This window comes from Falco biarmicus, chromosome 8 (assembly GCF_023638135.1).
Source record: "Falco biarmicus isolate bFalBia1 chromosome 8, bFalBia1.pri, whole genome shotgun sequence".
Classification (NCBI taxonomy): Eukaryota; Metazoa; Chordata; class Aves; order Falconiformes; family Falconidae; genus Falco; species Falco biarmicus.
In genome coordinates, this window is record NC_079295.1 from 60,550,475 (window position 1) to 60,621,058 (window position 70,584).

General features: G+C 41.4%; 2 protein-coding genes across 7 annotated transcripts; both read left to right on the forward strand.

Annotated features, from left to right (window-relative positions):
- The first annotated feature begins 2,293 nt into the window (after window positions 1-2,293).
- On the forward strand, window positions 2,294-20,581 carry GFPT2 (glutamine-fructose-6-phosphate transaminase 2). The gene is made up of 19 exons (XM_056349921.1): window positions 2,294-2,683; window positions 7,519-7,626; window positions 8,206-8,304; window positions 8,993-9,118; window positions 9,707-9,765; window positions 10,262-10,396; window positions 11,980-12,041; window positions 13,562-13,641; window positions 13,927-14,044; window positions 14,762-14,925; window positions 15,489-15,584; window positions 15,693-15,790; window positions 16,135-16,255; window positions 16,575-16,732; window positions 16,867-16,981; window positions 17,597-17,724; window positions 18,385-18,552; window positions 18,970-19,131; window positions 19,738-20,581. Exons 1-19 carry the CDS (start codon window positions 2,677-2,679, stop codon window positions 19,780-19,782), a joined length of 2,049 nt encoding a protein of 682 aa, XP_056205896.1. The 5' UTR covers window positions 2,294-2,676; the 3' UTR covers window positions 19,783-20,581.
- A 1,960-nt stretch (window positions 20,582-22,541) lies between these two features.
- On the forward strand, window positions 22,542-53,421 carry MAPK9 (mitogen-activated protein kinase 9). Of its 6 annotated transcripts, XM_056348663.1 has the most exons (13): window positions 22,542-22,665; window positions 27,082-27,256; window positions 31,799-31,928; window positions 33,083-33,141; window positions 34,169-34,307; window positions 36,527-36,692; window positions 37,988-38,059; window positions 42,174-42,356; window positions 43,299-43,423; window positions 43,917-43,980; window positions 45,610-45,681; window positions 45,775-45,858; window positions 46,431-53,421. In XM_056348663.1, exons 2-13 carry the CDS (start codon window positions 27,135-27,137, stop codon window positions 46,445-46,447), a joined length of 1,233 nt encoding a protein of 410 aa, XP_056204638.1. In that variant the 5' UTR covers window positions 22,542-22,665; window positions 27,082-27,134; the 3' UTR covers window positions 46,448-53,421. The 6 variants fall into 6 exon arrangements, with proteins under 6 accessions (XP_056204638.1, XP_056204635.1, XP_056204639.1 ...); XM_056348660.1 differs by lacking the exon at window positions 45,775-45,858 and having other exon boundaries at window positions 43,917-43,987; XM_056348664.1 differs by lacking the exon at window positions 45,775-45,858 and having other exon boundaries at window positions 43,917-43,987; window positions 46,436-53,421.
- The last annotated feature ends 17,163 nt before the right edge of the window (window positions 53,422-70,584 follow it).

Below are 70,584 nucleotides of genomic sequence, written 5' to 3' on the forward strand. Positions count from 1 at the left end.
GAATCTCTTGAATATGCAAATTTAGTTTGAAATATCTGTCCTTAAAATGCTGCTGGCTGCTTTTCAGGGCAAATCATAAATGCTGTAAGAACTATTATCTGCATTAGGCTCAGAGAGAGCCTAAGCATAAACCCCTCTTCCTTCTAACCACATCCTGAATGATTTTCACTGCTCCTTGCCTTTGCCTACTGGTGCCCCAGGCATCTTCCTTGTTACCTGATGCTAAAGCAGTGATACAGTAGTCTCCATACTGTACCCTGCTATTTCCTACTTCTATTTTTGATCGCTTGTGTGAAGACAGAAGAAGAGAGAGATGCAGCTGGGCAAAAATTCCTGATCCTTAGACTGTTCTTTTGACTTGTGTTCAGACTTGCGTGGGAAGTTGCATCAGTGGACCTCCTTGTTGCTTCTCAGATGCCTGTCTCTTAAAGCATGAAAATGGGAACCATTACTTTACAAACTCTTTGACAAAACTGCTCTCTGTTTTGGTGTTTGGTTTTGGGTTTTTCTTATAATGGTTTCCTCAGAAGAGCACTTTTACAGAGTACAGCAGAATTCCTATATCCTTATTGTGTTGCATATGGTTGGTCACACTTTTATGTATTTTACCAAGTCTCAAGGTGAGATGGGAACAGTTTGATCATCTCATCCGAGTGCTGTAATTCTGTCCCTTCAAGCCAAACAAACCCACCAGTGTATTCTCTAATACACTTGCCACGAAAAAGCCAAATGGCATCAGACAGATGAGTCTGGGAAACGTTGACTGATAAGTTATCACTGACATGTTAACTACTAATTAATGCAGTTCATACTTCAGCTGAGTCTCATTTTTGTTTAGTTTTCTCCCTGGGAATGTCACATGGAAACATGAAATGTCTTGCATGAGTGAAATTTTGGGCTCTGACTCATGATCTTTGGCAATTTGTATTAGATGTTAAAAAAAAGTGTTTCTTTCCTACTGTCTGCACCACTCATTAGTTAAAATGCATGTTGCATAGGGAGCAAAAAAAAAGTTTATTGTGTATAATTTAGTATAGATAGCAATGCTACTTAACACACACCTCCCCCTTTGCTTGGGCTGGACAGGGGGAAACAAGATCAGACATTGCTTCAGAGGAGGAACAAAGTAACCTAAACAGACAAGACAAACTGGAATGGAGTGTCAAAATGACTTGCTTGATGTCGCACAGCAGGTCAGTGACAGAGCTGGGACTGCAACAGCGACCAATCACGGGCCTGTTTGGTTTTAATCTAGGGGACAGGGAGCAGAATAATGAAACTGGTTTTTAGGGAGCATGGTGTGCAAAGCTGTTTCACACAGGCAGTAAAAAAAACAACACTGGATTTATTCCTTCTTATAAACTGATTTAAAGCAGAATTTCTAACACTGTTTTCTTTAATTTTATGACTTGAAAGTATTCTAAACTAGGGTTTTGCCTTCAAATTGACACATAATCTCTCTTTCTTAAAGTAGCACTAAAATTTACCCCAAAAAAAGTTTTTTGCAGTTGAAATTTTGAGGTTCCACACTTTGTCTTTCATTCAACCCCTCCATCAACAGAAAATGTGAGAAGTTTGAAGAAACCACTACTTTTGGTAAAAAACGACCTACAAAAAGGAATGCAAGAGGTAATGAGCCCTTCAGTTCTAGCTTATATAAGGTGCCTTGTACTGGAGTTTCAATAGCTCTATGTATGAGATAACTAGGATCATCTCTATGAATATTTTAGTACTTTCTAATAAGGAAGGAGAAACTATAAGCAGGCTGAATCATCATGAAATTATGTATTTTTAAAAAATGTTTGTTCAAATACTAGCTTGAGCTACTTGTGTGGATGCTTGCCGTCCAAGCATGCTGCGAGGCACTCGCTGGAAGAGGCACCATTCCCTGCGCTTAGACGAGGCTCCCTGAGGGAAGAGATCGCAAGTTCCCTCAGGAGATGCCACCACGGGCCGGGCCTGCTTGCCTGCCGGCCGCTGCCAGCCCCGCGGCCCTCCGCACCCCGCCGGCCTCTGCCCCAGGAGACCCCAGCCCAGCAGCAGGCTGGAGGAGGCCCCTGCAGCCGATCTGCAGCTTCTTTCTTGCCACGTAAAGGGAACAGACCACACAGCCCGACCGAGAGCTCAGCCTGCTACCGGGGGCAAGGCTCTCCCTCAGGCGCCCCATGCCCTCGCCTCTGGCCCCGTCCAGCCCAGCACACGCGCAGGTGCTCGGTGTCCCGCCTCAGCAGGTGAAGCTGGCTGCTGAGCGCGCCCTTCCGAACGCCTGTGGCCGAAAGGGCTGGAAACGGCGGGACGCCATCCCCCGCCAAGCTGGGAGAGGGGCTGCCCTGCCGCCCCGCCTCAGCCCCGGCCATGCTGCGCTGACAGGACGCACTGCTTCGCCCCCCGCCCGGGAGACCCCGCCACAGCCCTCGGCTGCCCCTCCAGGTGTCGCGCCGGGCACGGGCAGGGCGTGAACCGCCGCGGCCCCCCGCCCCCGGGGCGCTGCCCCCGCGGAGCTCCCGCTCGGGGCCCCGGGCGGAGCGGCCCCACCGCCCGCTCCCCGGCCAATGAGCGGGGAGGCAGGGGCCGGGCCGGCCGCGCTATAAGAGCCGGGGAGGCGGCGGGCCCCGGGCGAGGCTGTCGGGCGGGAGCCGCGTTTCCTGTCAGCGGGACGGGCCGTGCGGCGCGACCATGTGCGGTGAGTGCCGGGGCCGCGGCTGCCGCCCCTCGCCGGCCGTCAGGGGCCGCGAGCAGCCCGGGCCCGCCGCAGCCCCTCGCCTGCCGGGCGGGACACGGGGTCGGGACCTCCGCCGGCCGCGGACGGAGCGGGCTGTGCCCCGGGGCCGGGCGGGGTGCGGGACGAGGGCGGCTCTGTCGCTGAGCTGCGGGGCGCCGGGCTGCCCCGCTGTGAGAGCGGGTCCGGGGGCTGCGGAAACCCGCCGTCGCTGCCCCCGCCCCGGGTCCCTGTGGGACTGGCCCCGCCGCATCCGTTTTGTGGGGGTGGGATGGGCGAATGGCCGGCTCTCGCGGCGGTGGCAGGTAAAGCTCCTCCGCCCGCCCCCCTCTCCCACGGAAGGGCGATGGCTTTCCTGAGCCCCGCAGCCTGGCCGCTCCGTGCCGGGCGGCTTGTCCCGGGGCCTTGCGGTGGAAGGCGGCCCGTGCCCGGCGGCTGCGGGGCTCCCGGTGGCCGCTGCCGGCCGCCTCCAGGTGCTGCGGCGCGTCCGGTGCGGGGCCGCGGGCTGGCAGCGCCCGGCGCCCGCGGTGGGAAGAGTTCGAGGGTTTCAAACAAAGGCTGGGAAGGAGTTTCATTCTTAGCTGGTGTGAGTTTCTTCGCCTTCCTTTATCTAATAAAGACGAGATGGTGAAGGTAATACCTCCATCGTGCGTACAGTCGCTTAGGCGTGCTTTGGATCAGATTAGAAGTGTGAATTTGGGAGGTGCTAAGGCAACGTGTTTTAGTTCTGGAGGAAATTTTAGTGAAACTTTATTTATCCCTTCACTGAAACCTCCTCTCAGGTCTGTAAGGATACTTTTGCTGAAAGCAGAAAAACTTGCGCATGTACTTCTTGGCCATCGTGAACAAAACCTCTTTTGTGAGATGCAGACTGAAAGCGCGTTGAGTTACTGCTCCCAAAAAATGTACTTTCTGAGCTGAATGTCTTTCCCCTGCCCCCACGTCCTCTTTAATTGTAACCTCTGAAAGGGCAGTGAGTCCAGTAAGCCTCTTTCACTGGAATGGGAACAGGAGGTGACAGGGTTCGAGCTCCTGCCCGACTCTCGAGTCGCTATCAATGAGACAGACTCGGTGTCTTCTAAGCAGAGCCCCTTCAGGTGAGAGACTAGGCTCAGTGCCTTGGCAAACCAAAGGTACTGGTGGCAACCACTGAGCCATGAGATGTGTAATAATAGTGTCAGAAACTTGGCACATCTGGGCTGTGTATTGATTGGGAAATGAGGGTGTTAACAGTGTTACATGAGTTTGGTAAAAACCTTTAGCTTGGGGTGGAGTGACTGACTCGGTATGAAATGGCAGAGAGCAGTCGTTCGTGAAGTGCAGTGAGAGTAGTGTTAGTTTTCTTCCCATCAGCATCTGGAGATCTTAAATGTGACATTTGTTATCATGAAAGATGTCCCGTGTCTTCCTTGCTGTCTGCTGTTGGAAGCACAGGAGTTCCAGAGGTTGCAACCAACCATTTCTAATTTTTTTTAATTATTATTTTATTTTTGCATATCTTTCCAGGTTTAAGTGTTGAAAATATGTCCTGCTGTGTTTTCTCTGACTTCAGGTAGCTCATGAGGATTGAAACCCATTGCTTTCTGTTTCAGAAATAGATAGGTCATTAAATACTGCCATAAACATGCTCTTTAGGAAACAAAGTTGAAATGTTATCATACTCAAATGTAAGAAGATAGTGTAGCAAAAGTATGCAGGGTTAAAAAAACAGGTAAGATGCTCTTAAACTGATGATATACTTACTTCAAATCAAAATTCATCAGGATATGAAGTTGAGACTGGGACTTTCTCAAAGCTAAGTTTCTGGCACATCAACAATGTGCTTACCCCAGTAAAGGCATCCTTTTATTTTTAAAAAAAACAATTGTGTTCAAACTTCAAGTATAGGCTGCCCCCTTCTTGATTTTGGTGAAGTCTTGCAATTGCAAGAGTTCTTGTGGATTTTTCCCACAGAAGGATACTCAATGAACTTTTCCTCTTCTTGATGCTCAGCTTGCAGTCCTGAAAGAGAAAGGGGAAACTCCTGAAGTCTTGATATGTATGTAAAGGAAGATCCTTGCTTTCAGTGTCTGCACCTGATTAAAGCTGGTTTTAACAACGTTTTTAACAATGTTCTGTTTCTGTGTTGAGTATCTGATTCTAAAGGTAAGCCATACGTGATTGATCTAGTTCATGCTTCTGTGCAAACTCTGTGATTATGGAAAGTTAGAAACTAAATTTAGCATTCAGATCATAAGAGCAATGCCCTGGTAAAACACTTTGTAAATGCTTTTATTGGATTCTATGTATACACAACTTGGGAAAGTATTTCATTGCTTATGTTGTGCTGACAAATAAATGTTACCTTACTTGATACATACAATTTCAGTATTGCATTAGCTTAGAGAGTACTATAGCCCTCACTGGGGAGGAGAGATGCAGGCTCTGGAAATAGCATCTAACAGCACGGGGAGGCCATTATAAAGTAACTTGTGAGCATTGCAAAATGCTCTTATGAGTAAGATTCAGTCATGTTGGTTTGCTTCCAGAAGGAGTTAAGCTACAAGAAGTCTTTATCAAAAGTTGTTTCTAAGTGAGTTGAGCAATGTGCTTTAAATCTAGCCAAAATGATGACTGAGTAGGGAAGAAAATATGCAAGTGGGTAAATCATGAAACAGAAATGTACTAGAGAAACGGTGCTGAGGGTAAGATTTATTTCCTTTAACTGAAAGAGTTTATAATATATTCCTTGAGAAGTCAGGCTGCAGCTATTGCTTTCATTGTAAATGGCCTCTAGTGACTTTTGTGTCTTCTAATTCACGTGTGTAGAAGCACAGCTACAGTTCCCTGGAAACAAGGATCTTTTTAACAATTGCAGCACACTGGTAGTATTGTAAGGACGGTCCCAAAGGAATGCTCTTCCTGGAGCTCGGTGTAGTCAAAGATGCCACATGGAGCACAAGGCTGATGCATCTTAAATACATTGTGAAATCTGGCCTAGAAAGTAGAGCTGGATCTGAAATGAGGTGTGTAGCAACATTTTGGAATGATGTTGAGAAATTCGTATTGAAGAAATTGAAGAATGCAGCTCTTGAGGTTCGTGGTTAGTGCCAGAGAACGGTAAATATCTGTCTGGAAAAATGATCAGCAAGCTCTCAGTCTAAAGAGACTGTATATAACTGGAGGCATCATTTTTCAAAGCATCCGTGAAGAACGGTATTTAGCTGTTCAAATTCCCAAATACTTCTTTAAATGCAACTAATTGTCTTAATATCTCCATTAACATTGGACACTCTAGAAATAATTAGGCTGAGCTCCTCATAAATCTCACTTATGTAGCAGAAAAGCATTTTCCACCCTTTAATCCTTCAAAGATAAATTCAGAGACCAATGTAATAGCGTCTTAGTCTCACTGCCAAATCGGCAGTATTAATGGCGTAAAACCAGTGGACAACAGAATTCACAACAATATTTATAAGAGATTTATCGGTGTATCATTATAACAGCTTCTTCACTACAGTCATTTACAGTTCAAAAGCCTTAATTGAAGGGGAAGAGGTTGTTACATTTCAAACAAAGGCTTCCTCTATTTAAAACACTTGCTTGTCTGAACTGCTTATCTGTTGAGCTCTTAAAGTCTGTGTCTTGCTGACTGTAGCCTCCAGTCCTGACTTGTTTGGAGAAACTGTTGAAGCAGTGAAATTAGTTGTTTCTGTTTCATTGGGGTACAGATTTGTAAAAGTTAATAAAGGGGCCTAATCTATCCTTATAGATGCAGAAGTCCCAGAAAGAGCAGTAGACAGAGAAAAGGAATGGTTGTGTTTTTCTTTGCAGGTGACCTTTTTATTGCATCTTTTCTAAAGAGAAAGAAACATCCTTCAAACTCCTAATGAAAAAATCCTTGTGTACTTTTGCTTAAAAAAAAAAAAAAAATAAATATTGTGCAGGGGCAGGGTAGAGAAACCAACCCCAGCACTAAAAAAAAGCCACTTCTTGGTTGATGACTGGTCTATTCAAGAGAAGAGGGATCAGACTTGCACTCTTCCAGGCTGTGTTTGCCCTAGTAGGCAAAGAGTGAGTTCACATCTTATGATGCCTCTGTAAGAGCTGACCTGAGTAACACGGGGCAAGCAAACGGATCTCATGTCCCTGAGTTTGGTTTGGCAGGCAGCATTGTGTTGAGGCAGCGTAAAGGGTGAATGCGTGTTTTTTGGGTGACCCTGGTTTTGTATCTTCTGTTTCTTTTCTTTGTTGTCTTATCCTTTTGACTTCTGCCCTTTCTTTGTTTTCTTCTCTATTCTCTTCCCACTGAATTAACTGTTGTACACAGGATTAAGCTGGAGCCTTTCAGAAATAGATGTTGTGCCTAGTACCTACCCATGGGTATTTAAGGCCGTGACTTTGATTACAAAAGTCTCCTTGTGTTAGTACTGGTGAATATATTCCTTCTTTGAATGTCTGGATATGAAATAGATCACAATGTTCCCATTTTGAGCTGTGGTTTTCATGAAAAGTAGAAATTTTTTAAGCTCTCTCAACTGTTTAACTCTTGGTGGGTAACATGAGGAGAGTGAAACTGGCCAGGAAAGCATGTGTTGCCTGGTGAAAATGAATGAGGGTCCCGATTCCTTTATTGTATTTGAACTCTTTCCATTTAAAAACCCAGTACGAAGAGTTGTACTAAATGGGAGGTTGGGTCCCCTTAGGACCTCTCTGTGATAATAGTTTTAAAGGGTTTTAAATTGAGTCTGAAGGGCCGCAAATTCTAAAAAAATCTTTTCTTCTTTCCCCTCACCCCTTCCCCCTTTTTCTCTAAACAGGAATTTTTGCTTATCTAAATTACAAAGTGCCTCGGACTCGGAAAGAAATATTTGAAACCCTGATAAAAGGATTACAGAGACTGGAATACAGAGGATATGACTCTGCAGGTATGTAAACTATCTCAACAAATTAATTTTAGCAACCAATAGCTACGTAGGTGACTTGTGTTGTATTTTTCTTCTGTTACCTTGCAGATTAAAAGATCAGAACTAATTACCTTGGTTCTTGCAGTGTCTTCTTTAACTTTCCTCAGGACTTTAAATTGAGTGATTAGCTCTGTAATCAGATGGTGGTTGAGCTTTAGTACACATCAGCAAAGCACCTCGGTACAGGGTCATGTAGTCTGTGCCTCAGTTTTTTGTGTATGTGAGTCCCAATGAAAGGATGAGGAAGATTAAAACTGTCTTTAAATTTGAGTTGGCTAATTTAATCAGGCAAAATATATCAGTCTGCCCTCAAACAATATTTGAGATGGCTCATTTATATTTTCATCTGTGCTGTTGATACAGTCTTCATCTAGTTTGCTGTTCATGTCTATGTTCAAATCAACAGACCAAGTATATACCTTTGAAGGATAACTGGAAAAAAAAATGTTTCGCTAGTGTGTGCTTGTCTGTATTTTCTTGGCCTTTTTTTCATCCAGTGTATTTCATGCTTTAAATACTTGTCTGTGTCCTGTACTGCAGGAGTGGCAATTGATGGAAATAATAATGAAGATAAAGAAAGGTTCATCAAACTGGTTAAGAAAAGAGGAAAAGTAAAGGCCCTGGAAGAAGAGTTGTACAGTAAGTGTCTTAAAAATTACCCCTTTGCTTTGGCCTCCCAGTCAGATATCATCTGTATCTCAGCAGAAAATCGGGCCGTGAACTTACAGTCACGATTTTGTACCAGAAATAACTACATTGTGTAATCCAATGGCAGTTAAATTGTTTGTGCCCCCCAAATCTGCACTTGAAAAGCAAGCTGATCTTTAGGTGTAGTGTTGTGAAATTACTAGTCTATTCTCCCTTCTTTTGGTTGCTTCTTGGTTTGAGACCTGGGCTCCCTTGGTGCTTTACTCAAATGATTTCTGTGCTTGGTAGCTGAAACGTTTAAACATGGACTCTGACAGAATTTATGACCATTTAAGCAGCTGGCTGTCATCACAGTCTGCTTTATGCAGTACTTCCATCTGTGAAGAACTGAAGTTGCGTTTTAATACGTTTACATTATAATTTGTAGTAATGTGGTCTGTTAGCCTAGCTGTTGGTATTAGCTGAAAATGCTCGAGTCTTGGCAAACAAAATTTTAATCACAGTAGCTTGAACTATCTGAAGTGTAATGTCAAGAAAGCAAGTGGTTTAAAGGAAAGCTGGAAGATAACTTTTAGGATTTTTTTGCCTGTAGGAGTTCTTTTAGTGTTTTACTAGTGGTGTGTTTGTGAGAGACTCAAATTTAAATATTTATTTATTTAACTGAATTTCTTGTGTATAGAACAAGATGACCTGGATTCAAAAACGGATTTTGAAACACATTTTGGAATTGCTCATACTCGCTGGGCGACCCATGGGGTACCAAGTGCAATAAACAGTCACCCTCAGAGATCAGATAAAAGGAATGGTATGTAATCTCTGCAGCACTCTGGAACTGTATGAATTTGAAGTGGTTCAATCAAGCACATATGTTGTCTGTTCGTACTAGTGTTGTGGTATCTATTTTGTACACTAGAGCTAAGCCGTTGCCATTCTAGCTATATTAGACGCTTTTGCAATAAAATAGCCTCTCCTAAGGCTAAAGGAACATTGTGAAAGATTAATGAGATCTGTTCTCTGAAAACTGATGCAAGTTAGTCAGAGTACAACATACCTGTTTTAAAAGGTCAGACTCTGAAAATGTAAATGCATCAATATTGTCTGGACTGGAAAAGGGAGATTTTAGTATCGTTTTTCACTTGGGATGGCTTGGTGCTGTTCTAGTGAGTATAGTTTAAAACTGTCTTAATGTTTTGGAACAACCTTTGCATGCCTTCAGAATTTGTAAGTTTCTGCTTTCTGTTGTCCATGTTGTGATAAACGGTAGGTCTGAAAGCTATAGCAGGTAGTTTCTAATGTACTTTTAAACTCTCTCCCACTCCCCCTCTAATTTTGTGTTCTGCGTTGAATATCTCAATTTTTTGTTACTGATGAGTATATGTATTTTTCCTTTTAGAATTTGTTGTTATCCATAATGGTATCATCACAAATTATAAGGACCTAAGAAAATTTCTGGTGAGTCCGTGGCAACATGATTCTAAAACAAGAAAGTAAACGCTTGACCAGCTACTATCCGGTCTTTCATGACTTTGGAATCTGAATTCAAGTTTCTTGAGATCATCTGTAAAATAGTAGTGTGAAGGAGCCTGCCTAATGGGGAGCTGGTGAAGTACAGAAGTTCTTGTAATCCTAAATGCAAAGTACTTAGGAGTAGAGTAGCAATTTGTGCTCAAATTCTTGGAGAGGGTGTGTAGAGTGGGCTCCCTCCTGTCTCTTGTTGCTTGACAGCTGCAAAGCAAGTCTTACTACATGTCTTATTACAGTATTTCCAAAAGTGTAGCTATGACAGGGTAAGTCATTATGTTTTTTCTATAGTGATGTGTTTCTGCTAGTCCGGTGTAGTGCTTCAAGCAGTCTGTCTTACTGTGCAGTTTCTGGTGGGAGGCAGCTGAGAGGCCCTTCGGTGTTTCTTGCCTGAGGATGAAAACACTTTTTCTATATGGTATTTCAGGAGAGCAAAGGCTATGAATTTGAATCTGAAACGGATACAGAAACAATCCCCAAATTGATCAAGTACATGTATGACAACAGAGAGAGTGAGGACACCAGTTTTTCAGCCTTGGTAGAAAGAGTTATTCAACAGTTGGTAAGTGGGAAGTTCCTTTTTTCCTGTACTACAGCATAAACTATTTTTGGGGTTCCTTAGTATTCTGCATTTATGCATTTAGATTCTCTGCAGTCCTTAGATGTTGCTGCAAATAATGGATTTTGGCCTCTAAACAATGCTTAATAGACCAAATAATGAGATTAGAATTTTGGAAACTTCAAAGGCTTTTCAACGGTAAATCTTTAAATTGCATTAGCAGCGTTTTTTGTTTGGTGGGGTTTGTTGTTTTTGGTTTTGTTTTGGTTTGTGTTTTTTTTTTTTAAAGCGGTTATCACAGTTTTTAATGAGGCAGCTTAATTAAAAAAATCAGTAGGAGCCTCTGGGGGTTTGAATCTCTCATAAAGGGCAGTGTGTTCTTAAAGGCTATTCTGATCGTGTTAAAACACTGCTGTGATTCAAGTTTGTCTAATGCCTTGGCTCCCATGTTTGGAAATAGATCTAACAAGCTGTACTGATTTCATGGCATAGCCAGTTTCCAAACTGTGAAGTGGGAATCTACTGTTACTTAGTTTGTGAATGCTAAAAAACACTGATAGATGTGTGGCAAACTTGGAGAAAGCTTGCTTTCTTTTCCTCCCCCAGTCTCCAGGCAGATGTTTTCCCTCCCCTTCCAGCAGTTTCTTACACTCTTTTCACCTCCCCTTTCTCCTCTCTAAAGCAGCTCTGTGGGATTCCCTTAGGGCAGCCCTGAAATGCATATACACCAAGTAAAGAGCCGTATGAGTCAAGAGGGAATAGTGGTGCAGCCACTTCGTTGAGGGGAAGGGTGGCTTCACCTGGCTGCAGAACAAGAGCAGAGGTGCTGACTGGCGTCCCTGCAAGAAGAGTGAATGTGACCATCTCTCTTCTGTTTGCAAGGAGGGGGCTTTTACTCCTGTTTATAGAATATTCCTCAAGTTTGCAAGCTGTGTTAATAGTATAATTGATTGTGTTCTTGATTTTGTTCAAATAGCTTCTTAGCTGAGAATGTTGTATTTTGTGCTGCTGAATGTATAGTTCACGTAAAAGTACCATCCCCCAAAACACTCGCGTAACTGTGCTACCTTGAACCTGTATAGTCTGTTCTTGTGTTGTGGATTTTGGGTATTTTTGGTGGAGTTTTTTTTTTTTTTTTTTTTAAATACCCTAGTGAGAATTTGCTGCTTAAACTAGAAGTAGGAACTCCAGAATTTTAGCTGAAAATGCATAAAATGCAGCTATGTGCACAGTCTTATTAAAAGTCTTAATAAAATTACATGTCTAATAGTCTTCAAGTTGATTGTGAGTAACATCTTGTAGATTTTCTTAACCCTTGTGTTAGAAGGTATTGCTTTTATTTATAAAGAGAGGCTAAGTGCTCGCTTCCTGATCTGTCAGCTGCTGCACTGTTTGGTGCATGTTCTGCTCCCTGACCAATTCCTTTAAAGGTGCAGTCTGCCCTCCAGGAAGGGATTCCTGATAGTAGAAAAGAGCTTTCCTTCACAGCCTGCTCAGGAAGAGGGGCCCCAGTTTAATGAGATGGAACTAACTGAGATAAGTTGTTGAGGATTTTTTTTCCCCTCTTCTGTTTGCATGGGTTCCAGGAAGGTGCTTTTGCATTGGTTTTCAAGAGCGTCCATTACCCAGGTGAAGCTGTTGCTACCAGGTTAGTAAAAGTCAATTTTATATATAATTCATGCTTTTGTACGTTTAAAAAAAAAAAAGCTAACATCTCTTAAAAGTACTAGAATGCTGATGTTTAAAGTGCTTAATCAAAACTCAGAAGGTAGATAGCTGCACTAGTGGAATGCTTGTGAAGTGCAGCAAAGCTCTGCTGAGCATCTCTTCAACTGACCATTAAATATAACCTAATTGGAGCTGTACAGACTGGAGGTCACAGAATTTCCAGAGGCTTGTGTTGATTCTCTGTAATCTTTAACTTGATATTGTTTAATAAATTAGCTGTGACTACTCACTTTTTGAGGATGCAAAGACAGTTGCAAAAAGTAATTAGATGACGTTTTCTTGCTCAGTGCAAATGCACTTTCAGTTGCAGATATTTCAGATAATGCACTTGGAAGAACCCACCACTGACAAACTCATCCCCATAGTCTGTCCTTTTATCTGTTACAGTGTGTCAATAGAAGCTCAGTGTATGTTCTATTTCTAAAGCTGTATTAAAAGTGTACTAACATTTCCCCTGTGTCAAAAAGGGAAGGGAAAGGGTATGGTTCAATTTTACTTCACATTGAATAAAGACTGAGATAAGTATGTTCAGATTGGCTAAAATGCCATCATTCTAAAAGGTTATATAAATTGCGTTCTGTAGCTGTCATAGCATTTATGATTTTTTTTTTTTTTTGCTTTTATTTATAACTTGGGAAACAACTTTCAGGAAAGGTAAAGAAGTTAAAGTAGCAAGTGAAGTAGCAGTGGGAATAAAGACTGTTTTATACTACAACCAAAACCCCCATTGCTTCTGTGGTCAAAAATGAGACCTTATTAAAATTGTGAAAGAGCCAGCTGTACCCTTACTCTAACTGGAGACATCTTCTGAAATGAACCATTCTATATGTGGTTCAGGTTTGGGTTTTTAGGAGTGAAGGAATTAAGAGAAGCTAAACTTGTAATCTGAGGTATCGGGGGAGGGTGAATTACTCTTTTACTCGTGAGATATATTTATTTTTTTTAATAAGCTCTTCAGTGTGGCACATGACCCATATAATGAAAAAATGTGCAGTAGTGATGGCTGACATTTCTGAATTTAAAAAGCTAAAGGGTGCAACAGTATTTCAGTAGTAGAGAGCGCTGCAGTTATTGCTGGCTGGCTTCAGAGGCAGTAAGCTTTGTTTAAAAACAGTATTCAAATTGGTGCCTGTGGTAAGCTGTTTTGTGATTACCGGAAGGAAAACAACTAGTTCATATATGTTTTTCTCTACCTGGGTGTAGTTCATGGGGAAAGAATCACCAAGGCATATGGTAATTATCCATATAACAATCGGCAAATCTTAGAGAAACAAGCCAAGTTTATGTAACACCTGCCATGAAAGGCTTTAGGTTCAGGGTTGAAGAGGGTCTTCCTATTGAGGAAGCTAGACAGGGTATCATCTTCCAACTTCACAGATGTCCTTTGACTTCTTTGTATGCACCTTTCTCTTTATAAACTTCCATGTCCTCCCTTTACAGGAGGGGGAGTCCGCTGCTCATTGGGGTTAGAAGCAAATACAAGCTCTCCACTGAACAGGTTCCTGTTTTATATAGAACATGTAAGTTGATAAACCCAATTACATTATTTTTAAGAACTAAAATTATTTTTACTTTATGATTAGAAATTAGGTTAATTGGTTTTTTACTATAAAAGTACCAGCTGATGCCCCAAATAGCTTCTTAGCTGAGAATGTTGTATTTTGTGCTGCTGAATGTGTAGTTCATGTAGAAGTACCATCCCCCAAAGCACTCGTGTAACTGTGATACCTTGAACCTGTATAGTCTGTAATCTCTTAACTTGAACAGATCTAGCTTTGCATTTAAGTGTTTGATTTCTTTAACAGGCAACATTGAGAATGTGAAGAACATGTGCAATTCCCGAATGAAAAGACTGGACAGCTCTACCTGCCTTCATGCTGTTGGGGATAAGGCAGTAGAATTCTTCTTTGCTTCAGATGCAAGGTAGTAAGAGTACTTAAACATTTCTCAAAATACTGCTTTTGTTTAGAACTGAGATAGTTTTGGAAATCTTAAGCTGTCTTGCCGCTGTACAATTGTTTTCTGATAGAATAGCCTTTAATCCAGGTAACAATGAAGCCCCCAGGCTAAGATAGCTGAAAAATGTGAAGACTTGACATCAGCATTCAGACTCCAAACAAGTGCAGTATCTGCCAATTGCTAATCTCTATGTAAAATACATCCAGTGTAGGAAGGGCAGTTGGGTACAAATAGACACTGTCAGCCAAGTATTTGGGCAGACTATGGGTTAGCCTACGTTTTGGTGTTTTAATCCAGCTGTCAGAGGAGGAAAAAGTGATGTGGTTCTAAACTTAGCAGGAACCTGAACACATCTGGTACACATTTATCACAGAAACAAGATCGTGACCTTAGGGGTCCGGGGGGGGGGGGGGGGGGGGGCGGGGGCAAGATCAGATCAGCGGGAACTTGCTGATGTGAGGTGCTGTGGTTCCCCAGCCTGGTGCTCCCAGTTCCTGTGAGAATGCAGAAGCAGCAGCAGATGGAGCCATTTCCTTTAAGATGGCTCTATCTGTAGTTATGTCCAAAAGGAAGATAGAAGTAGGGCTGGAAGTGCTGTGTGGCATATTAATTGCTTTGAGGAGTGGTGCTACCAACTCTGACCGACATGTCAGGTTTTTCTTGCATCTGTTTTTTCTGTAGTGCTATCATCGAGCACACCAACAGAGTAATTTTCTTAGAAGATGATGACATTGCAGCAGTAACTGACGGGAAGCTTTCAATTCACCGTCTCGAGCGATCAGCCAGTGATGATCCTTCCCGGGCCATACAAACGTTGCAGATGGAATTGCAGCAAATCATGAAGGGTGGGTTGAAACATCTGTAAAGGAGTATCACCAAAGATGGATAGTTACTGATTCTTTGTGTAGTGGAAAAGGCAGAAAACTGCTGTTTTGTTATAAAAATGATGCAATACTTAGGCTGTTTGTACTGGGAGCTGACAATTCTAAGCTTTACAGCCAAGGGGAGATGGGTGGTATGGGACCCTACCCATTTTTAGCTTTGGAAAAGTCCTAGATGCTTCTACTCGTCTCAGTAATTAGCGAAAATATAACTAATGTTAACATGTTGTTGTAGTTGTTGGCAGACTTTGTAAACTAAGAATTGAAGTGGAACACAGAAGTTTCCTTAAAAAAGAATTCAGTTCCGTTGTCAGTGTTGGGAAATGAAACCAACCAACTTGAGTGAACTATCAATCCCTCCTTTCTTCTCGCCTATTCCTAAGCTTTTGTTTAAGCGAACACAAGACAGTCAAATTAGCTTGTTACCACAGGTAGTCTTAAAAGTCATCTCTTGGTAACTGTAAAAGACTTCAAGTAACAAACCTAAGCGTTACCTAAGCATTGCTATGTAATGTTGTCCTAAACAGGTAACTTCAGTGCATTCATGCAAAAGGAAATTTTTGAGCAACCAGAATCAGTTGTCAATACGATGAGAGGCAGAGTGAATTTCGAGAGCAGCACAGGTAACTCGGAACAAGTGCTCAGGCTGCACTAAGCCTGCAAATTTTGAACACATTAATTAGAAAATAAAATACACTATTGATATATGCTTTTGTTCTATTTGTTTACAGTTCTGCTGGGAGGGCTGAAGGATCATTTGAAAGAAATCAGAAGATGCCGGAGACTGATCATTATTGGCTGTGGGACCAGTTACCATGCTGCAGTAGCTGTATGTTCAGCCTTATCTGAAACATATATATAACTCCTAGCTGCTGGGGTTCTAGACAAGAACTCTTAATCTTCTTTTCCTTCTGTATCTCAAACTTTGCCTTTCATTGAGGGGTCCCGCTCTTTTTAGTTTTCCTTTGTGCCACATTCTTTATTAATGCTTAAATGCTGTTACCTACATGCTAGAAATTAACTCTTTTTTTTCACCGTAGTTTTTAAGGGTCTGGTAAGCTGTAATTACCAATTTTTGTAGTAAGAATCCATTTAAATTATCTCTGACTTTTAAGATGTCAAGACTTGAATGGGTGGCAATATTAACAAATACTGTGCGCTGCTTGAACACAGACTCGACAAGTGTTGGAAGAATTAACTGAATTACCAGTGATGGTGGAACTTGCTAGTGACTTCCTGGATAGAAACACACCTGTTTTCAGAGACGATGTCTGCTTTTTTATAAGTCAGTCAGGTGAGCTGCATTTACTGCTTGTCTTCAGCTGAGTGTAAACTGTAGAAAAACTTCTAAAAGCCCTTGGTTTATTACTTCATGTTTGTGCAAAGGAGGGTGATGGCTAATGGGCCTGATTTGTCTTGTATTAAAGTTTCGTACAGACTTGGTTCAAACATGTAGACAATGAGTGCTGAAAGATTATTTTCAGTTGCATTTTGCACGCACTGTGTAAATGTGGATGCAGTTATTTAGAACACACTTGTGTAAAGTTTTATGCTTTCCAGGAGTCATTACTATCCTTGTGTCAACCTGAAGTCAAGATGTAAATGTTTTGCAGGTGAAACCGCAGATACGCTTATGGCCCTGAGGTATTGTAAAGAACGTCGTGCTCTAACAGTTGGCATCACAAACACGGTTGGGAGCTCAATATCCAGGGAGACTGACTGTGGTGTACATATAAATGCAGGACCTGAGATAGGTGTGGCAAGCACAAAGGTAATTGCTGTTCTGTTTGACTTTCATACTGCAGCCCTGTAGGATCTAATTAAAATTTTAATTGTAGCACTTCAAACTGAGATCATAGTAACTCTCTGCAGGCTTAACTGCTAAATGTTTTGTTTTGTCTGCAGGCTTATACCAGCCAATTTGTGTCTCTTGTAATGTTTGGCCTAATGATGTCTGAAGACAGAATTTCCTTGCAGAAAAGACGACAGGAAATTATTAGTGGACTAAAATCATTGCCAGGTATATTGATATTTTGGGATTGAGGAGGGATAGGGCATGTTGTTTAAAGGGCAATATAAAATACTACCCGAGGATATTTCTTTCTCATTTAAGTTTTGTCTTCCTCCTCCTCCTGAAAGGTGGACAATATAAGAAAAGTGGTCTATTAATTTCTGCACCAATTGCCAATTTTACAAGCGCCCTTCCAAGAAATTTGGCAGGAAGATCAGAATTTTCATGGCTTGGGTTTTCTAATTGCAATAAGGTAGTTCTGTATGAGAAATATTTCTTGATCTCCTAAATTGATGATTTGAAATTTTAAAAGTCTTTCACTTTAAATCAGGATAGATCAAAGGAAACTAATTCAAGGTGACTTTAAAACGGATGTTCACAACTTCCTTTAAAAATACAAATGGGATGTATGAGCACTGCTTTAAACCAATAATTATTTTAAACTTGTTACTGTAAATAAAGCTGGAGAAAATATCCTTAAACTGCTGTCAAAGATGCAAAGCCAATGGTTGAATTATATTAAATGTATTTGTTCCAATAGAGCATTGGCACATCCTACTACAAGCAAACTAGTTTTTCAAATTTAAGAATTTTTTAATATGTGCTTTTTGTATGTTCCAATAGAGATGATTAAAGAAGTCTTGTCCTTGGATGAGAAGATACACGACTTAGCTCTTGAACTGTACAAACAAAGATCACTGCTGGTTATGGGTCGTGGGTATAATTATGCCACTTGTCTGGAAGGAGCTCTGGTAGGAACCTCTCAATATTTTTGGATGTTATTGAAAATAAGCTTTTATGGCTTCTGCAACATAGTTTTAGTATTTCATTACAATTTAATTCTGCTGCAGTAAAACTGCTATCTACAACTAAAAGCACTTAGTCCTGTTGGACTGAACACATACACAAGGTGAACCTGAATATGGTTTCAGGTTCTTGTTTCTTTCACATAATAAATGCAGTGTTTCATGAGCCTGTTTGAAGAAACCAAACTTAAAATGCTGACCCATTTGAAAACAACATCAGAAGAACTCAATGTGCTGATGTTCAGATGAGATGCTCATAAATGAGAAACTCATAAATTATGTTATGGACATTCTGGTGCAATAGAAGCATATCTGTGTCTCACAGAAATTGGGAATGTTAAAGGTTGTGCTGGGAAGGTCCCTGTTGATTACTCCATTTCTTTCTCTGCAAATGCACGTGCACATGCATGCTCTGCTTCTGCCAGCAGCCTGCTAGAAATCCCAGCAGACAAGCCTGTCTTCACTATTAACTGATCTTTGAAAATACCAACTTGATACCGTGTGTCTGTATTTAAGTGGCAGATGTACAGCCTTGGTGTTTTGCTTCTTGCGGGTTTTATTTCTCATCTGATTTACTAGTAACTTGATGGCATTTGCTTTTTTTAGAAAATAAAAGAAATCACCTATATGCACTCTGAAGGTATCCTGGCTGGTGAGCTGAAACATGGGCCATTAGCCCTAATAGACAAACAAATGCCTGTTATCATGGTGATAATGAAGGATCCTTGTTTCACCAAGTGCCAGAATGCTCTGCAACAGGTCACTGCTCGACAGGTAAGCTGTTTAACTAATACAGTGTCATAGGGAGATTGTGCACGTTGTATTGCTGCTGACTTGTGCTTCAGAATAAGGATGTATTGGTGACTTTTTTTCTTTTCTAATTATTAAGTTATAAATATGATGCTATATCTGCATTACAGGTTGTCATTACAAGTTAACAGCAGTAGTGAAAACTGATTGTATGTGGGCTATTTAGGGGGTTTTTGTTTGTTTTGAAGCAAATGGTATAACAGTAAAACCCTACAGATGAAAATATTCAACTCTCACAAAATAGTGAATGGCAAAAGTCATTATGCAAGACTGGCATTTTCTTTGTTGGCAACCTGAGCATCTTCAAACATACAAGCGTGTTGTGAACCAGTACTTCAAAGTATTTCTAAGCCACTTAACACTGCAAAATTTTATTTTCAGGGTCGTCCAATCATTCTGTGTTCTAAAGAAGACACAGAAAGCTCAAAATTTGCCTACAAAACCATTGAGCTGCCTCATACAGTTGACTGCCTTCAAGGAGTCTTGAGTGTTATTCCTCTCCAGTTACTTTCGTTCCACCTGGCTGTTCTGAGAGGATATGATGTAAGTGCTTTCTATATTTAGTGCTCTAGTTAGTGCTGTTTTGAACTTCCTCCTACCAGTGTAAAGCGAGAGACCTAGTTAGATGGCATATCTAACAAAGAACTTGTGATAACAGCAGAGCTTGCAGTTACTGTGGTAGTAGAGGTGGCATTTTGGTGCCAATTCTTCAGCTTTGTATTTAATTCTTTTTCTTCTAAAAAAATGACAAGGATAGTTTGCTTAAGTTTGGTTGGTTAAGAGTGCAGATGGGACTTTTCCAGAGAACTAAATCTTAGAACGTGGTATTACACTTTAACCTAAAATAGTTCAGTGCTTTGTACAGATTACTCTGTTGACATTGGCTAGGTGTGCCAGTTTGATAATGATGACTGCTTTGGAAAGGTACCTTGTGCAAAACAAATATGTATTTGTTACGGTTTTGGAAGCAAGAGTGAATTCAACAGTGAGTCATTATCTGTCGATCTATAGTCTGTTGTGTGTGTTAATGTGTCTAGAATAAAGCAGAACTCATTAGGAAATAGAAAAAAAGCAAGCTAAATGAACTGTCAAATGCAGAATGTCGGTATTACTCTGCCAGATTCTGAAAAGTCTGTCTTTTTGTTCTAGGTGGACTTTCCAAGAAATTTGGCCAAATCTGTTACTGTAGAATAACAGCCAAGAACAGCTGATGTTTTTGTCACCAGACCTCCAAGTTCTACTTGTAGAAATGTGTTGTTCTGAATTGATAGGTATACATTTTTCGAAAGAGAATGATAGTGCTAACTGGAAAGTGTCAGAAGGATTTATCTTGCAGCTTTAAAAGCTTTTGATGTGCCTTTTACCCAAGTGCTTTTGCTCACAGCAAATATTGCTCTAAGTCCTGAAATTGCCAAAGAAGATAAAAATTGTTTACACATGGTATACTGAATGAACTTTTCTACTGTGCAATATATGTATACAGCTCTCTTCAGAGTAACTGTGAACATTTTTTTAGCCTACACTACTTAACTACTTTTAAAGATATAGTATTTATAACTACAATTGTATAGCTTTTTTTTAAGTTATTTTTTTAGTACATTGCTTATCTGTAGCATTGGTAATGCTCAGAATGTAAATACTGAGCATGTTGACACTTGTGTACAGTTGTTAGGGTTTTCTTCCCACTACAGCCTCAAACTGGAAGTGTGTTGCCCCTTCCCCTCCCCCTTTGCATCTGTGTTTCATATTTAACCAGTCATTTGCAAAGCTCTTCTGTGGCTGTAAATTCCCAGCTATATTTTAAAGTTCTGCTTCTTTCAAGTAATTATTTGAAAAGCCAGAGCAACATTTTGTTTTGTATGCCACCCCAGCTCTTATTTGCATAATATGTACAGTGCAACAAAATAAGGGAACTGGATGTCTTTCAAGTGATATTTCTGTTTGAAGAATGTACGATGAAATTACCATGCAATTAAAAGATGATATAATTCTTCTTGCTTCGTGGGTTGTGGTTATTTTTTTTTTCTTTTTTCTAACTTGATGACTCCATTTCAGATCTGAACACAGGTACACCACACAGTACTCTGATAGGAGAGGCATGTTCACCCCTAGTCCTGCCTAAATCCTAGTATCGGAGGTCTTTCATCTGTTTCTTTGGTTAGTTCTTTCTGTGTCACACAGGTCTCTCAGGAATGCACATCTTAAAATTTTCCTTATCCAGCAAATGTGTTTCAAAACAATGTGTCAGGTTTAGGCAGCTTGCTGCCTATCACCAGCCTTCTGTAGCACGTGAGTACAGGAGAATTTAATTTGGTGACTGTTCGTCAGTGTTTTGCCAGACAAGTACTGATACAGCAGTGTAATCTGACTGTAGCTCCTGCTGTAGTTCACACCAGCTACTGATTAAACCTTTGTGTGTTACCTTCTGCTGAGGTAGGTGAATGTGGGAATAAATCTACTGCAGGTGAAAACAGAAGTTGTGTCTGTATTTTTACGTATGTTTTTTATGGTCATAAAAGTTGTCTCCTTGGACAAGAAAAACTTGTGTTTAATATCTAGACTACAGATACTGGAATATATATTAAAGAACCCAACACCCTATACCAGCAAATAAAAGAATACTAATTACATCTTCAAGCTAAAAGTAAAGCCCTGTTTTATTAACGTATATGTTTGCAAAAGCACATTTTGCAGTTGTAAACTAACTAGCAGTAGGAAGTACCTGTAAACCTTAAAAGAAATAAGGTAGATAGGCACATAAAAATTCTCTGCTCATCTGTTATTTTGGAACAGTCAGAAACCATATTATTTAATTTCTGTTATTTTATTATCTAAATCGTTGACTAGTAAAAGTTTTCTTTATGCTACTCCTCTGCAGGCTTGCTTCGAACTGGAGATGTTTGAATGCTTATGTAGGTTAATGGCTTGAAAGTGTTACACTAGCTTGTTGTAATAGGAGCTTCTTACTGGAAACTGCTCTAGTACTTTTTATAACCACATAAAAGGACCCAAATCCTAATGAAAAGCATAGCGATAATCTGACCTAGATGCCAAGAACGTGTAAATCTGTATCCAACACATTTTGGTAAGTGAAGCAAAGGCGCCTTTGACTGTCTAGAATTAGCATCCTCTTCGTGTTCAGCAGTGAAGCTATTAAAGGAAACTGATGTCATCTCGTCTATATGATACATTAAATTGATTTATTTAAATTACAGGTGTGTTTTTTTAAAATAGTTTACGAGAATAGAAGTCACAGAAAAGGAAGCTCTTGTTGGTGCTAGCAGAGGTGGAGAAATGTTGAGTTTATTTTTAGCCAGCACCTGTTTTAGCAAACAAGCAGTCCTGGCATCAAGGCAGGTGGCACGGTAATGTATAGAAGGTTTATGATTTGAGTGCAGTCAAAAATAGCTGGGCTACCCGGGGAAGGGGGCACAGCCCACCGTAGAGCCGCACAGACCCTGCCCAACGCTCGGGGCCGCTGCGGTACCAGGCGCTACCGTCCCCCCGAAGTGGATGCGAGGTGACCCTGGTGGGTGGAAGTGCTGCGACAGGCCGCCGATCTGTGACGTCATCTGCTGTAGCACCCCGAGGGGCTGCTCCACACGGGAGGTGCTTACCTCACACGGCACGTCTCCCCGCTTGCTGGAGCAGGGCGGCGGTGGGGAACCCCCAGCCCCACCCGCCGGGGGCGACCGGCGCCACGGCAACTCGTGACGAGGCGCTGCTGCGGTGACATCATAAATATGGTGACGGGTTGACGTGCACTGATGACATCACGTCGGGGGGCGGGAGCTGCGCCCGGATTGGCCTAAACTTCACCGTCTCCACCGCAGTCCTGCCCCGCCCTCCCTTATATAGCGGCTTGTAGGTCCCGCCTTCGGGATTCTATTGGCTGAGTTCTGTCAGCAAAGGGCTACGATTGGGCTGGGTGGCTGCCTGTTGGGGGCGCGGGCCTGGCGCGGCCTGAGGGGAGCACCGGGAGGCCATTGTGGCTGGGGCAGCCCTTCGCGCCGGAGGAGGAGGCGGCTCGCCAGCGCCGCGCCCCGTCCCGCCGCAGTTCGGCCGAGGGAGGAGACGGTGAGGGCGGCTGCCGTGAGGGGGGGCTCTGCGGGCGGCGGGGCCGGGGCCGGGACCGGAGCGGGACGAGCTCCCAGCCGCGGGGCCGGCCCCGTGACGACTGGAGTCCCCGGCTTGTCCCGCGGGCCGCGCTCGCCGAAGCGCGGGCAGAGCCGGCGTTTCCCGTCGGCCGCTGCCCCGGGCCCGGCCGAGCCGCAGGGAGGCGGGGGAGCGACGCGGCGGGGCCGGAGTCCCTTCCTGCTCCGCGCCTCCGCCGGGGGCAGCCCTGGCCGGGCCCGCCGCCCTTCCCCGTGCCGCAGTGCCGGCTCCGCTCCGCTCCCGGCGGGGGCCGCGCCCCTGTGCTGCGGCGCCCGCTGCCTCTCCTCCGCCTTCTCCCCTCCCGCTTCGTGCCCTGCCCGGGGGGCAGCGCGCTGGGGGCGGGGGGGGGCGCGGGGGGCCGGGCCGGCGTTCGGCGTCCCCTGGAAGCTGCCGGCCCCGAGGGGTCGCGGGGAGAGCGGCCGAGCCAAGGGCAGGGCCGGCGCTGCGCCCCTCGCCGTGGCGGCGGGCCCGGGCTGTCCCCCGGCCGCAGTCGTAGAGGGGCTGTGAGGAGCGCTCGGCGCCGGGGCCGTTACATAATTACACAGCAGCGTAATTAGTTACAGCTGATGCGCGTTTAAACTTTTTCCTTCTTCCCACCACCTTGCCCCGGCAGGGGTGCTGAGGTACATCCAGCGTGTATCTAACAGTGGAGCGATGCTGTAACAGGTACTTGGCAAAGTCTTTTATCAGTAAGAGTTTGGATTGCATAAAGAAAAAAAAAAAGGACTTTTCAAAGAGCTGCCCAGGCGCGGAGCACCTGCACACGGCTGCCCGATGGGCATGGCTCCGCTACAGCTTGCTGTGCTTACCTGTTGCAACAGGCTGTTCAGGGGCTGTGAGTAGAGGGGCAGGAGAACTTGCTGTGCTTTTGTAGTTGGACTCATACCTGTTGATAATGTTGCTGTAAAGATTATAAAAACCTGAGCAATGCTGTTGGGTGATAGGCCTTAAACAGGCACACCTGAAATTGAAGTGCGTTCACAACAGTGAACAACAGAACAGGGACAGATTTTCTGCACGGAATTTCCGTATCTTTTCATATATGTATGCATTGTCTATTTGTTCTGTTAGCAGTAGAACTTTTTAGCTTGAGTCTTAAAAATCAAGCTAAGTTTCTTGATATTCTTACGGTTTGTTGTCAATAACAACATTTCTGTGACCAAAAGAACCCTGAGAATGTGTTCCCAACTGCTACAACCTGTTTGCTTTATAAGCTTTTGACTTGAAGATATCCAGAGGATAGATCTGGTTAATAATAACTTGCCATTTTAATGAATATCTTTTAGGGAACTGACTGTTTAATACAGGATGTATGCTATAGCACAGTTGCTTTCAACTTCTGAAAACTTCTTAGTGAAATTCTGTATAACAACTCATAACCCTGGCGGTGGTAGGTTTGTTGTGTTATTTTTCTATTTATCTTTCACAAACTACAGGTTGAAAACCACTCTTGTAAGTTTCCTGCATATAATGTGCTCAGTTGGCTTTATGATTCTTACATTTCCCCAATTGTACAAGCAACTTATATATAAAAAAGAACAAAAAAACCCTACTCAATTTATATGCATCTTGTGCATGCTTTAAAATAGAAAAACATCCTGAAACATTGTAAACATGCTGTTGTAAAGAAGTAGAAGTATGTTGACTATCCTGTGTCTTCTGGGTTTGCTGCTGGTCCTCTTTGGTGCAGCTGCAGCTAGGAAGCCATAAATGGGAACTTATATTTCAGAAATGGAAATAATGCAGATTTCAAAAAAAATCCTGTACAGAAGTATGGAGTAGCTGGAGTGAGAAATCAGATTATTTCAGATAGGGCAGTAGCAGCTCAGGATTAAGAAATTTACTTGCCAGGTAAACTTTTCCCCTAAGCAATTGGGAAATCTGTTTTTATTTGAGGGATCCTGCCCCCAAAATAGTCTACCTGAAGTACTGTGAACAGCTACAATCCTTAGGCACCAAATTTTACACTAATGTGTATGTCTGAAGTAATATATGTCCTGATACATCCAAGCAACTTGCAGCCCAGGTGGAAATTAGGGATAGGCCAAGTACTCAGCACGGTGAGTTGCAAAGGATGTCAGTACATAAAACTTGTGTGTTGTGATGCCCAGTTCCCTTTTTGGGTCTTGTCTAAAGAGCTTATCCTGATCTCTAAATGATTTTTAAAAGGTGGCGTTGTGCAGGCAAGGTTCCTTAAAGGGAAGGATTCTCTAGTTCAGGGTAACTTCCTTTTCCCCTATTTCTTTTTCTCCGTTACAGAAAAGTGTTTCATTAATCCATCAAGAGGTACAGCATAGTTCTTGTGTAGCTAACAGGTCTTTTAAGTTGATGCTCAGCTTACACAAAATCTGTACTTTTTTGGTTTTCTGTAAGTCCTTTTTAAAGATAGGATCTTGACCTTCCAATGTACTTTTCAGTGAATCTTCATACAATGGAAGAAAATATCATGGCTGCTCAGGCACTGTTAATCAAAAAATTTGGGATCTCAGAGTCCATAGTTTTGGGGTAATAAAAAGGGTTGGAAAGAAGAGTGGAGTTTTTTCCTGGGATGTAGTAGGAAAGGTTGCCTCTTAAGGCAGCTTTTTGGTCTTAAATTAATGTGTTTTGGTTGTGGAACTGCATCTGACTGCCCCTAAAAATATTGTACAGATGTCCTTCTCTTCCTCCCTGCTACTGCTGCTGTGTCAAAGGCAGAAAGTTGGTAGCTGACGTTTTCCCTTTGCTGACCCTTTCTCCTCTGCTTTTTTTTTTCTTAAGCTTTTAAGAGGAAATACTACGTAAAGTTACTGTCTAAATTGCAGCTAGAGAGAATAAAGTTGAGTATCTGCTTCTCAAAATGCTGCTTAGATTTTGAGAAACTAGAAGGCAGAAGAGACTTTAGGCATTTCTTGAGAATACCTTAAGACTAACCGTTACCAGTTCAGTTTATGCCCAGCCTTTATTAGGATTTGTAGATCTTTCGCCTGTTTTACTTTCACATTTCTTGGACTTCTTCTGTTGGCTTAAGCCAGGGAGAAGATGCTGCTCTTTCCTACGTGCACCTAACAAGGGAGTGGTCCAAATTCTAATTCTTGAAGCAACCAAATGCTATTAGTGTGGCTGTAAGCCTTTCTAGGATTGCCTTCTGGGCAATCGAGCTTCTGCTTTTGAGGCTTTTCCGTTTTGCACTGGCTCACAAATATTCTACAAGTCAGCGAAGGGAGAGACTGGGTGCTTTTTTGTTAGCTCCGACAGCTGTACAGGCTGGTGGTTAGGGCAGCTGCTCTGGGGAAGGTGGTCTGCTCCCGTTTTCTGTCTCGAGGAATGCTTGACAGTGCAATTTACTCTGGGCTGTAATGACCCTATCTGTCACGGTGAATGTGAAATTGAAAATGAGAGAATTTGCTAGAGACCTCTTCAGTAATTACTGAGGTAATTTTCTTGTAAGGTTTGGAAGAGGGATGGAGGCCCAGGAAAACTGAAGGTCTGTGCTTTTGTTACTGTAGCACTTCAGAGCTAGAAGTTTAGTCCATTTCCTTGCTCTCCAATATAATTACCTACCTCTAATTCATTCTTGACGGATGGATGTAACTTGCTGTCTACTATGGCATGAAATTCTCTTTCAAACTATAGCACAAAACTAATTCTTGCAGGACTGTAATTACACTAACTGATAATGTAGGATGTTATGGTGTGTTTAAAATGGGAGGGAGAATGGATTTGGGTAGGTATGGATCAGGGAAGGGTTGCCTGGCAGAGGTGAGGAGGCAGAGCCCTGCTTGAAATTTCTTAGTGAACTAGGTTGAAAGGGGTGCTGGAGAAACTGCAGCAGCCATGGGCATTTTGAGGGCAGTTTTATTTGAAACCTGTTTTGCAGTTATAATCAAGTCTTTTATTAAAACCCTGTTTCCTTCTATGTCTGCGGACTCCATGGGGTTTTGTTGTTGCTTTATCTGTGATATCAGTGTTTGAAAAACATCATTTATGATTTGCTTTGTTGTAATACAGAAATTAATACAGTCCTAGGACATAGTAGTAATTCAGTTAGGGAGTAGTCTTTGTGGAGTAGGGAGTTGTTTGATTTGGTTTTGTTTGTTTTTACAGTTGTTTACTTAGCTGCTTTTTGTTTCAGGAATTGGAATAGAAACATGCATGGTTAAAGCTGTGAAGGGTGTAATTATTTGCTGTCTGCAAGTATTTTTCATTAGCAGTGGTAATACATGAAGTTGAAAGAATGCTTATTTAATGGTGTGCTATTGAAAAATTCATATGCATTAAAATATGTATAATAGATTTTCCATCTTGTCAGCCTGAAATTAGTGAGAGATTGAATATTTGCTTTCTCTCTTTTTCTTTAAGATCTTGAAAACTTTACCAGGTCCTTGAGAGAGAAAACTACATGACACTACACCATGAGTGACAGTAAATGTGATAGTCAGTTTTACAGTGTTCAAGTTGCAGATTCAACATTCACTGTACTGAAACGTTACCAGCAATTGAAGCCCATAGGATCAGGGGCACAGGGCATTGTTTGGTGAGTAATAAATACTTTATTTAAATATAAAAAGCTATAAATATAAACCAAAATTTGAATGTATTCCTGATAGAAGTGCCAGAGTGTAAAATAGCGATGATAATTTCTGTCTCTTGCTACAGGGTTATGTACTAAGTTCTAAAACACTTGCTTGCTATAGTTCATGTGCAAACCTATTTTTTTGTTTTGTTTTTAGGGGAAAATTAATATTTGGATAACTGCATAAATTAAAATGGTCAACAAATTGCCTTCTCATTAACCACTTTTTCTTTTCTAGTTCTCACATTCCCCATGTAGTTATGATATTGCAGTGTAAGGTATGACAATGCGATGGTGAGAGATTCTGGGTTTTACTCGTTTCTTCATCATGGCCCCCTTTCTTCCCCCCCTTTTATTCCCGATCACTCCTGTCCATTTCTAGGAGCCATCAATGCAGTGCCTTGCCATTAACTGGCAGGATGAGGCAAATCAGTGTCATTGTCACTCCATGGATTAACCAGAAAGGGATGCTGTGTGAGGGGTTGGGCTGGCCGGCTCTTCCTTGGTGTGTCACCTCAGCTATGTGTCCAGCCTCCACTGGCCCAGGACGTGAGAGTCGTTAGTCTGATCCTGAACCTTAGTCTCTTGTATGGCACCACACCTCTGGGCCAGCTAAAGGTAAACACTTTCAAATGTTTTTTAGACTGCAGCAATCCATTCTACACAATCTAGTGCCAGCCCGTATTTTGTTAGGCAAAACTTACTTGGTAACAGCAGAAATGTTTATTGATGCATTTTTTTAATTCTATACACAGGGGAGCAAACAGATATGCTCAGAAACTCTCTAATGTTAGACTTAATCACAGTATGTGGTGGGCTGCTCATGCTCTAAATCCAGTTTGCAGTTTCTCTTCATCTATAAATTCAGCAGGATAAGTGTGATGACTCATGTATTGTGAGCAACTCCTTATACAGCACCTGCCCGTGTCTTTTCAGCCTTTTCATAACCGTAATAATTTATATATGTAGGAAAAGAATGCATTTTTGTGAGAACATGCCTTTACTTTCAAATTATTTAGATACCCCTCTTGCCCTGCTAATAGGTCAAAAATAAGCAAAATGAGAACAGTGTTTCATTCTTCTTTAGTGTGTTGGTTATTAGTGTTTGAGTAAGATTTCACATAATGCTAACATTTTGCAGGTGTAAATATTCTTAGTTATGCTTGTTTTAGATGGCATGCAGGAATTTAGGGTGGTTGTTGTGTTCCTCCTTTCATTAGAAGTACTGCATTTCTAAACTATGACTTAGATTAGGTGTCTGCTTCAATATGGAGTTTGGGTAGTGTTAAGGTCAAAGTTTTGAGAGGAAGAAGGAATGATCTGATGTACTGACTTGTTTTCAGAATACTTGTTTTATGGAACAGCAGAGTGAAACATTGCATAAATTGTCATCTTCATGTGGAGTATCTGACAGCTATATCCAGGTTGAAGAAGGTGCAAAATCTTAATGTCTCTTAAAATTCCTTATAGTACACTAAGGAAAGAGACAAAATATTAGGATGTAAAATGAGAAAAGTCAGTGTAAGATGAGTGCTATCCTGTCGTGTTTGTCTGGAAAAATTGTCAATTCATTAATGTAACGTGCAGATGTGGTGCTTTTTAAGCATCCAGTGTTTAACAAAAAAATTATGAAAAGTATTTCTGGAGTTTTGTGTGTGGATTTTACTTGGTGGTGAGAAGTTTTTAATACTACATGTGTCACTTCAGCTAGGAGAGGTCTGAATCTTGCTATTCCCCCCCCTCCCCCCCCCCCCCCCCCCCCAAATATTAATGGGAAATTCTATGTATTGCTGCTGCTTAGTTTTTTTCTTTGATATTAAAAGGTAGGAAAATAAGTAGTTCTAAAAATACATATTGAGTAAAAGCAATAAATGAAAGCTCGAGGAAGATGAGAATAACTCAGTTATGTAGAAGGTATTTCTAGCTCACACTGCAAATAGTCTAGGTGAGAAATTGGATATACCTGTTGTATTTTATATACAAAGTATACTTCTATACATGACTTCCCGCACTACTTTGTTCCTAAGTATTAATACATTTAGAGCCTTATAATTATTAGGGACTGAATAATCACTTACAAAAAACTATTTTTTTGAAATAATTTTTGTCTTCAACTTCCTGACATTTTTTTTTCCTTTCTTGTCCTTGATTTCCTAAATTTTTTAATGAATCTGATTTTTTGTGATCTTATTAAATAGCACAGCTTTGACTGTGTTGATACCTTTAGATTTGCAGTTGAAGAAACAGTTGGGATTAGTTTGTTACCCTTTGCAAAACTCACAAGTGCAGTGAAGACCCTATGGGATCAAATTGGAGTTGCTGTTATACAGTGGCATAGACATTGAGATTCTTCCATGGTATGAAACGCTGAAACAATCTGTAGACATTTTGTTAGTAGCCAAGGTGATAATTGGGTAGACTGTGGCAAATCTGCTTTTTTAAAATCTGTGCCTGACACAGTTGCCATGATGAAAAAGTCTCTTCTGAATTCAAATGAGCAGGGATGAGGAAAGAAATTCAACAGCAATTATGTCTGTGATATTTTTTGTTCACTTGTGTGAAATTACATGATATTTAGAAGTGTGATCTTGGTGGTAATAGAGATTGTCTTGTGTCTTTTTTTTTTTTTTCCCCTTGGTAAATTAAATGCATGGATGCTTACACAGTTTTCAATTTTTTACCATTTTTTTTTTCTTCTACCAGTCTGTTTTTAATTATTCCCCTTGGATTGTGTAGGTTGCAGACAGCTTCATTTTTTTCTTTTTTTTTTTTTCTTTTTTTTTTAACTCCAGTGTCAGTCACTCCCATGTAGATGAGCAAAGTAAGCGATTCAGGTGGAGTTCTTCATATGTGCTTAGGCTGAGCCTTGCCATATACCTGATTTGTCAGGTCATAAAGGGACACTTACTCTAAAATTGCTCCTTTGTCCACTGCTGACCTATGATTGACTTGAACAGCTAATTTATGCAGATGCTGTTGGTTATTGATTTTTATAATTATTCCCAGGCATGGTTAAAGTCATTAACATATGCAAAACTTTAATTTACATATAACATCTAGGTGAAGTGCATACTGAAACACCAGTGCTTTCATATTGGGGAGGAAAACAGTTTCTCCAGTTGTCTGGCCAGTTGCTTTCCTCCCATTTTGTATTTTGTTTTGCACAGACAGAAAGGCTTTAAATCTGAGAGTGAATCATTGAATAATGACTTGCGTATTTCACAGAACTAAGCTGAAATAAATGCTAGCAAGCCTTTAGTGCAAGTGGCACGTTGATTCAAATTTGGGACCTGTAATTTGGGACATGCCTTCAAGAAAACACATCATCTCATGGGTGAGCCCTGCTTTGTAGTGGTATTGCCTTTTCCAGTAGGGAAAGCAGTGACTTTATGCTGGTAAACTTCATATAATTTGAATATTGCTGTTATCACAGGGGAGCTGTACTTCTGTAAGAGTGCTTTAATGTGGTGGTCTTTTCAGTTGGGTATTGTACGTATCTTGCTGAGATAGGGAAGGAGCTTACAAAATGCTTAAATATGCTTGGAAAATATATGTGAAGGAGAATTCTTTCCTACCCTATGAAAGTAACATTAAAAGGAAATGGAGTAATATGGGAATCCTTATTTAAAACTGGAACTATATAAAGATTGGAACTCTTGACTAATTTGTGGTATGAATTCACATATATTTTGCCATAGTCTGTGTGTTTATAATGAAGAATATTCTTCCCCTTTAGTCTTGTTCTGTATATACAGACAATTTAGTGTTAGATTCTTACAGCTATTAAAGCAAGTTTACACCTTGGCCTCAAACCTGCAGAGTGAGGGGTCAAGCCAAACTGAAAACCAAGATAAAATTAATGGCCATGTTCACTTTTAAACTCTTGTATTGCTCCTGCAATCTGAGTTTTTCATATTTCTCAATTCTATGGATTTTATTTTTTTCCAAAGCCAGATGATGAATGTAACTTTCTGCTAGGCACTACAATTGTTTATCATTGTAAACTATCCACATATAGGACAGTTTTAATGCCTGCAGAATGGGTCACGGAGACATGGTTGTGACTTTCCTTTAGCAAAGAGTTATTTCTATTGCAAATACTAAATCGTTGTCAGTCAGCAACAGTGTCCAAAAAATACTCCAAATGTACAGATTAGGCAGCTGAAATGCTTCTTGATTTCAAGTAAGCTTAAAATATTTTTACATCTTGGCAATTTTGAATGTGAGTCGTGAGTCATCAGATTCAATTTTAAGACAGAAAGGAGGGCAGGACGACTTCTGATGAGTATCAGTGGCTTCTGTTTAACCTATTTGTATTTATTAAAGTATGCGTAGTTTTTAAAGGAAGTTTGTTTTCCAAATGAAAATTATATGAAGTTAGTATAGACAGCGTAGTGGATATGCTTTGTCTCCAATCTTGATTTATTTCCTCACTCCCATCTCCCTTTCCACCCCGCCCCTTCTCTCCCTGAGACTTAACAACTTGTCTTTGAAAACTTCTAGTGCTGCCTTTGATACGGTGCTTGGAATAAATGTTGCCGTAAAGAAGCTGAGTCGTCCTTTTCAGAATCAAACCCACGCAAAAAGGGCTTACAGAGAGCTTGTTCTTTTAAAATGCGTCAATCACAAAAATGTAAGTTTGGCATTGTATTTCTCTCCCTTGTTGCTGTAAGTTGTCATAAAAGGTTAGGATTTTCTCTCTTACTTGCTGTTAATAATGGAAAAGTAGCGAGGGAAAGATTTGCTATGGGTAATGCAGTTCTCCACAATGTATGGTTAAGGTCTTGGGTGAGCTGTTTGGAGTACGAAGTGTCAAGAGGAGGAGGTTTCTGCTGCGTTGTTGGTACAGGATTACCATCAGTGTCAGCTTTATAGAGCTGGCCTTGCTGTATTGCATTTGCCTTTTTAAGTTGTACTCCAGCAAAGCCTGTTTGGCAGTGGATTCAGCTGTTATAATTGCACTGCAGTTAAATCTTCCAAGCTTAAACAAGATTTTTATTAAGTACAGTGTTTAACTGGTGGGGGTTGCAGGAGTGCAGCACTGCCTAACAAGTTACTGGTAGACAAGTGAAATACTGGTGACAATACATACGTATTTTCAAGTCTTTGAACCTTCTAAAATAACAAGCCTTAATGCCAATAGTTCAGTACTCAAGTAGAGGCATATAAGGTTTATGTGACTGCTATGTTCTGATGCTAACATGAACTAGAAACTGCTGATCACTGAACATGCGCACTTGGGTCTCAAACTTCCTGGAGTCAATTAGCCTTTTAGGTTTGATTTTTAAGTAAGCTTTTGGTGAAGTTCAGAACTAGCAGAATAAAAGCAAAGTGGTTATTAGGGATGGCAATACAGTAATTTTAGCAGTTCTTCTGGACACAGTAAATCGTAGTTCAGTTTAATGGGATGGCGTGGGGCACCTCTGTGTATGTGTTGTCAGGCAGTCTTGGTTAAAATTCTGTGCATAACATGGGATTTAAAATAAGATTTATGGGGAAAGAATGGGATTTATTTCAGGCACTGAGGAGGGACATAGGTGTCATATAACTTGAAAAAGAAAAAAAGTAGTTTTGTCCTGTCTTAGTTCTTTTGGCATACACGCTGCTGTTTTGAACTATTTGTGAATTGGCAGCTTTTCAGCACATGTGAATTACATGAAGCCAAGTAACAGTCAAATTGTATATAGTAACAGTGTGCATTTGATTTTGAATAGTAACTTCTGCTATAGTGGATTTTTCTGTGAAATAAAGCCAAAGTTTCTTCTAAAGTTTATTTTTATTTTATAGATAATTAGTTTATTGAATGTATTTACACCACAGAAGTCACTAGAAGAATTTCAGGATGTGTAAGTACTCGATTTTTGTTTTAATTTTCCTGACAAATACTGGCCTAAGCCCTGGAGCTGTATTTCCAATATCCTATGGACTTCACACTCTGAAAATAAAGGGTAGCTAAAAGCTGAATTTAGTTTTTAATTAGTCTTTATTTCTAGATTTCTTTAAGAAAGACCAAGAAAGTTGTTTCACTACAGGCATAAGATGGAAGTGGGAAGAAAAAAAAAGCTATTTACATTTTATTCATATGTCTGTCATACTTTGCAGATTGCATATGCATCTGGTTTGTATGCATTGTCCTTTAGCTGAACAGGTCACCTCAGGATAATAACTTGGTCTGGATAACCTGATATCATTTTTTTTGCCACATCAGTCGCATCAGCACAACAGTGTTTTTGGCCTCAGTTAAGAACTGAATATATATATATATTTTTTTTTTTTTAAGGAAGCTATGTCAGTTTGTCTAGAAAGGATTAATGGTGACTTAATGGGTGGGGTATTCATAGGTTCCAGTGAATATGCTGTTGTGGTTTGTGAATGGGCTTCTTGGGTAAATGGGTATGTGTCTGAAGTGGGTAAGCAGATGATATTTTAACTTGAAAACCAGTAATTCCTTCTTAGTTCTTATGGTGCTTTTGTTAACTTCCTTTTTTAAATTAAAATACAGTGAAAGGAAGTGTCGTTTTTTTATATACTTCAATATCTGCAACTTCTCATCAACTTACAGTCAACAGTCTTAGTTTTTCATGCTGCATAAACTGGGAATTATTCCTCCATATTCCTGTTTATAAAACTAGTGGAATTCTTACCTTTTGTGATGGACTATTGAACACTTAAAATTTAATAGCAAGACTATTTGAATAGATAATTATTTAATTTTGAAACTGTGGTCATGCATGATTTTTTTCTATCGTAAGCTTTTTGACACTTTTGTTAGCAAAGTAGCTAACTTTTAATAAACATCTCTCAGGCTAACCTGAAACCTGATATGAAAAGTAAGACTCAAGTTTTCTTAATGCTTTCTTTCTTGTGCTTTAGATACTTGGTTATGGAGCTGATGGATGCAAATTTGTGCCAGGTTATTCATATGGAATTGGATCATGAAAGAATGTCTTACCTTCTTTACCAAATGCTATGTGGTATAAAACATCTCCACTCAGCTGGTATCATCCACAGAGTAGGTAGTGTTAGAATCATTAACAATCCTCTTTATGAACATAGATGTTCTTATGAAACAGGGGGGAAGGCAAGGGTTTGCTATTTCATAAGTTTGTATTTCTTTAATCAGAATATTAGTAAACCTGAAGATTGTTTCATAGTTCAAAGATAACTGTATTGTACATAGATTTTAAATCAGATTAACTCTGTGGATTTAACTAATGCTGAACTGATTAAAAGGTAAAACATGAGTATCTGTGCACCCTTCAAATTACTAAAGATTGTAGTTTAATCTAAAATGTAGTATTTACTACTTAAATATATATATCCTTTGAACTATTGAAAAGTTTTCTGGACATGGTCCTGGTCAGCTGGCTGTAGGTGGCCCTGCTTGAGCAGGGGGGGTTGAACCAGATGACCTCGTGGGTGACAGACCAGATGGGCACAAACTGCAACTCAGAAAGTTTCATCTGAATATGAGGAAAACATCATTTTGAGGGTGCCAGAGCACTGGCACAGGCTGCCCAGAGAGGCTGCAGAGCATCCTTCTCTGGAGACATTCAAAACTGGACTCTGTGCAACCTGGTGTAGGTGAACCTGCTTTAGCAGGGGGTTGGACTAGATGATCTCCAGAGGTCCCTTCCAACCCTGATGATTCTGTGACCTCTGTAGGTTCCTTCCAGCCTCAACTGTTTTGTGATTCTGAAAAGTAAAGTTTGTAAATAATCAGAATTTCAAAGACGTGTTGCAGGCTTCGTATAACTGTCTGCTTCCATTGTTCTGCTGCTGAATTTTTTTTTTTTTTAATTTTGTGACTCATCTATTTGGTTCTGCTTGTTTTCAGTTTCCTTTTCTTCCCCTACATCCTGGACAATCTTGCCTTTAATGTTCTGGTTTAATGTGGGGTTTTTTTTATGTTCAATCCATAAATGTAATTGAGAAGCTGTATAAATTACAACAGATCTACTGCCTTACTTTGCTAAAAAAATCTACAATGATAATCTTGTGGTATTAGTAAGGAAGCTATGTATAGTTAGTTAAAGTCTGTATTCAGACAGTCTTGGTACTGGCCTTTCCTAAAATGGAGTGAGGTGTGTAAGGGACTGAGGTGGGGAGGTGCTGGAACTCCAGCTGAGCTCCATCTGACTTGTTGACTGTCATGTGGAGCTAAAGAGGAGAGGCAATTTGCTGAGAAACCTGAGCTTGTAGGAGCTAACAGAGCCATCAGCAGAAGGGATGCTGGTTGAACAAGAAAATGGGCAATGAGAGGAACTGCGCTGTGAGTAGCTTAACAGAGGTGTGAAGTCTGTTTGAATGGACAAGCTAAAGTGGTGAGGAGTAGTTTGGGACTGGAACAAATTACCTTTGTGGAGTGGAAAGAAACCAGGCTAGAGAAGGAAGAGCTGGGATAGTTCAGCAGGAGTGGAATAGTAGGGATTACTTCTAGAAATTACTCGGTCTGTGACCAAACGGAGTAAATTCAACAGCATTTAGCAGAAGATTTGTTGCCTTACTGAAACATGTAAACTCACATGAACTAGTTGCATGTTCCCATGTCCTTTAAGAAAAGGAAGTTCTGTACCTGAGAACATGGTTTGTTGCCCCTAACTGTGTATTCCTTTGGGTGAAATAATGACTGCTCCTGTGAGGCATATCTCCTAAAGTATTTTGTTTCTCTCTTCGCTCATTAAGTAACTTTGTGTTCACTACATCCTAATTCTGTGAAACTTGTTAATCCCTGTTAACACAGGTGGCTTATCTGTCATTAATAAATACACTTACTGATGCTTTGTGTGTTGGGATGCTCCTTTTCCTACAGATGCTTGACTATTTCACGATGTTGTCTTTAGGATCTGTGCCCTAATAATGACGGTATTTGGAACACAGTCTCCTTTACCATGCAACTATTCATGCTCAAAATAGGTCCACTTAATGTGTTAAAGGAAGCAGATATACATACACATTGTGCACATGTACATGTAACTGACTATACTGGCAGTGCACAATTGCGTAAAATAAAAATGCAGACAATGTTAATTCTGGTTTTCGCTGAATTTTTTCAGTACCGAGCTGTGCAGCATTTAACTTGTCTCTAGTCTGTGTATAATCAAGCAGATACATCAGAGCAGGAATATGCAGTTGTTAATGAAATTAATTGGTGGCATATATTGACTGTGGAGGGGTGGGTGTGTATTATTCTGTGTTGATCCTTCCTTAACTGACGTAATTTCTTGTTAGGATTTGAAACCCAGCAACATAGTAGTAAAATCAGATTGTACGCTCAAAATCCTTGATTTTGGACTGGCAAGAACAGCATGTACTAACTTTATGATGACTCCGTATGTAGTAACGCGGTATTACAGAGCACCAGAAGTTATCCTTGGAATGGGATATAAAGAGAATGGTAAGTTGCTGGAGTAATGCTTTAAATCTTTTGTGTAAAGCATATCTGTCGCAGAATGTAAAAGCTTTAAAAGGAGGAGGGAGGGCTGATTTCACCTTGCCATGTCTGTTAAAGTACATTAATCGTGGTATTGGAAATAACAAATATTACACTGTAATAATTTTGGAGAATGTAATAGTTTTCTGCTGTGTGTGCCTGTCTCCATTTAACATACACTGCTCCCTCTCCCCTGCTGCTGTTACATCATTTCATGCGTTGTCCTGTTGTCTTGTTGACATTTTTTTATTCTACAAAAAACTGTTGAGACATGCTGGATGATATTAAAAAAAATAACAACCATCAATATAAAAATAAACCCTTATATCAATGTGACTTCATTCTGAAGCATCTTATTTTGACAGTTGGTCCCCTTTTGCATCTCTGATTATTAAAACCTGTTTCAGATCTCTATCAAACCATGCCTTATACACTCTTAAATCTGCACAGCACTCAAGAGAGGCAGGGTGTTATGTTATTAAAAACATCACAGCTGTAATATATTGAACATTCAGTCAACAAAATTGCTGGCAAGGAAATTGTCCTTGACTTGCATTATTGGGGGTTTTACCTGCTGATTTTTAGTAGCTGTGGAGTAACGTGCTGTCCTCTCTGGACTTCTTACGCTACTACATCTTTTTGCTTTATCATGGGCTTGGGGATACCATGCTGTTTGTATACATGTAACTTTGGCTGTGTAAAATAAGGGACTCTCAAGACCTTGCTGGGCCACAGATAATGAAAAAAACCTTTTTCATTAATGTGCAAGGCAGCTTGTTGTACAGCAAGTGCTGATGTGGATCAGAACTTTAGAAGAGGCTGTTCTGAATGGGACAAAAAAATAAATTATCTGCAGGACTGTAGGAATGCAGTATGAACTTACAAATAAATAAACTGTGGTATTTAAAAAAACCCTCTTTAATCTTTTGTCCTTGTTGCACCCAACATATGATAGTGGATATCTGGTCTGTTGGGTGCATTATGGCAGAAATGGTCCTGCATAAAGTCCTGTTCCCAGGAAGAGATTGTATCCTTCTTCATGTTTTTTTTTCAGAAATGTAAACTGACTATATTTTACAAAATGCTAATAACAAAATTTAGCGACTGTTAGTTGGTGTTGATATGATTGAAAATTCATGTTAGCAGTTTGATTTTCCATATTGTTGTGTTTTATTGTAGATGCTAGATGTTTTTGTTTGTTTTTTCCTCACTTTTGTTCATGATACTCCATAATTTGATCATTTCATTTTTACTTTCAGTTGATATCTGGTCAGTTGGGTGCATCATGGGAGAATTGGTGAAAGGTTGTGTGATATTCCAAGGCACTGATCGTATCCTTCCCTAGTCATCCTTGAATCCCATTCCACTTCCAACAGAAACAATTATTTTGATCTGTATAAGTATAAAAGCATAAATAATATTTTCAATAATATGTTTTAGTAGATCTACTGTATGATTTGAAATTAGTGTCATTAACCAAATTGTTGAGCTTTCCATTTTATTTTCTTAGTAGGCTACATTTAATGTAATTTGTACTGGTTGACTCCATAGAATTTATATTAAGAGCTTCATTTTTTGTAGCTTAAAAAAGGTTCCTGTTAGGTTTAAAAAATAAATAGCATTAAGTGTATTTTCTTACTTTTGTTCTTTGTAGGTAAGTGTTATAAGCAAAAGCATAAAAAGTTACTTTTTACTATGCATGGATTTTGCTTACTATTCGTTTGAATGGTAGACATACTTTTTTATTGTACAATTTCTGGGGTTTCAGTCAGATTTTTTTCTTGCTTATTAGCACTTGCTGGGCAACAGTGTCCTAACTGCAAGCACACTGCATGAGAAATCTTTTTTTCTTAATATTATTTAATATAAAAAGAAAAACTTTTTTTTCTTTTTGGAGTTTTTTTCATTCTATGAAAATTTTATTTTGGGCTTACTTTTTCTATAAGATTGTTATTCCTCCATTTCTCCCTCAAATCTTTTGGACCTTGATTTGCCTTCGTAAAATTCTGCTTTCTTGTACGATAGTAATTGTTGGAAATTTTACTGTACTAAAAACATATAAAACCCTCATGTATATGTTTTCATGCCTTAGAGATTGGAAATCTCAAAAATACAGCACTGGATCACAAACAAGGCTTTACACTGTATGAAGGGAACAACAGTGATCGTTTAATGAAGTAAATGTTCTTTGATTTTAATGTATTTAAAAATATTTCCCTAGAAACAACATGTAAAAATTTGACTCGTTATCAAGTCCCATTTATAAAAATTGGAGGTAAACCAATTTCAGCCTTTACAAATAATACCTGACAAAGTAGTCGTGTTGTAGGACTAGACATTCAAAATTGATCAGTCAATAAGTAGAATCCAGACAATGTAATTAAACTGAAATTGCCCATTATGTAGGTAGGTCATAAGAAGCTATAGCTACATGTGGTGTAAGATTTTGAAGAAAGTATAGTATTTTTTCTTGTCAGCAAGGAAAATTTGAGTCCACCACTAAAAATACAAGTACCTGTTCACAGTACCTATGTATCTTACAGAGGAGGACTCTCAATTTTAATGCTAAATTTCATGACACTAATCTTCAGCAGTTGATCATGCATTATTTAGTAGTACAAATGATTAATTGTTAAATAAGTCTTTTTGTTTTCCACCTTTCTTCCTTTCTATACTTATTGTTTTCCCTTTTGAAGCCTTCAGACCAACCTAACACAATTCTTCATGTGTGTTATGTGTCTTTCACCTGCATGTCAGCATGGGCTACTTTGATTTATCCATGAATCAATGAAGGAAATTTTGTCCATACTTGTTGAATATGCAAGTTACCATTTGTGGTTCTCTGGAGGTCACTGAAGCTTCACCAGTCTGTTTCAAGGAGTCTCCTTCCCCAGTATCTTATCAAAGTGCGTAGCTGTGCTTACAGGGTTTTGTACTTATTGTAAGGCTTTCAGTTGGCTTTAATGTGGAATACTGGTAACTGTTGACGTTGTTGAAACATTTCCTGAGTGATAACTGCTTCAGTCAGGTTGTCACTGTCTTTTACCTTTAGCTGCAGGATTGTTTTGACAGTGTGGTTTATGGGTGATGCTGGTGTGCATAGCCATAAAGCTTTCCTTTTTTATTTTATTTTTATTTTTGGTTGTTTGGGGTGGGGTTTTTTGTTTTTAAATTCAAATTTTAAAGTGTCTTAGTATTTGGGGATTTAGCAGGAACCAAGTTCAGTATGTTGCCTAATGTGCCCTTGATTGTCTTCAGGAAAACCTACTTATTCTTAAGACTCAATAGTTTGTGTTTTCCCATATGGTCGACAGGGATTGCCAGAATACTTGCAGCAGTGCTCGGGGTGGAATGAGATGCTTGATGTTGCCAGGGCGATGGATACCCTGAACCTGCTCCTGACTGGTGCTGTGGAGGCCCGAGTTACTGGCAGTTGCTGTTGCACTGCAAATGAGAAGTGTAGAAAAAGCAGGCAATGTAGGTACCCAGGATGAAGTAATGGAAAGCCTAGCAGCGCCAGAGAGGTTTTATTGCTCTTTCTGCTGGGGTGGTGAAGGATGCTAGTTGCCTGGCTGATAAGAAAGCATGAGAGGGTATTCGTGCTTTCTTGGGAAAAATCATGCTTGATTGTGATTGTAATAAGGACTGTTTTCTACTTCTCTTCTTCCAGGGTCCCAAAAAGTAAGTAGATAGACTTGGCCTGGGCTAAACTTCTGGTTACTTTTGACCCTGGGGTCACTAGAACAAGGAGGGTAGTTTTGTGTGTGCAGGTTGCAAGGTTATTCACATAGTATGCCCTGCTTGCTTTACATTGCAATTACGGTTTTCTCTCATTTGGGTTTCTGGTAACAGGCTTAGCTAATTCCAAGTCCATCTCTATACTGGGGAAGGTGTTTTTCTTCTCAGTTTGTCTGTAAAGCACTTTGAAGCAATCCAGGACATTGTTTATTTCCAGTTCTTGTTAGTAAAGTGGGATAGGTCATTAGGTTTTTCTGCTTTTCCCTCAGTGCTCTGGACTCTTAATTTGATTAGCTGACTAACCAGACTGCTGTTATTCAAAGAAAAAGCATCTTCTTGAATCTAGATTGGTGGAGATCTCACAGAAATCAGTTTTTCAACTAGGAACAAAATTTCCTGATGTATGTTAATTTTTTTTTAATGTGCTTTGTTTTAGCATAAGAGTTAACAATATTGGCTTCTTAGTTTTGATTTTAATACAGTTTTTCCATTGGAATATATTGAATAAGCAAATAAAATTTTCAGTCTTTTTATTAGAAGTCTAAAGTCTTAGCATGAAGCAGTGACTATACATATATTTCTAGTTGTATTCTTGCCTTGCTAACTGAAATAAAAGTACCTTAGTGTTTTTTAAATACATCTTGATTCGAAGTGCAGCAAATTTGTTACTTTGTTGCAAAATGTGAGAATGGATGGGTTGAAGTGCCAGGTGATGAATTCAGCTATGAATGTTTGCAAGATGGATGGTTAGACTGCCGGAATTGCACGTTCTTTTTGTCAGGAAAAACCTGTAAAGTGTAAATCAGAGTAAACTTAAATACCAGGAATACTAATGCAGTGTCAGTGTGATAAATGAGCTTTGTTGTCCTGATTAGGCTCATTCAGAGCAGATTCTGGTATCTCTATAATAAGTGTCACCACATCTAGGGGGGATTGCCTTCACTTGAAAAGAGGGAGAAGGGACAGCCCAGAGGAAACAGGAGGCATGCTTCAACCTGGGGTTGAATAAGTGCAATTCCTATCAAATACTGAAATTCTGAATTTAAGAATAGAGTAGTCTTGGCGTAAAAAAAACAACAGGAATTTGGATTCACTGTTCAGAACTCCTTTGAACCTTTTCTGAAGTTGAAAATTAAAAAAATAAACCACCACCAAAAATACCCCAACCATCCAACCAGTGCGCCCCCCCCGCTACAACCCAAAGCCTAATTTCCTGAGGAGATGGGCAAAAAATTCCTAACTTTGAATGGGATGTATGTGTCATTAGGGTTTTTCATATATTTTTCCCTACCTTCAAGAATCTTCAGTGTTGATGGTATTATGTTGTACTTCAGAAGATTGAACAGCAGCCTTTCTTTTCCGTCCTTATGGTTGTTTTGCTATGGATACAATTGCCAAGTCGAGCTTGATTTGGACTCCAAAAAAGGATTGCTTTCAATACTAGCCAATGGATGATAATTAAGATACTTAAGCATAACGGATTGTGCAGCACTTCCAGCCTGTCCTTAAGATTACAAAGTCTGAATCTTATTTCTATGTAATCTAGCTTTTTGCATGGCAGCTCAGAATACTGTTGATGCTAGAATGAATTTCATGTTTGTGTCCTTTGTCCAAGTTTTCATTAACTTTTCAGATTTCTGTAAGTGATATTTTTGTATAGTGCAGACTTCCAATTCTTCAGCTGATTTTCCTAAAGATATGGTGCAGATATTGATCAATGGAATAAAGTTATTGAACAGTTAGGAACGCCATCAGCAGACTTCATGAAGAAACTGCAGCCTACAGTGAGGAATTATGTAGAAAACAGGCCAAAATATCCTGGTATTAAATTTGAAGAGCTCTTCCCAGACTGGATATTTCCATCAGAATCTGATCGTGACAAGTTAAAAAGTAAGGCAAGGGTTTTTTTTCCTCTCCATCTTTTTTTCTCTCTCTCTCTTTTAAAGTATGTTTATTTAGAATGTCTGCAGTATGCTTAGTTAAAAAAACCCAGATATAAAATGTTTATTGCAGTAGGTGTCAATGTTAGAAGCTGCATACCTTCTGTCTAATTTATGACGTCCTGGAATCTTAGCAGTAGCCATTAAATACAGAACTATTTCCCTGTCACCAGTATTCTGTTTAATTCTCTTAATTAGAATCCATTGTCATTTAAGTGTTCTCTGAAAGTAATACTTGTTATGGAGGTTATTTGTAATTTCTAGTTGATGCATGCATGTAACTCATTTAGGCTCTAACAAGTTATTTTATGTAGAAAAAGCCTATTTGACCATCTAGAGAATATAACGTGGTGGAGTTTTTTAATTTTACCAGTAACTATCTAAAGTCAAAGTATAGCAAATCTTATTATTACAATGATTGTACAGACAAAAAAGAAATGTCAGTGAAGTGGCACTGCAACAATGGGTAGCCAGTTACTGTGCAGTACACCTTTTAAAAAAATAATTTGATATGACAGAAATTAGATCATTACTGTACCAAGATGTATTTTTAAAAAGCTTATTAAAAATGTTTAGCGTGTTTTATGTTCGGTAGTTTAAACTGTGACCCGTGATGTAACAGCAAACTGTTCAAAATAGAAGTTGGTTGGTGTCAGCTGCAGGGTTTATTTTGGATAATAGCAAAATAACATTTATGCTAAAGGGGTGGGACCTCGGGGGGGGGGGGGGGTTTAAGAAAAGTATTGGTGTAGGAAAGCTTGGATTTGGCCTGTTTTCCCAGTGAAATCTGTATTACAGTGTATGTCCTATTTTCCCAGTATTCATTTCCTGTGTCAGACGTTAAACTCTACAGCTCTTTTACATGTATGTTCTCTTCATTTTTCCTTTGTAGCCAGCCAAGCTAGAGATTTATTATCCAAAATGCTTGTAGTAGATCCAGACAAGAGAATTTCTGTAGATGAAGCCTTACGTCATCCTTATATTACTGTCTGGTATGATCCAGCTGAAGCAGAAGCTGTAAGTTTGCGTTTAAAATCAATTTTAAGATATCAGTTTAATAACTTTAAAGAATACCTTTAGTTTTAGCCAAGAGCATGCTTTGAACTCATTCTTTGGCTAGCAAAAGTCACACATAAACCTTTCGGATCAACTTCAGGGGCAGAATCACCTGAGGAACAGCTGCTGGAGTGGAGCTGAGATAATTTTGAAAGCGGTTGTTCATAACTCCTATTACTTTACAAAATCTTTTCAAAAAGGAGACTTTCTTTAAGGCCCGATAAAGCCTTACAGTGAGTTTAATTTTAGTTGTTTTTAAACAGCCTTTCAGTGGGGGGCAGGACTTAAAAACAAATTCTGGAGTTGTAGAATGAATGTGTCCAAGTTACAGGGAATAGGCTGCTGAAAATGAAGGTAAAATGCTAAAAAAGCTGTCATTTTTAGATTTCTTAGTTATGATTGGCTGTGTTAACATGATGTAGTAGATAAACTGTAGACTTTCTTCTCTTTGTAGCCTCCGCCTCAAATCTATGATGCACAGTTGGAAGAAAGAGAACATGCGATTGAAGAATGGAAAGGTAAAAAGTGAGCATGACAAATTACATTTATTGTAATAACTTGTATTATTAGTGTATGGCTCGCAGTACAAGTGTGCTAGATTGGAATTATGCAGTACTGCTTGTGGCCATATGAGAAGTCATGGAAATACGGAAAAATGTTCTATTTGGAGTGAATGTGTATGTGTATATGCACGTAACGTTCTGAAGTCTGTTCAACAAAATGCTTTCATTTTTTTCCCTTAAGTATTTTGTTGTTCCTAAGTGTTTGTAATCTTAACATTTTTTAATGTTAAAAATTAAGGTTTTTCTTAATATAAAATTCTGTGAAAGAGAAACATGTGCCTTCTCTTGTTGTGCATTATTTAAGCCATATTTCTTGATAATATTTACTAATTCATTTGTTCTAAATGTCTTAAATAGCAGAAGAGGGTTTTTTGGTGAGGTTTTTTTTTTCCTGTCACTGCTCGTTTATTGACCAAATAGGCTAAACTGTTGACTTAAAAGAATTAATGGCATTGTGGTACTGAAATCAATTATACCTCCTAATTTTGGTGAAAACAGTGAATGGTGAGGCGGTTCAGACTTTAAACATCTACCATCACAGGACCAAGGGTGATAGGCATCCTTACTGATTACTTAGAAAGCTCCTTCTTTTGTATAATAGCTCTTTAAATTTCAGGTACTGATGCTGATTTATATTTTCTTTAGGGCATGTTTGCACAGGTACGCTTCCAATTATTTTGGATTAATGCAAGGTGGAAAGTTAAAATGAGTCAGTTAAATTGAATCTATTTGTAAATGTTACTCAGAATTAAAGAGGTCTTAACTATTTAAATATTGCTACTCTGTTACATTAAGACTATGGGTACATTCACAAGCTACTGTGATTTAACTGAAGGTATAACTTAAAGTGTACCTGGTGCTCTGCAGCCGTAAGAGTCTTGTGCTCTAGGAAGGGCCGAGGTAAGCCAGCTTGCATGAGCAATACTACAGACACATCAAACAGAATAACGGATGCTCCTTTAAATCTACAGCTCCGACTATTTTTGTTGTTGTTCAGGTGTCTGTATCCTGAGTTGTCCTTGGGTAGTAAATGAGTTTTCACGCAATATTTTGTTTAACCCTTAACTTTCCAGGCTTTCCTCAATGTATCCATTGAGATTGTTCTTTAAGAGTAAAGATGTTTGTGTATGGTTTTGTTATCAAAGTGAAATTTCCAGGGCTTATCCACGTGTTGGTTTTTTAAATCCAAATCTGTTTGGTTTGGGGTTTGTTTCAGGGTTTGTTTTTGGTTTTTTTCGAGTTAATATTAGTGCATCATAGGTATACATAAAGTTTTGGGGTGTGTGGATGGGTGTTATTTTTAAATGGACAGCTATTCTATTTATAAAATGTTTGGTTTAGTACATGCTTACTGTCTTTCTGTGATGCATTCAAAAATTCTCTGATCATTGCTGTAGGCCTTAAAAAAAAAAAAAAGGGGGGGGGGGGGGGGAGGGAGGGAGAAGAAATACAGTTGTATGTCCAGACTGAGTCTTAACCATTTAATTGTACCTTTATATGTACGTGAATTGTATATAAATCCTCTGTGAGCTTACAGTGTTTTTTCTGTCTCTTCTCTCATTCCTCCCACTCTTCTCTCACAAGAATTAATATACAAGGAAGTAATGGATTGGGAAGAAAGGAGCAAGAATGGTGTGGTAAAAGATCAGCCCTCAGGTTAGTCATTGTTTCAGTAGTTCTCGTGTAACTCTGGTACGTAGTGCTGATCTGTTGCGCTGTTGAGTGACGAAACCCTCCTTAATAATCCAGGTAGGAAGACGTTTTGTTGTTCAAGACTTTTGATTCTGATCTGCCTTTGGAGATCCGTGTGCAGTAGTTTTTCATTGTTACAAAGTAAGTTGCAGGAAGTCTTGTGTCCAGCACCCTAAGCTGCCTTCTCCCCAAAGGGCTCGGTCATCAAATGAAATAATCGATGCCATGTTACATCACCTGTTGCATAGATACCTCCTCTTATGCCGAATGCTTACTCTGTGCCTCTGCATGAATGAGTCCCTTTCATGCAGGGTTAAACAGCGTAAGGGGTCCTTTAAAATAGTTAACAGTGCACATTTATGCCCATGACTGAATCCTTGATGTTTGCTGCTGTTCTCTTGGTTCAGTAGTTGGAATATTATACTGTCTTTTATTAACTATATCTATTGGATCTCTCGATACTCAAGTCACTGTTCACATTGTACATTGCTTTTTTTCTTTTTCCACCTCCCCAAAGAGGGAGAAGAATAAAAATCTCTTAATGTTCACCTTGGGTTTTGAGTGCTAGGGAACTTCATACTTGCCTTTCTAATTTTTATTTCTTTATTTTCTAAGGATTTCTTGGGAAAAGTGATGCTCAGAGCTTAGAAGTGTGGTTATTTTTACCTGTAATATTGTCTTGCCTCAGATTTTATTATGTTTGGTTTACTTAGCACAGATGCAGCAGTGAATAGCAACACCAGTCCTTCCCAGTCATCATCTATCAATGACATTTCATCCATGTCAACAGAGCAAACATTGGCCTCAGATACAGACAGCAGCCTCGATGCCTTGACAGGACCCCTTGAAGGATGTCGATGATCAGCCAGGATTGCAGACTTGACTTTGGAAAAGAACTCTTGCTTCCATTGGGCCTGAATTGCTTGTAAGTTCATGGAAACAAGTAGAAAAACTCCATGTTCTGCATGTTCTGCTAAAGTAATGCCTGGTTTTTTTACTCAGTTGTTATGAAACTGCCTGCTTAATGTTGTAGAATGAAAGCAAATCAATGTCTAAGGAACAAAAAAAAATTAAATTTAGACACTATTACAGGCTTTTTTTCGTTTCGGCCTATTTCAGGTGAGCAGTTATAATAGACCTTTAGCCAATAACTCCTCTTAAGTGGGTTCATGACTCTTCAGTCCCGACTGGCAGGCTTCTGTGACACAATCGTTGTTTACATTTTAGTACAGTGTTGCTTATTAGTAGGTTTTCTGAATGTGTAGTCTCTGTGAAGTTTGTTTTAACGTGTGACTGTGGCAGTTTGCTTTTAACGACTGGAGCGTTGTATCTAAGTGTGAACTCACACATTGAATGCTCTCAGTACTGTGTTTAAAGGACAGTTATTCTTCCACATAGCACTTTTTTTTTAATTGAGCCCTTTCTATCTCTACTTTCCAATGATTCTATCTTCTTGTAGAGGAGATAAATGTAAAGTTTAAAGACTATAGCCATTACTTTGTATTTCACCTATGAGTATGTGTCTCTAACTTTTTCAGTTTTTTGAACGTGGATGGAAGATACAGCGGCTTAATTAAATCTTAAGGAATGATGAGTGACTTATCTGTGAAACAGTGCCTGTGTAGAAGAGGAGAGAGTGCTAAAATGTTTTGTACTTTCTAGTTTGTGATACTGGTCCTTTAACAAAAACAAACAGAAAAGGAAATCAATCTGTGATGCTCTTCATTCACTGGAAACTGACAAAAGGACAGATGAATTGGAGAGACCTGCAGCCTCAAAAAGGGCTGCATAAATGTTTTCCATTTTTTTTAATGGGTCCATTCTATCTCATGAGTAAAGAAATAAAAATACAGTAGTTCTGAGTCACTTGTAAATTAAGTATTTAGTTAAGAGCTTAGCTCTATTCCCACCTTAGGAAAACCTCTCTTTCTGCTGGGGGAGGAATACATATTTAATAACAGATTTCCTAAATACAGTGTCAGAGATAAGGAAGAGATCATTTGCTGTTTCAGTACAGTTTTCAGAATCCTATAATATAAACATTGCCTACTATATTGCAAAACAGGTTTAATTGGAAAACATTTGCAGTAGAATAGGGCTTGAATTGCGTTATACTACACATGAAATTGTACACATTCACTTTGGACTGCACAGGTGTGAAATTTTGCTAAAGGATCTTGTGTGTGCGTGCATGTGAGACTAAACTATGTAACTATAAGAGTAATAGAGATGTACAAGATTAGGTAAAACACCACTTTCTTAAAGGCACTATATTTAGCTGTTGATCCAGATATTCTTGACTTGAATATATAACTAGAACTTATAAAATATACTGGCCCAGACAGCCACTGCATTACTGACATATTTCTCTTGTAAAAGAAAATTTGGTTTGAAGAGCAGCAATTTCTCTTTACACAAGCATTGCTTTTATGTTAAAATTGTCCCCCTTTCTAATAGCTTAATTTGCTGTAGCAAAAATAATAAGGTTTTACTGTCTCAGAAGGGTAAACAAAAATCTAAAAATTAACAAAGTCCTTCAGAATTGTCATCTGGAATCCTGGATCTTTAAAATTCTGTAATTGAATTGCAGGATATCGAGGCTTGGGTTTTTTCTTGTTGTTTGCTTTTAAAGTTTATCTTTGGATACTGACAGTATATGTGAAATATTTTAGTGCATTTTTGTCACTAGAAAAAAAACATTTAAAAATACGTATTTGCCATATAGCAGAGCAGTACAGGTTGCTGTTCATTTGCATAACTTTAGTAATTTTAACTTACACAAATAACAACTATTAAAGACACCTATTTAAAGTGAGCATTAGTGATTCACTATGGAAGTAATCTACTGGGTTTCACTTTTCAAGATTTTAATCTTTTTCAACTGAAATTGCACTGTGCTGTGCTCATTTTAACAGTTACTGCTTTAGAATACTTAATTTTTATTTTTACTTTTTTTCTCCCCCCTGCTATGTGTTTTAGAAATTGGCAGAGTTTGAATTTTTCCTATTGGACTGGAGCCACTCAGAACAGCGGGGGGTTGGACCAGATGACCTCTGGGTCTCTTCCAACCTGAATTATTCTGTGATTTAAATTATCTTTTTCAACGTAACTACCAGATCTCCATGATTTGAACTGGTATATGACCTTCCCCTAGTACATACTGTTAGCCTGAGTATGTACTCTTGGAATAAAAAAAACCCCTGCAGTTAACTGAGTTTATTTGCAAATCCTGTAGGAAAAGCTGTCTCATACCTTCTTTTTTGATGTCTTCTTGCTGTGGCATACATTGAAGCTTCAAAATTTTACAGGAATGTTGCTGCCTTTGGAGCATGTCTGTGAATATTGTGGATTTTGATTCTGGTATAATTCAAAACAGAATTGCTAATAACCTGAATGAACATCTATTTCAAGAAGGCACATATGCAGATTATATTCAGGAAAACACATGCAGAACAGATGCATGCTAAAGTTCCCATGCTGTGTCAGTGTGCACATATAGACTATAAATGCACTGCATGCAGATTACATACATATAGTTGTATTCCTGACTGCAGATTAAGTTCAGTGCCACATTTGTGAAATGATTGTCAGTGCTGTGAGAACCTCATCATTGATGGAAAACAAAATGCGTATGTAACTTGATAGGGGTTTAAAAGTTTAGAGATTTTGGTGTGCAATATAATCACTTTTATTCCTAATACTAAAATCATGTATGTAAAGTGATGCAATTGACCATTTTTTTGCACTTTGGCATTTATAAATATTTATATGTATTTAAAGATTAAGAATATGTGAGCGTGTGTATACATATACATATATATAAAGAAACCTGCTCAGTTTTGTAAACGTGAATGTTGCTTTTCTTTGAGAGACTTTGTACAGTGTTAACACTACCACAGTATACAAACAATTTATGAAAGATGACTAAAAATAAGTGGTGGTCAATGAAGATACAATCTGTAATCTTAACTGCTCACCTGAAAAAGTGAAGGATCTATGGCTATCAATCAGATTATTTACCAGAAACATTATGTTAAATATATGAACACTGAGTAGCTGAATGGCATTGCAGAAATGGAGTATGTTTTCAACAGTTCATTTCATCTGTGCTCGTATCATTTTTCCTCAAAAGAGAAAAACCAAATCAACTTAGAAAGAGAAGCTTGGTGTTTTGAAATCTGGATAAGTGGCCTGTAAGTGTGCTTTGAGGAAATACTGTGATATGACAAGTCTGGTTTTTTTTTATTGAAAAAGATGAAAAATGAATGTCAAAATTAAGGCTTTGTCTGCATGGATCATACAAAATAAACTAATGACTGGAAACTACTGTTTGCAAACAGCCTTTGAAGTTTTGTAAGGTTTCCAGTAAGGGTTTACATTTTCTTGTCAACATAATGAAAAACAAACTCAACCTTTACTAGAAATTAACTAGTTGGTTGGTAAGTTTCAAAAACTGTTAGGCACCAGAGGGCTCTGGAGGTTTTCTTTGTCTTTAAGTCCTGACAGAGCGTATGTGTTTATTCAGAATTAATTAAAAAGGAAAAAAAAAAAAGATTCCATATGATTGCATTTGGCTTAAAATTATGATATTATGAAAGAAGTAGGGTTTAGACTTTCAAAATACAGCTGAGATACTGAGTCTCCAAGAAGTACGTGGATGACCCTTCTTTTGGCAGAAGCGCAGTCTAGTTGGTGTGTGCTGGAAGTTGAGATGTTAAAGTGCAGACAAATCTTTACTGAACATAATGCTGGTTTGGAGTACGGGTTCAGTCTTGCAGCAATACGGGGGTGCGGAGTGTTTCATTTGGATTGTGACACTTGGAAGTACTTGCAGCGTCGTGGGGGGTAAATGCTGAACAGCCTTTGTCTGTATATTCTACATATGTCATATGGATTCTATCAGGGCTTGATGCTAAACTTGGTGATACCATATACTGGGAACCAAATTCTTTCCTGGGATGTGTATTGTGTAATTCCTGCTCAAAACTGGCTTTGATCCAGGGACACCTGCACCCAGATGCAGAATTTGGACTTGAGTTCCTATAGATGAATCTAGTGATTTCTTTGCTTTTCCAGAGTGTCTTTGATTTTATTTTTAACATGTTGAAATATGACAGAAAAAGTGTATTCTGGCTCATTATTTTACATATATTTTTTATTGTCTATTACATGAGTGATAGTGATGTTCTAAAAGCTTATTACACAACTTATCAAATTGGTTTTATTTCTTGCCCACCCTGCATGCTAAAAATGTCTGGAGCTAAACTAATGTTTTAAGTAAGCCATCTTTTCTCATATTAGTGTTGGAGGAAAGTGGAGAGATAATCATCGTTTGTGTTCTATAAAATGACTATTTTTGTAGCTAAAATTTAGTTGTTGGATTTCAATCCCACAATGTTGCTTTGTGGATATAAATTTACCTGGGTCCGCTATTTCAAACAGTATATGTATAACAAGTCCAGTATAAAATTAAACTAATAAAATGCACACTTCTGCAGTTTGTTGAAAATATGGCAAATTATTGTGGTCCAAGAATTCAAAACAAAATAGAGGAAATGCCTTTAACTGTTTAAGTTTTTATTCCTTGATGCTGCTGCTTATTTTTAGAAAAGGTGCTTGCAGTTTTGCACAAAACAAATCAACTTTATTAATTGCTGGGTTTGAAGCACTTTAGGATTTTTCTAAATACAACCAGTATATGGTGTAAAAAGGAATAACATGAAAAAATGTTTAATGTGTTTAAATTTTGGTTGCAATCTTTGCTCTTCTGACAGATTTGCTCAGCGTGTTCCTTTAAATATAAACCTGTTTTGAGAGATTTGAAATGAGAAAATTTTTTATGGGCTGAAATTTAACACATAGTAAGAGATCATTTGGGAAACATCTTGTACTCAAATGCCTGTAGGGTGACATGAATAGCAATGTGACTGCCTAGCCATCTATTACATAAAGATACAACATTGTTCCTAAAGCAAGGTCAGCTGGCTATAAGCGCTAGGATTATTTTTCTTAAACAAAACCCTTTTTATTAACTTTGGCTATGCATCATAAGGTAGTTGTACATGCTGTGGTAAGGCCATAACATCTGCTTATGGGGACTCTGCTGCAGTAGATGCTCTATGAATACCACAGGAAGACACTGTCCCTGTTCTGAAATACTAGTCTGAGACCCTGGTACTTTCTAGGGTGTACTTAAGTAAGTACGTGTGTATTTGTTTCCCAGCTGGGTCTGTAGTTCAGCACTCCATAGTTTCTTAGGATAACAAAAGCAGAGGAGAAAGTAATCAGGTAAGAACAACATTTTGTGTTCATTAACTACTGAAACAGTAGTCATTTTTCTTACTGATAACAGCTAATTTAATACCCGTGAGCATATGCTACTGTGTTGTCTTCTAAGGGGGAAAAACTTTTTTGAACAACCAAGTGTGTCACTAGCTTTTCTATGAATTCAGACTCTTAAATTGGTGCTAATTTTTTAAAAGAAAATGTAACGGATGGTTAGCAGTGTATTTGTCTGTTTTTGATACCAATATTTTCTTAAATGGTGGCAAGCCAAACTTTATAAAATGACTAATGTGCATTTTCAGCTTCATCAGATTCCCAGATTTTCCTAAAGTAAAATGTTTAAACTTCCATGGTAGTTACTGGATCTTTGGAGCTATTGCATTCAGGTGTTTATACACTAATGAAATGAACACAATTAGAAAAGACAGCAATACATAACTATCCCTTTCTTTAAGTTATATGACATGTTGGGGTCCCCAGGTGGTTTTAGCAGTTCAGTGTAACCAAGATATGTAATTAAGAGCAAATCAGATACCTGTGTGCAGTTAACTCAGTACAGTGAAGCCTTACCTGATCATTAAGACAATTTATAAAGATTATACAAATTTTCATCTATTTTAAAGAGGGAGTAGCAAATAGAAATAATAATTGTTTTCGTACAAATTCAGATGTTAATTCCAGAGAATATATTCTATAGTGTATTCCAGAAGACATGCTATTAAGGGAGTATAATAGGTTCCTCGAGTGATTTGTTATGAAATCCTGTTTCATCTAATGACTCAGAATAAAAACCCTCCACAAATCAGTTTGAGAATTTCTTTTGAAATGCCTTCAAGTTCTAACTCCCGTCAGAGTGCTTTGTATGTCTTGTTTTGGCCCTCTTCCCACCTTCTCTCCAAATGTCACAAAAAGTAGCATCAAGCCCTATCACTTGTTACAGTGTTCTGATTTTATGGCCTTAATATTAGTTATAGTATGGAATATAATTTCAGAAGAAAGGTGTGCTTTGAAGTCTAATTATATAGATACATGTGGCCTCTTCTGCCTATGAAATTAGGCTTTGAATGTCATATCTCATTCTCGATGCTTGTGCAATAGGAACATGTTCCTTTCAATGCAGTGGCTATTTTGTCTGATGCTGGACTTTGTTTTCAGGATGACTAGAAGGTTTTTTGCGTGTGGTTGTTTGTGGTTTTTTTTTTTTTTAATGGACAGCAGTCATGCTTCCTTGGGGTTTTTTTGATTGATTTTCTTTAAGGAAGCTAGAATTTCATAAGGAAAACTGTCAATAACAAGTTCTGAATTTCTAGTTAAAGCCTCGTTCTGAAGCTTTTTGGGTTTTTTTCCCTCCAAAAACATTATCGTAATACAGTACTAAAGCCACTGTAAAATTACAAATAAATATGTATACTTAAAAGATTTGAGCAGTCTGTCTTATTTACTGTACCAATGTTTTCTTCTGCTTGGTTCTTCCTGTGTTGAAGTTTTCTGTAACCAAAATGATGTACGCTCTTAGTTATCGTCAAACATAAAGTTTCAGTTACCACTTTAGCCTCCAGTTAACCAAAAAGTAAGTATTGGTATGAAAAATGAATGAAGAACAGCTTTGAGACTGGTTGGAGCTGCTTTCTCCTGATCAGCTGCAACAGTTGGACACATCAACAACACTTGGTTTTACTGCCAAGCGTATTTTGAAATGCGTTCTTTTTAAATTGCGGAAGCTCGCCTGGTAATACTGACGGATCTGTATTCCCATCCGTGTGCTTAAGCAGTATCGTAATCAGATTGTCAGACTTCTTTGCAACTTTCGCGTAAGCTACTGGCTATATACATGTGTGTGTATATATGTACATACATAAAAGGACTTGGGAGGAATTTTCTCTTCACCTCGTGCCCAAACAATATGTGTTGTTTTTGTTCCCACTGAGCAAAACAGAGGTGTAGCTAATTTTAAAAAATAGTTCCATTGTACGTACTTTGAGGAAGAGGGAAGTATTCTTGCAGAGACAGTGATGAGGTTTCCAGGCACTTTGCCAAGCTGTCTGCTCTAACTCCAGGGATGGTGAAGTAAAACTTCACAGCTACTTTGATCTAACTGCTTTTAATGAAGGTTTTCCAGTATTAAAGGGAGGGTTAACATACCTGCCTTTCTAGGTACGGGGCTAGGGCTCTCAGCCAGACTTTGGTGTTGTAAAAGCTTCACATTATGAGAGTCTGAAATAGTTTTCACAGCAGCTTTGTCATTTCTTGCCTGGAGAACTTGGAAGTTTTATTTCTTCTCTACAGAGCATTGCAGCAGAGTATCTGGATGAAGCAGGGATGCCCGGTAGATCCCAAAGCTCCCCTGGATTTGGTGATAGGATGTTTTTGAGATTGCTGCTTCAGCTACAGAGGAAGATCCAGTTCATTTAATAGATAACAAGGACAACAACGGCAACACAAAGAAGCAGGATGATGACATGCACGCAGGGAAGTGCTTTACAAAGCATTACCCAGGTATATTCCTTGCCTTGCGTCATACCTTTCCTTTATATTTCCTGCAAATTCTTGAAGTTGGCAGGACAGTTCTAGAAAGGTAAGGAGGGATGGAACTGGTTAAATGAGACCCAAATTTTTTGAGAAGTTGTTTTTCTCATAGTAATGAGGTCTGAGAAGGTAAACAAGAAAAAAAAAAGTGGAGAAAAGAAACAAGAATGTAAGCACATGGAATTCAAATTTAAAAACTGCTGGGTTCACGATTACCTGGTGCGAAGGTAGGGCAGCAGAGCAGCAAGGTGCGGCTCAGTGGTCGCTGCTGGAGACCAGGCAGTGCACGCAGTGGTTGGCCAGTGTGCACTTACACGTAAAGGGCTTGTAGCATTGCCCTGGGCATGGAATAGGGCAGGGCTGCTTCACTCCATGAGCCCTCTGGGATAAGACTGGGGTTCTGATTGATGCATGTTTCATCTTAAAACCAGCTGCTTGCTCTTCTCTGGGGGAGAAGAAAACCATCTGTGTGGTTTCTGCTTACACACCATGAGCTGTTCTAGCGAGACACTGACCATCTATTTGGTAACTCACTCTTGCTTTTAAGCTTGCTGAAGAGCAAATAATGAGCCACATGGTTTTCTCATACAATTTTAAATTCTTTACAGGTTTAAGTATACAGATGCCAGTGTTCCTGTTAAAGTTCCTCTGCACTGGGTTAAAAGAACAGTGGTTATTTTCTTGATGCTGAACTGCATATGTTTCATTAATCAAAATAGTATCAAAAGAGTGAATGCATTTCTCGCGTAGAGAGAGGTAGCTCCAAAGAGATGTGAGGGAGGGAGCCTACTGGTGATAGTCTTAAGCATAATGTGTTCTTATGGGAGTCCTGTAGGGAGGCTAGTCGTGATCTGGAGGAGTAAATGGCTTTGTAAGAGACCTCCTCCATGAATGAGTATCCCTTTAGTGAGCAGGCAGGGACTGCACAACAGCCCTGGATCTGTGCCATGGGGCCAGGTCACTGTGCTGCGTGGAGCTGTGTGGAGATGCAGGTGTGTCATCTTGTTTCTCTGTCTCTTAACCGAAGCAGCTGGCTTTGGGGTGCAGGTGCGAGTTCAGCGCTCTCTTAAAGCCCATGTAGTACCTCTGGTGTGGCTGGTAAAACACTCCAGCATGTGTGACATCCCTTGATTAAAACCACTCAGCTGCTTGGACATGTAGTGCATTGGTAGGAGACTCAAGGCTGGCTGAGAAATACCAGGGTGCGTCCCCAGCACGCTGCATGGGCTGGCCTGGAGCTGGAAGTGCAAAGTGCCGGAAAGATTTTTTCCAGTGAGAGAAAGAATCCCTGGCATGAGCAGGGTGGTGCATAGCTCCTGGAGTTCAGGGATTCTGAGGAGTTTGTATCAACTTCTCCCTTTGTAATAGCCTAGGTTTTGCTGCTGGGTTTCTTATTTCACCTCTGCAGTGGGAGTATGTGCTGAAATGGGGATGTGACCTTCCTCTCTCCTACAGTTCAGCTCCATTTCAAACTGAACGTGCTCCTGTTTATTTCCATCTGTTAATTTCCCCAAAGGTTTCAAAAAACTCTTCCATTTCTCTTTGGAGCATTTCATTTCTTCTCTCTGCATCTTCCTTTGCTCTCTCTGCATTTTGCATTTTCATCTCCACAAGGCTGTACCACTTACGCTGCTGTCCCAGTTTTGAATGCAAACCCTTAATCTCTGACTGCAGCTCTCTGTTTCGCTGCTCCAGGCTGTTGGAAAGACAGGCATGGTAAATTAGAGGATTTTTCCTTCCCCTTTCTTAATAAAGCTAGAGGCATTTTTAGAGCTAGCCTTTTTTAACATACGTTCCCATAAACACAAGTATTGGCATCCCCAATACTTTTCCAATTTATGGTGTTACATATTAAAATAAAAGCTGCTATTTTTAGTAATCCTATTTTACAATAAATATAAATAATTGCATTGCCAAAGGAGTCAGTTTCGGGGTTGGGGCGTTGGGGTTTTTTTGGTAGTGGAATATTACAGTAGTCTAACAGCAAATGGCAATGCAACATATTTTAGGAAACACTGCGTATATCGCAGTTCCCTTGAACTGCAAGAGAAAATAAAAGCAGAATACAGCAAAGATTAAAAAAAAAAAAAGGCAGCTAAAAACCTAGGAATAGTTGCTTTACTAAGAAGAAACTGATGATTACTTCTTTAAGAAGTTGAAGATTAAATGGAGTTTTTTCTTTACACAGTGTTCAAGGCAAAGTGTAATTCAACGTTACCCACTTGCCATCTGCTGAAATTATGCGCATTGAGGTATTTTATGTTCTATGTCAGTTTGCATGACATACCTGTAACTTTAAGTAATTAACAATACTATATTTAAAATGTTAATTCCTTTTAACTACACAATAGAAAAGCAGTACTATACGGAAAGTGGATCCTGAAAATGTCACTGCCTTTTTGCTTTGATAACAAGCTGTGGCTAAATCTATTCAGTTTCTAATCTTAGAAACTGGGAAAATACTTATGAACACTTTCCTCAGAGTTGTTAAAATTCATGACTTGCAATTTGTAAAGAATAATGACTTACTGCTAACGCTGCCGAGAAGCCCGTATATTTTTCCCTAGAGAAACGGCTCAGTATTGGATTAAGGCAAAAGGGAAAAACACACAATAGACCTGAGGTTTTTCCAGAGCTCTGTGCAGCCCTGCAAAAAAAAAAAAAAAAAAAAAATCTTACAGATGTGCTGGAGTTTCTCAAGCACCTCACGTGACAATGAATTTGAGTAACTGTATAATTGCTAACCTAATCCTGTAATGCTGGATCCTGGGCAGCGTTCGCAGCGGTGTGTGGAGGCATGGACTGCAGCAGCATCCATAGACCCTACTCACAGAGAAGGACCCCGTAGTAGTTGCACACAGCAGGAAAAGATACCTTCCCTGAAGCCTCATAGTTTTTAAAATTATTTACCTTGCGATTTTAGATTCGTACTTGGCCTTCTGTCTGGACATCAGCATCTTCAGATTTGCCAGGTGGTGCTGGGGGGAGGTCGGGTTTGCTGGCGAGTCACTGGAGGAAGCAAAGCTGTTGCTGTTGTCCACTGGGATGTGTCCCGTGTTTTCCTGGTCCTGCAAAACATGACTTACAGCTGCGTTGGTTTCTTGGGAGCCCTCTGGGTGGGCAAGTTTTGTCAAGTATCTTGAAGGAGGATTTTCTTCAAACATGGTTCAGCAGTGGGAGCCTGAGTGTGCCCAGCCAGCACCGCCTGTGCCCTCCGGGAGCTCTTGAGGGCTCCGATGCCTTTTCTGTTTTAGAGGAGACCTTGTTTTTCTGTCTGTTCTGCTCTGCCTTGTCCCAGGCTGTGAGAGTGTTCTTCCTCACCCACAGCTGTTAGAAGCTTTTCAAATACTTGGAAAGAATCCATTTTTGCTGGAGCATGGATCTTATTTCAGGCTCCAGCCTTGCTGTTTGTACACAGCAGGCTGAGGGCTTGAGCTGCTGCGCCGGGCTGCTGCCCGCTCGCCTTTATTGTTGTGGCTGGTTTATTCTCACCTCCAGGACCTACTACTACTTTCTTACCCTCGGTCTAATTTGTCTGATATTTGTAGGTGGCCTATTTGATGGCTGTCTGCCCCTGCCTAGCCTCGCTCCTGGGCTGGGGGGTGAATCCTGCACACCAGCCTGGTCCTGGGGCTGCGCAGGGGGAGCAGGGTGCCCGCTCGGCAGGCTGCGGGGATGGGGCTGCTCGTGTTCCCTGTGCAGGCATCAGAAAAGAGACGGGTTACATCGGTCGTGGCTGCACCGAATCCAGCCAGGCAGGCGTGAGAAAGGCGGCACGAGTGTGAAATGGCTCGTGGTGCTGCCCCATCCATCCCTGGTGCTCCCGCTCTGTCTGCCGCAGAGAGAGCAACCGTCCGTGGGGCAAGCGAGGGAGGCCAGCTCCTCTGGCCATCGTGCTCCAAGGACGAGAAACCAGAGGGTAAGGAAAATTAGGCCACATCAAGTATTTTTTTTTCCAAAGGGAATTGAAATATAACTGATGTGCATAAATACAGAGTGTTTATTTTAGCTGCCTGTTCTTACAAGAGAATCAAGCACAGTACAGAAATAACTTGATTATAGCTAAATGAAAGATGAGAAAACTATGCATGCAGTTGAAATGTGTGTCTGAAGATTAATAGAGATGGTTTAAAATAATCTGCAAAGTTGTTTTCTTTCCCTGACGCCCACCTGTTCCCTCTCATGGCACAAGAAGTGAAAATGAGCTGGTTTAAGTGCTGCTCTATTTCTGTAAGTGTTTTACTGGGCTGTGTGAAGGCCACCCCAGGCTTTCAGTGTGCCCACCTGGCACATCTGTGGGGCAGGAGCTGGGGCAGGGAGGCTATTGAGCCACTTGCCCACTGTCACCTGCGTCCCTCCAGTGGGAAGGGTCTTGGAAATGGGCGGGGGGGGTGGGGGGGTGGGGTGTCTTAGGGATGTAAAGAAGGCCTGGGGTGAGGATTATACAAAATAAGTAGACAAGGCTTTAGCCTTCTGAGGCTGAGACGCTGTACTGGAGGAAGGGGGGGGAATCCCCTAATTTGATTTTGCCAAAGTAAAACAATACACTGATTTAAACACCACCATCAATACCCCCCTCTCCCTACCCAATACTGCGGTTGCTGCTAACCTAAACGTTTCCTCCAGAAAAAGATATTCCTGGAGTTTTAATGCCAGTGCTTTACATGAGTTCTGTTTCTATTAATAAGCTGACAGATGGTTGTAGTTTCTGGGTTTGGTTTCATTGATTAATCTGTTTTCTTCCCCCCCCCCAAGGAGAGAGGCACAGCTGTGCCCACCAGCAGCTGCTGTTGCACAGACCTGATGGCTGGGGAGCGATGCTGGCGCTGCTGCCCATCGGCAGGCTGGGAGGGAGCCGGCATGGACCATCCTGGCCAAGTCGGGAGGGAGAAGCGGGACAGCCGAGGGGTCCCTGCCTGACGGCAGACGGACCAGGAGCAGCCTGACCTTCGTGGTCCCCTTTGCAGTTACAGTGTGGTAACAACATGATGTGGGTGAAATTAAGGAGGTCCGCGGGATACAGGATATTAGGAGGCACGTCACCTCTGGTCATGGCCGCCCAGCCAATGCTTTGCTGGAGCTGGTTCAAGCAGCTCATGTGGGAGCCCCTTTGGAGGCGGCAGGTTTTCATCACGTGGGGCTGGGACCTGGGAAAAGCAGCCCTTAGTCCCATGCCTCGAACACCAGAGCTGTGTGTTGGCACCGAGACAGTGACCGGTTCCTTTCTCTTGGTGCTCGTTTGCTGCAGGGCCGCTCCGTTGTGGAGTCAACCATGCAATAAAGTGACCGGGAAAACCCTGTGAGGGTGTAGCATGCTGTGCTGCTCTGCTTCGCCTTCCTTGGGCTGCTGGGCGCTGGCTTGGACGCTTGTGCTAGCTCGTGCTCCTCTGGGAGAGCTCTCTTCATTTCTGGATTTTGCTAATTACTCACCTTGACATTACCTTGGAGCTGATGTGCAAAGAAAAGATGACAGATGAAACAAGGCCCCTTCCCAGCTGCCCCTCACACGTGCTCACCTCGGGTTGCTCTGAAGCCGCAGCAGCATGTGAAGCTTGTCAGCGCTGATGGTGTAACAAAGGGTGCTGGGGTGGGGGGGCTGAGAGAGATGTGGCTTCTCTGTTTTCTTCTGGAGGTCAGTGCTTGTGGTGGGGCTTTATAGCAGGAACCACATGAAGAAAAATGCTCCCTGGGTCAGAAGCTGACAGCTCCTTGACAAGGGGTTAATGCGGGCGCTGGGCTGGCAGTGTCAGCACGGACAGAGGAAGGTGAGTGAACAAAAACTTGCACTGAAGGTTGCTGCTCAGGTGCCAGCTTTGAGGGTGGGATGAAGGTGAGGGGGCGATGCACAAGGTCCTGCCACAGAAAATGGTTTCTTCAAGCAGGAGACTGTCTGCTGGGTGTCCTGCTGCTGGTCGCAGACCCAGGGTGCAGAGGGGTTTGTGCATCTCGGGCAGCTTTCTGTGGCGTGTGCTGACAGCAGCGCTGACGACAACTGATTTCTCAGAATTCACATCCCGGTGGTTCTTGGACAGTCCTGGAGCACCTCTTTCATAGGGTGGCTGCCAAGCTCCGGCTTAGGAACTCAGCAAGCATCAGAGCAACATCAACAGGGTATGACAGCTGGAATCCATGCTTCCTCTCCTAATTGTAACCTTGATCAGGCACAGCACTGTATAATGTTGATTTCCTCCCCCCCACCCCCATCTGGATTTACATTTATTCATATGCCGTGTTCTCCTTTCACCTTCCCTACGGCTTCTGAGGGAAGATTGCTTGTATTGGTTTCCTGACAATTTAAAGGTCAGCGATGAAAAGAGCTGTGTGTTGTGTTGCCCTGAGGCAGAGGAAGAGCTCTGTTCCAGACTCCCAGCTTGCAAGGAGCTGGGATGTTTTGAAAAAATTGTTTCTTATTTTGGACCGACTTGGGATGGAGTTTGTGAATCTCTGCGATGCCCTCTCCCTGGAGCGCAGAGATGCTGCCATGTGTGGTTAAAATTTAGCGTGCTTGAAAATAGTTCCTCCAGGCAAGTTGTAGGATTCAGCCTCCCTCGGTTCTGGTCCCGTGCCAGCTGCCTGTTCCCCTGCGTTGCCTCTGAGCTCTAGAAGGGAGACCAGAGCACCCTTGCTTCGCCTTTTGTTGGGTATCATTGGCACTGCAGACAGATGAGATGAGGATGTCTGTGCCCCAGGGATGCTCGCCTCGGGGGTTACTGCCTGGGTAGCAGCTCACAGCCTCCTTTGCACAAAGGCTGGTGAGAACGGGGCTCTGGGTTTGTAAGCTGGGTCTGTCCGCACTTTCTCCTCTTCAACCTGGTAGTAGGGACAAGGTCAGTTGCCAGCAAGGGAGAAACCAGAGTGATCTGCGTGCAGCTTGCGGGGCATCTCCTTAGGCCAGGCTCGACTGTTTCGGTATGTTTTATGTAGAGATATATATATATATATATATATATATATATATAAAAAATAGCAGCGTGCCCTGGCAGCCAAGTGCTTCTCAAAATGCACGACCAGGTGTGCAGCAGAAGGTTGGGTGAGGTAAGGAGAGCTGGCCCCTCGCTCGGAGACACCCCGCTCCTGAGCCCGTGGTGCGGCTGGGCTGGAGCACCTGGCCTGAGCCAGGGAACCGCCGCTGGCAAGCCGCTGCCCTCTCCAGCGGGATGCAGTCGGAGCTGTGTGTGGTGCCAGGGTGGGTGGGTCTGAAGTTTAATAATTTCAGATGTTCTTTAGGAAAATATCTTAATTCTCTTCAAACAGTGACACACTCGCCCTGCAGCGTGTCTGCTAACTTGGTATATTTTATAGTTACTTTGGAGCTAGGTCAGACTTACACATTTTTATGAGTTCTTTGCTTGCACACATTTATTCAGACTGAAATTCCACACTTCCTATGTGTTGTAATGAAAGAAACAGTTCTCATGGACTGCCCTTTACAGAGTGATTTGTCTTGAGCTATGTTTGGAAACCAGAACCCAATTAAAATACATGAACCGATTTTTGTATTAGTTGAAACCACCTGTAGTCAACATGTTTTGCATCTAAAATCGACTTCATTGCTATCTTGGTTTGCCATTAATAAATTGAAAGTTTAGTTCTTGCTGGGGTTTTGCAGGCTGTCCTTCTGCCGTGTTAGAATGGTGACTCCCGTAGTCTCATCTCTTGTTTTCCTCTTGCAGTTGAATTAAAAATAAAATCAATTCCCTGTGCTTTTTCTTTTCCTTTTTTTCCCAAATCCCATTTGGTCTTTTTTAATTCTGAATGAACTATTCGCTGTGCTAAATTTGGTGAATAAATGGAAACAAAGAAAATATTCTCTCTGCACCTGCAGAGACCCAGGACAGACCACCCTTGGCTGGGACAGCCTCTGGGTCCAGGTGCTTACCGACTTCAGGAGTCTGAGCTCTTAAAATTTTGGCAGCAGTCCTGTATTGTTTGATAGCAATCCTTCTGCAAAGAGAAAGAGGAGCAAAATAATAAAAAGCAACTTTTCATTACTTGGTTTTAAAAGCTAATTAAATTTATAATCTTTTTTTGCTTTTTTTTATGAAGCTTGTTGCACAAAGTTGTTGCCACAGCCTTAGTAGAGGAGGAAGAGGCACGTATGGCTCCATGCCGTAAGAACTTGAGTGTTCCAAGCTTTGGGACTTGTTGGGAATGTTGTATAGTGCCCTGCCTGCGTAACCTGAGGTTTTTGTGCATAAATACAGAGGTCTGCAGGTGAATAGCATCACGAGGCCCCTTCCAGCTTCTATTGAAAAATAGAGCTGCAGAGTCCTTACTGTGACCCCAGAAAGGGCTGGGAATATTTTGGGGTTTTTTTTGCTGGTCGCAGGGCTGCAGCTGCTTGCGGTATCGCCCTCTTCCCCGCCAGCGCCAGGTTCTGTCCCTGCGAGCAGCCGCTGCCCAGCTGTAGCGCTGCGGGGCTGGGGGCTTCGGCGTCCTGCCCGGTGGGACGCGCTGCCAGGTGTGAGGGGCTGTTGCTGCCAGAGGGCAGGAATGAGTGGGAAGGGAAAAATGACCTTTTATTCTTCCCTCTCCAGAGGAGAAGGGGAATATTCAGCCGCTTACCCACTAGATGTCACGGTTGGGTCTGGGTTTGTGCTGCGGGGGCCGGCGCAGCCTGAGCCCCCAGGCTTGGGGAAGGAAAACCGCACCGTTTTTTCAAGCTCACTGGTAGTTTGTGACCAACATCTTATAAAAGCAAGCCATAAAGTAATTATCATCGCTTAAACAAGGGTGAAAGGGCTGGCGGAGTATTTCAAAAGCAGAGGTTTCTGGCAGGAGAGGGCACTGTGTGCTTTGCTATATCCGAGGGAACGCGCAGCGGGCTTTCGGGTGGGAGCTGTGCAGCCGCAGGGCGGCCACCCCGCTGCCCCTGCGGTGGGACACGGCCCCCTGCCACCGGGAGAAGCTCCCAAGGGAAGAGCTTGTGAGCCCAGGGATGCTCCCTGCTCCTCTTTCCATACCACGCTGGGTTTGAGTGAAAACCTGCTTTGTGTGTGATGCTGGCTTAATACGGGGAGAAGGGGCTGTTGGTGGAAAGGGCTGGGGCACAGGCAGAGCGAGTTGGGGGGGTGACCTGGGGCTGCAGCACGGACAGCATCTGCATCACTCGACAAAAGCATCCTCACTAAATCTATTCCAGTAGCTCTATTCTAAGCTGATTTTCTCCCTCCCAGCTGTATTTTGTGTCTTAAACATAGTTTACCTGTTTGCTTTAAGTGTGGGGTTTCCATCTGGGGAGAAAATGGTGTTTTATTTGAAACACGTGTTCAGATCCACTCTCATCCTTCATTTTCTTCTGTACAATAGCTCCTGTTGTGTTATAATGGGGAAAAAACTACTTGGAAGAAACCCTCCCAAACTGCCTGCCTTATGGATTTCATTTTTATTGGAGGCAGTTTTGATGCAATTCCCGACTTTGTTTTTATTTTAGCTCTGCAGATCTGCAAGGAAGGATTTCAAGTATTCGTTTTGTTCAGCGCTAAAGGCAAGCCAGCTTTCTTGTGCTTCAGAATGACCCTTAACCACTCACAGGGAACAGCCTGTTCAGTTCAGCATTTGTATTTCTGGTTAACATTAATAGGAGCTGCTGATTTTCAGGCTGTCATTCAGTTTTAAGGGTTTTTCTTTCCTTTCAGGATCTTCCCAAGGCATGTTTCAATGTGGGACTTTTGTCTTTGCATAAGGAGAAGACTTTGACTTTAAAATAGCAAAAATGTTGAGAGCTCCTGCAATCCCTCTGGAAATGATAATTTCAACAAATGCCTGCTGCTCTGCTTGAAGCGAGCTGTCGTGTTTAGCTGCATTTTGGATGGTGTCTATAAACACAGCAGCTGTCTGCATGCAAACGGGACTTTCCAGCAGTGCATAATATGAAAAGAATCTTATTACCAGTTTAAGGAAAAAAAAAAAAGCAAGAAAGGCTCAAAGAGCTCAGATGATGCCAGCTTCCTATCAGCTCCAACAATTGTCTAGACATCTCAGACTCATCAGATTAATGTAACGTACGTTCGGCATTTACAGCTCCGTGTTTCTTAAAGAGAGCTGGGGAAAGTGAGCTGTCCCCCAGGGCTCGGTCCAGCTCCGAAGGGCTCCTTCTTTGCTCTGTCCCACTTCTTAGTTCTTTCTTTCCTTCCTCTCCTACCTGGACTTGGGTGTCATGGGTCACTTCAATGACTCATAACTTGGAGCATGCAATGACCTTGGTTTAATGTCATTAACCTTGCTGACACCTTTGCTGGGAAGCCCCACAGCTTTTTGCCAGCTCCCCTGGGGTAGGGACATGGTCGCTTCACTTTGGTGGAGCATCCAGCCCCGTTGCAGGGGGCAGTGCCTGTGGCTGTGCGAGGGGCTGAGGCTGCTGGAGCCTGGGTGGGCTCTAGGGGGGTCGCACGGCTTCACTGTCCCCTTCTCTGGGCTTTTCCTCAGGGTGCTGCAGGTGGGACGGAGCTGAGGTCAGACCCTGAGACGGGACAGCTCGTTCTGCCGGGGATGGTTTTTGAGCTGAGTGTAGCTCTTCAGGGCAAGAATAAACCATCTCCCAGCTGCAGGAGTCACATTGTAAAATAATACAAAATTTTGCAACAAAACCCGCCTCTTTGCTATATAGCAAGTTGCATTACTTGCTTGAGTGCAAAGGGATCAGCGTGGGTTTCGTGCCATCCCTCCTGGCCGGCCAAGCTGTGAGCGATACCACAGGGAGGCTTGGCTCTGCCTGCCTGCACCAAGGACGTTCCCAGAAAAGAAACACCAAAACACTGGAGGAAAGGCTGCTCTCATGATTTGTTCCAGTCCATCCAGAAAGAGAAAATATCAGGAATTTCCCAAGAATATCTGTAGTTTTGACTTTCCAGCTGAAGTGTCCAGAGCCGTCTGGGACGGAGGAGCACTGGTACTCGTGGGCATCCTGCCTCCCCACCAGCACCAAGACCAGCCATTTCTTCCAGGACTCTTCCCCACCCCCCCCTTTTTTTTTTTTTTAGCTACGTTCAAACAAAATTTATTTGGTGCTTCTGGGTTTTTTCTTCTTCTGGTTTATGTTGACACGATGGTGTTGGGAGAGTGTGTTGGGCTGGTATACGGCTGCGTCGTTTGCATGTGTTATGGGGGGAAAAGCAGCAAGGCAATGGTGATGCTCATGGAAAAATAGCACTTTGCCAGTGTTCTTGGAGAATACAGCACAAACCTCACCAGTTCCAACTAAAGATACCGAAAAAAGAAGAATGGAGATACGTCACTTAAGAAGTTTTTTTTTGTCTAGGTAAAGCAAGCTGATAGCATTACGCTTAGTGGAAGGAATAAATCCATGTTCTTATTCAAACTGATTTTAAAAAAGCAGATTAAAAATGAAGCATGTGGTGGCTGTAGGGGCTTTAAAATTATAGCCATAAAAAGCCCCAACAACTTACTGATTTGGAGGTGCATGACTGAAAGTTGTTCCTGTCTAATCGTTACCCCCGTGAAAATGATTTTGCTTTTCCCTGCACCCACTCGGGAGCTGGGTGGTTCATCCCAGACAGCTGCAATTCCCTTCAGGTCGGGGTCCTGCCTGCGGGGTGGGGGATGCTGAAGGGGCTGTGCCTGGGGGTCCCCTCCACTCCCCTCGCCCCCCCCCCCCCAGAGCCTTGTCATGGCCGGAGGGGAGTGCAAGGGACAGTCCCCGGGGTGCCTGGTTCAGCCCACACTCGGGCAGAATTTTGGGGGAGAATAAAGCGAAATGGTGCGTGAGCCCTGTCCTGCTCTGGTGGTCCCTGGGAGGGGGGGCTTGGGCAAGGCCAGCACCGCAGGGTTGCCCTGATCCAGCCCCCGGGAACTGAGCAGGAAAGCAGCCGCAGCAGGTCCTCTGATTAAAGCACTTTTTCTTAAATGTTACTTGAAGAGAGTGGTGGTAAGGTTGAGTCATTACCAGCCATTTGCATGTACAATAACAACAGGGAAAAAGATAAAAAATCAATGCAGGAATCAATGGAGAGCTCCCTGCTCTAGGTCTTTTGCCTGGAGCTTATCATTAGTGGACACTCAAGGAGCAGAGTACTATTAATTAGAGGAAACATTTGCAATCCAGGGGAATGACTGGCAGCTTGAAAATCGTCACATTTTTTTCTGCTAAGTTTTTGGAGGTGGGTTTGTTTTCCCTTTCTCTTTTGGACTCCTCTGTGTCCTGAATGAAGCATTTCCTTCCCACCTGTGTTTTGAAGGAGAAGAGAGTTTTCTCACCCAGGGTTTTGGGAAAGGATGGATTTCCAAAACGTGAGCAAAAGCTGGGGACAGCCCTGCTCAAGTTTAAGCCCTCTCTCAAATCTTTGGGCAGTAAATGTCTGATCCCTTCCCTCTCATACCCGCCCCTCCCCACCCCCGCCCCAGCACTGCTCACAGCCTGAAATACCACATAAATAAGAAAATAAGAATTTTTGTTGTTTTTACAAACAGTAGCCGCTGGGTTTCCAGGAGAGAATGCTCTCAGCAGGCAGAGCATCCTCTGGGTGCTGCTGGACCGGGACAGGGCAGGTGCGTGGAACATCGCCCTTCACTTTCGATCCAAGTGGAGGGGCTTGCATTGAACCTCCAGGGAAAAGCCTTGCCAGCCCCCCCCCGGGGCCGTGGCATCCCGCCATCCTCAGCTCACAGCATCATCCAAGGGGAGCGCTGGTTCTGTGGCCTTTGGCTGCTTGTCCCCAGCCACCAGGCCATGGCCCTGCGGCCATTTCATTTTCTGAAATTGTGGCCAAACTCACTTTCGGAGCTCCCAGCCTGCCCACCTCCAAACATCAGTTATGTATCGGGGGGACGGGGAGGAATAGAATACACAAATAATTGCAAAACCATAATGCTTTTGCTTATTTTTGTGACAGTTCTGTGAGCTAACAGGAGGAAAAATGGGATGAGATGTTTTTAGGGGCAGCTGTGCCCAGTGGCAGTGCTGGGGCTGGGCAGGGCTGTGCAGTGGGGCTCCCCGCAGCATCACGCCTGCAGGATGCGCACAGCGTCGTGTTGGGGAGCGTGCATGGACCTCAGGCTTCGGTCAGGCCCTGAAGCAATGTTCTTTTTAGCATTTTGGGGGAGTTATAATAAATTTAATAAGTGGGAGAGCGTACACGATCCTGCCTGGACTAGCTGGGCTTGTGAACTTGGCTCTTGGCAGTGCTTTATTGTCTGTGGTTGTGTATTTACTTTAATTAACAAACATATGCTGAGACCACATTTGAGATACTCCTTCTCCTCTGCATCATGGTTTAGCTGATCCCAGGCAGCCGCTATTAGGTGGCTTTGTATTTTGGGCTTTTTTCTTACTTACTATATTACTACTGTGAAATCATTTACAGGCCCCAGGGACGATGGCGGGGGGGGTGTGGGGTGGGGAAGCCTCTTTAAAATCAGCAATCATTCTTAGTAAAATATTCTAAATAATTCATTGCTTATTGGCTGCAGTGTGCTATGAAATGCCTTTTAGCTACTACTTGTATAAACTCTTAAAGCCCTGGTTCAAAGCCAAGCTCAGGTTAATGATCCAGCGATGTCTGTGCGAAGCTCAGCGCCGCTGCTAAAGCTGCTCCTGCAACAGCCCCATGGAGCCGGACACGGTCTGGGGGGGGCGTGGGGCTGTGGGGTGCCCACGCTGGGACCCAGTGACTCCCAGCACCCGCCCAGCAGCCCCCTGCAGACACAGCACCGTGGGTGGCAGCAGGGTGTCCCCCCAGCCCCACCATGGGACTTTGCCGCGGGGCTGCGGGCAGCAGCCTTACCCCTGCTCGTACCGGCACTGCTGCCCTGTCCGTGGGGTTGGATCTTCAGCAGCAGTTCGTTGGGCTGCGGGGGTTTTAGGTGTGCTGTTGTTCTCCGGGTGATGGAGAGGCATGTGTGGGCATGTGCCGCTGTCACTGTGCTTGGTTTTCTCAGGATTTCTGCACTGAGAAAGTCTTCTCATTCTTGCCCATGTTCTAAAGCTGGGTGGAAGATACGCTGTATTGGTGTAACACTCTCAACAGTAACCCTCAGGATTTAAGAGTGGTGACAACTGCCTTTAATGCGTGGAAGAAAGGGCAATAAATGGGAACACAGAAGTGGCTCTATTAACTCGTTTCTCCAGCAGCCTGTTTTCTATGCATGCACGCTGGAGATAAATGGGAGCGCTCAGCAGGCTGGGCTCACTCAGCGCAGTGCCAAGCACTCCCCATCGTTGTACTGTGAAGGTGTTTTTTCTTTCTTTACCATATGCCTGCTCACCTCCATCGTGTATTTGTTTCTATCCGGTTTAATCCCAATTGTTTCCTTTTGCCTCATGTGCTTCAACCCCTAAATCTGACCCGGATGAGTCCTTGCCTGACCGCTTCGGCTCTGGTGAAAAGCTGGGTGAGAGGGCTGGACTGGTCACAGGATTAGACCCAAGGCATCTGCCTCCAGCTCATCTCTTTGAGCATCACTTTCTGGTGCAGCTATAATGAAAAGGCTGAAAGAGTCCGAAGCACAAAAATTTAAATTTAAATTTTTGGTATTTATTAAATATATTGATAATTAAAAAGATAAAGCTTTTTTTAGTCACTGCCTATCAGCAGGTATCAGCATCTCTTTGCAGAGAAGATCCTAAACATCTCAGTAAAAAGTAAGGACATGGCTCAGCCCCCATCGCGTACATCAGACCTCAAGGCTGTTTCCATCGGTGGTTGGGGCAGAGCTGGTGCAGCCTGTAGGACAGGGCGTGTTTCCAGGAAAAATGGCTGGCGGAACCAATTAAAGGTTTTTCAGCATCATTCCCATTTAAAAGATGAACATTGCAGAGTTTCAGCAGTCACCAGGCTATTTATTTTGTTATTTCAAGTGTAAAATAGGTCAAATTAGGACTTAAACCACCAAACTGTTTGCAAGAGGTGATTCAGCTAAGTTTCCAAGAAGCAGCATTTTGTTACTAGACCTGAAAAACATCCATCTCAGCTGCTGGCCCTGGTCCAGAAGCAGCTCACCCCATGGCACTGGGGTCTCAGCCCCGTTAAAGACACGGGATTTGCAGGGTCTGGCTCAGGGTGCTCTTCGGAAACCCAGTGGCCATGACGTAAGGTCTGTTTCCCCCGCAAAGGTCTCCAAGTGTTTCGCAAACAGTGACCTTTGCTATATCTCTTGGAGGTAGGTAAATAGTAATATACTAATTTTACAGACGACTGAGCAGCATGGAGTGTTGAAACGACTTGGCCAAGGTCAGAGCAGACAGCGGTGGGGCTGGGGGGAGAGCCCCGTCCTGCTAAATCCCATCCCTTCCTCTAATAGCTCTGAGCAGCCCCTGCCTGTAGCCGAGCTCGATGGTGTGGTGCTGAATTTAAATGGATCTCAATTTCACATACAGCAAATGCCAGGATATAAACTGGGGGTTTCGGAGCAAATCTTTTATCTGGGCATTTTTAAAGGACTGTTTCATTTAAAATTGCACTCGGCAGAAATCAGGCTCTTAGAAATTGGAAAATAAGCTGGCTCCTGAATGACAGCTATGAGGGAACAGGCGAGTTAGGGGATTAATTTGTTTGATTAAATCTTTAAAGAGTTTACTCTGAGAGTGCAGACAGGCCTGCAGATTATAGCATGGGCGCAGTGGTGGGCAAAGGAGTTATTTAGATAGAGCCCACGCGCTATCTTTCATTTTTCTCAGTCTGTAATTACTAATAAATAAAATAAAAGCAAAACCACAACCGAAACTGCAGAATTAATTGCCACGCTATTTTTGCTTCTCCAGGGTAATAAAATAGGGCAAATGACTGATGGCAGCCAAAGTGTCTCCTGCAGCCACCAGCACCCTGACGTCGGAGCTCCAGGGAGAAATCGGGCATGTAAATCACTGCGCCAGGGGGGACCAGCTCTGCGGCTTGTGCTCCGAGGAGGAACTACACTTCATCTGGAAGGAACTCCAGCATTTGGGTAACATAAATTGTGCCTGGATCAGGCTCTTATCAGGCTATTTAAAGATGCGTGGCTCATATTTCTGTAATGCTGCTGAAATAAGGACCCAAGGCAGCCACATATCAAACTCGTTGGCCAGAAGTTGAAGTCTGACCCTGAGTTGAAAACACAAGC

Excerpts from the sequence above, each read along its gene's own strand:
- GFPT2 (XM_056349921.1), top strand. Across the intron at positions 15,791-16,134 it reads GTTACCATGCTGCAGTAGCT|ACTCGACAAGTGTTGGAAGA; the intron begins GTATGTTCAGCC and ends GCTTGAACACAG. Across the intron at positions 16,982-17,596 it reads TGGACTAAAATCATTGCCAG|AGATGATTAAAGAAGTCTTG; the intron begins GTATATTGATAT and ends ATGTTCCAATAG.
- MAPK9 (XM_056348660.1), top strand. The coding sequence starts at position 27,135 with ATGAGTGACAGTAAATGTGATAGTCAGTTTTACAGTGTTCAAGTTGCA. Across the intron at positions 42,357-43,298 it reads TGATCGTGACAAGTTAAAAA|CCAGCCAAGCTAGAGATTTA; the intron begins GTAAGGCAAGGG and ends TTTCCTTTGTAG. Across the intron at positions 45,682-46,430 it reads GGTAAAAGATCAGCCCTCAG|CACAGATGCAGCAGTGAATA; the intron begins GTTAGTCATTGT and ends TGGTTTACTTAG.